The sequence below is a fragment of the Misgurnus anguillicaudatus genome, chromosome 9 (genome assembly GCF_027580225.2).
Source record: "Misgurnus anguillicaudatus chromosome 9, ASM2758022v2, whole genome shotgun sequence".
Taxonomy (NCBI): Eukaryota; Metazoa; Chordata; class Actinopteri; order Cypriniformes; family Cobitidae; genus Misgurnus; species Misgurnus anguillicaudatus.
Genome location: NC_073345.2, coordinates 31,494,162 through 31,551,571, shown reverse-complemented (window position 1 = coordinate 31,551,571; position 57,410 = coordinate 31,494,162). Strand labels below are relative to the sequence as shown.

At 37.4% G+C, this 57,410-nt stretch overlaps 1 protein-coding gene and 1 long non-coding RNA gene across 3 annotated transcripts; both read left to right on the top strand.

Annotated features, from left to right (window-relative positions):
- Positions 1-377: 377 nt before the first annotated feature.
- On the top strand, positions 378-24,387 carry LOC129424036 (uncharacterized). The gene is made up of 3 exons (XR_008637951.2): positions 378-495; positions 13,290-13,413; positions 24,151-24,387. It is a non-coding gene; the product is annotated as an uncharacterized lncRNA (long non-coding RNA).
- A 4,084-nt stretch (positions 24,388-28,471) lies between these two features.
- On the top strand, positions 28,472-57,204 carry tbca (tubulin cofactor a). Of its 2 annotated transcripts, none has more exons than XM_055180581.2 (4): positions 28,472-28,617; positions 52,572-52,677; positions 53,611-53,697; positions 56,964-57,204. In XM_055180581.2, the coding sequence occupies exons 1-4, from the start codon at positions 28,487-28,489 to the stop codon at positions 57,042-57,044; spliced, it is 405 nt and encodes a 134-aa protein (XP_055036556.2). In that variant the 5' UTR covers positions 28,472-28,486; the 3' UTR covers positions 57,045-57,204. The 2 variants fall into 2 exon arrangements, with proteins under 2 accessions (XP_055036556.2, XP_055036557.1); XM_055180582.2 differs by lacking the exon at positions 28,472-28,617 and adding an exon at positions 40,932-41,120.
- The last annotated feature ends 206 nt before the right edge of the window (positions 57,205-57,410 follow it).

Here is a 57,410-nt window from a genome sequence, read left to right as displayed (position 1 = left end):
GTTTAAACTTGTCAGCTAGATGGCGGCGTTTAATCTGCAAAAATTTAAAAGACGATCATCTGGGAAAGGTCATGTAAATATGTCATTTTATTACGTTCTACATCTGGGGGATTGTCTGTTGTTCAAACGGTAAAAGCTCAAACTGCTGAGTATCCAGTTAAAGGCGGAGTCCACGATGTTTGAAAAACGCTTTGGAAAAGAAGACGGGCCGACTACCAAAACACACTTATAGCCAATCAAATCAAATCATATGCCGGGTTGCGTATGTGTGGGGCGGGTCTATCAACAGAAGGTCCAGATTCTATTGGGGTAGGGGCGTGTTTGTTTAGGTGATTTCAAATATCAACATTGGCTTTCAAACATCATGGACTCCGCCTTTAAAAGGTTTAAAAGCAAACGAGCTCTTGCTAAAACAAAAGTTAATACCAGTGCTTCTCAACATCTGAAGCCATTAAATGTGCTACTTGAACAGAGATGACTTCTCCATCTGAACAGGTAACGTTAAAGCATCTATGTTGAAACATTTACGTTGTCATTTAGTCATAACAAACGCACATATACTTTTTAGATTACGTTTAATTTTTGGTATATGACTTTTAAGATGCACTTCTGTCATGTCGATGTATAACAATGAGAGTTCCGCTCAGATGCTTTCATGTTTACAGACATCAGATTCATCCGCGTAGAGTAACGTTAGCGGGACGAAGCACAACGCACATAATGAAAATTACTCCGCATATAACTGCAATTTTATAGTTCAAACATAGATGGCGATGGAGAGGCCAACCCTATCTCAGCTTTAAATACTATACTACAGATATAGAGAAGATATTTGTGTTTTTTGTAAAATTTCCCCTGAGACTATTAATTATTTATTTTGGGAGTGTCCCAAAACCCCCCCTTTTTTTGATAGAGCACAGTATTTACTTACAAAGAAAAGTTATGAAGCCTGTTAACTTTGAAAATGTTTTTCGTTTGATGGTGATAATATTATTCTATTTATGCTTGATTTAATTATTATAATTGCCCGTTATTATATTCTTAAAGTCAAATGGAATGAAAAATGCCAAGTTTTGAAGAATTTAAAATAGATTTTAAAATATATTTAGAGACAATATCCAAAAACAATAACTTGAAAGCAAGAAAGACTAAAAATAGAAAAAGATATACTATAGTACATACCATCATTAAATACCTGCTAGACCAGGGGTCTCCAACCTTTTTGTGAGCAAGGGATATCACAATGGATAAATAATCTGGCGGGCTATTTTTTATATAGTCTACTCAAAACTTATTTGTTTTACTTGTTGATTTTATCTTATTTTACTTATGTTTTATTGTTTCAAATGTTAACATACATAAGAAGCCAAACTAATATATAAATATGTAATAAATAAATATAAAAATTAAGGCTATTAATAGAATGTGGCGGGCAACTCACAGACTATGTGCGGGCAACATGGTGCCCACGGGCACCATGTTAGAAAACTGTGCTAGATTATCTGTGTTAAGATTATAGATAAAAGATTTAAAGTTAGGTTTTAACATTAATACAATCTAACTACACACAATACATGCCATTGAATGTAATTATAATGCACCAACATGTATGCACCTAGGTAATTTGTATCAATAGTTGTAAGTGGTTCTCAAACTTTTTCAGCGTGCGGCCCCGCTTGTGTACAGTGCATTTCTTCGCGCCCCCCCAAAGAAAATATATGACAAATTTGTGCTAAAATGTAACATTTTAATTAAACAAAACATATAAAATAATTCAAAGTAGTGCGGTTGGTTAGTAGCCTTATATTTTTTTGGTTTAATTACACAGAATTCATGATAAATTAATGTATTTTATAAAATCTCATAAAACTGGGGCCCCCAGTTTGAGAACCACTGGTCTAGCCCATCTATTGTAAAGTAAGGCTGAAGAAAATTCTAAAATATAAAGAATAAATGGTATTATTGCATTTTTTTTCTTTTTGGAAGATGTTCATTGGCAATACTTACTATAACAATGATTGTCTTTAGGTTTGTATTTGGACTGTTACATTCAAGTATGTGTATCAAAATTGATATCAACTGTACAAATTGTAAATGGTTTCTAAATAGAAAGATGACTGAATTGATGGCAAGTACGTTAAATTTAAACCATTTCTAAAAATGGATGGACATTTGAAGTACCTGCCATTTAACTTAAATGCTCGTACATGCCTTAGTGCTTTGAGTGGAGAATGCATGAAGATAATCGACTAAAAGAGTATATTTAGTAAAATAGCATGATAGATGATGGGTCTCATATTAAACCGGCATGCCATGCCATTGCAGCTTACATACGGGGCAAAAAGAAGAAAATCATCATTTCAAATCTTATATTTCTACATGAAGAATTTGCAATAATACCAGTCTGGCAAAGTAAGCAACCCCTCAGTAACTACCCAGAATACACTATAGCTGTTATGCCCTACTAACGGGCATCTGCAGAAGGCAACCCAGATTAATCATCAGAAAAATACACAAAAATCAAGCGCTACAGAAGAGTCTTCTGTGTGATCAGACCATAAGACTGCAATTATCCATGTCATCTCTCCTGATTTAATATACCATAAAAAGCTGTTATGACACATTATAAATGTTTAATGAAATCTAATAATTTTTATTAAAACAAAATGCCTGATCTTCTTCCACAGGCATGTCGACTGACAGCTTGATTCAGCTCCAGTTTGCTCGCTGTAGGAGCAGGGGTTTGTGTAATTGGTCGATAATGGGTTTTATAGAATGTGTTGTCATAAAGGCGGCTGTTTTCGTTTCATATTAAGCTCTCGCTGAAAGCCAGCATCCCTTTTATTGTTGCGCTGCGTTAAGGTTTAAGTACCCTCATCGCAGGTGTTTCCTGAATTTTAGATAACAAAACTCGCATACGCATTTCTGCTCGCCCCCTGATTCGGTGTTCATGCGGCAAAAAGCTGGAGAAATAATGAGAATTGCTCAGTCTGAAGCCCATAGTGTCTTAATTAGCACCGATTGGGCCGTGAAAGCCCTCAAGTGCCTGAATTAGCCATAAAAAAACACTCAGTGCATTAACAGGTCTAATAGAAAACATTGGGCGAAAAATCAATCCAGTGTGTTAATCACCAATAGTGCATATTTAAGACGAGCTCCAGTTTGTTAAAACAAGGTAAACAGATAAATACATATATGCATGTATACTTTTTGCACACAGCTGAAGTCATTTAATGTGAATGAATGAGTTGTTGACCGAGGTGGGGGGGGATGCCGGGGTTTGACTGGTCTATTCATCAGTAATTTTACTCTATAAAGGTCTGGCTACATCCAACACCAAACAAAGCAGAGTAGCATTAGAGACACAAAAGGTTCACAAAGACCCTGAGTACTTCTCATTAAACAGCATGCGGCTCTCCACACCAAGACTAATAGAGACTGGTACGCTCTCATCAGAGAGAAAGAGAGAGCTTTCATCTTACCATCCTCACCCTTTACAAATCCACCCCGATAGAAAGAAAGCACTCGGGCCTCTCTCCATGGAAATGCCCATTTAGGTTTTACCCTCGGTTTGGCTTTTTAAATGAATTCCTCTTTTGCAAACAATCAGGATGCCCCATCAACCTGTAAATCAAAAGGACCTCTCTAAAAGCCTGACTTATGAGATATTTCAAATGGAGAGGTCGGCCTGCCTCTCTATAATGCAGCCAGAACGTGGCTTTCTCATCTGCGCAAATGTGATTGTACATCTTGCAGAAAATGTTTCTAACACATAAATGCATTTGAAATTAAGCTCATAATAGGGGCCTTGCAATAAAACTTTCTCTGCTTTTTCGCGAAACGTTTCGTTTCTTAATGAGAAACCACGTTGGCCCCTAAAACAGACGCATGTCTGATTGGTCTCTTAAAAGTCAAGTCATTTCCAAGCCAGAAAAACGAATTAAAAGCAAATGCGCGAGCAGGTGCGAGTGGCGGCCGCCATTGATAGGTGAATCTGGGCGAACAGCATGAGAGAAGTGTTGGAAATGAGATCCCGCTGCCGGACCGCTTTACAAAACCAGACCGGCCTCCTCCTCACAATATGTATTACAAATTGGCTATTTGTATTGAGACTCTTCGGGGGCCCCAGGCATCGGGGGCACACATTCCCTCGGGACGCGGGCTCTATAGCTGGGGTCTTTTTAGCACCGTGTGGGGATGATGGGATGAGAAAGAGAGAGGGGCCCTGTTACGGTGGAAAATTATGTCACGGGAGTGCGCGCGGTGTCATTAATGCCACCCTCTCTTTTTCCTCGCGCTCTCGGGGGGCCCGCGCGCTCTCATCAGAATGCTAATTTACCTTTTAAGAATCCTCCCCCGGTGGACTTTTTGCGGGCTAAAGGGATGAAACGCACGCGCTCGCACGCGCAACTCGGACGCACAGATGCGGAGTGTCACCGGGCGCGCGATGGCACTCCTCGCCCACGTGCATTCAACCCCAATTAATTAACTCGTGGTAGGCAGGTACCCCTCTGCGGCGAGGCTCTGGTTTTTAAATGCGCATCTCATTTCGCAATTGGCTGCTCTGGCCACTTTTGTTAAGAGGGGACGTTTTTTCCCACCCGCACCCTTATTCAACATCTAGGCTTTTATTCCAAAACATAGCAAGCTCCCTATGTAGACATCATTGTAAGGCATAATAGCATGTGAGAAGATGTTTTCTTAAAAGATGTAAAGCAAATTCTATAATCTTATAATGTACTACAATAGCTGTAGATCAAATATGGCAGATGAAACGAGAGATCAGTGATTATAAATATAGGTCTAATTTAAATTAACTATGAAGCAAACGTTGTCAATACAAACAGTTAATTTCAATTATAGATTAGTTTAATTGTAATTCGATTTATTGAGTTTCCATTACGCATTGCGTGAGTAGCCTATTGCTATAAATATATTCCTTATTGTCGATTTACACCCCTCAGAAAAATGTAATGCCACAGAAGAACCATATCTGGTTCCCAAAAATAACCTTCTGTTAATGGTTCTTAAACATTATCGTTCTGCAGTACGACAAAGAACCTTTTGGGAACCCTTATTTTTTTCAAATGGCAACCTGTTCAGATCTTATGGCATTCTTTGTTTCCATGCCAACCCGTATCATAACGCCACAATGGATTCATGTTTGACTTTGCTGTGGGTGACAGCTAAATATTTATCACCTCTTCATGATCTATAAGCGCGCCTATAACGCACCCGATAGTCTAGAGTTACCTAATTACCCATAAGTAAACATTTAGTTTATTTTCCATGACGGTCACGTGAGAGTATGCAACTTTTAAACAGAAGACGTGAACTGTTGCAGACTCAATTAATTCCCTCAAACACGACATGAACGCGATACTAGAACCCAGATGGCAATGTAGAGAGCGAACAGAGCCTTAATCCCCTTCTATATCCTGTATGAGGGATTAATACACTGAGGGGGAACACATGTGCACGTTACAAAATAAAACGCTTTAAAGGGTGTCTTTGTTTGCCCCTCACGCGCTCCCTTGACGGATGTTGGATGAAAGGCACAAATAGAGAGTGATGGAGCTCTAATTGCGGGCAGTTGTCATATGGAGATATTTGAATAGAGATTACGGACACCACTTCACGCAGATCCACTCCCGTTTAGAGCAGTGCAGGGATGAGAGATGAGGAGAAACGGAGGGATTACACAAATAGACTTCACTTACCCAATTAACACTCAAACAAGAGACAGAACGCACTGCTTAACATCTCACTAGCGCTTTTGGCCTCTCGTGTCGCATCTATCTAATGCCAGATTAGCGATAATAACAGATATTTGTAATCCACGTCAAGAGGGGATAGTGACACCACGTGACTCCCGGTGAAATTAGAAGTTGGCGCGTTTATATTGATTTGCGTTACGCATCTCTCATACTTGTACAAAGGAGACCTTTTTTGGGTGGAGGGGTTTTGAGATGTGTATGTGCTGGAACAAAAATTAGCACAGATAAATTTGTCTCTGAGGTCTCTTTGTTTCAGGCTAGTTGCTGAAAACCCTAAAGTAGGCTAATGTTTGTGATTTTTTCATAAAATAATGTAAAGAACATTCTGTGAAAATATAACCTTAATATATTGACTGAGTAAGATCATGTCAAATATTGATAATCAGTGTGTAAACTTTTCTAATCGCATAATTAGATTATAAAACGTTTGCAAGGATTTCAGATAGGGTCACAAAAGAGGCTTTTTCTGTGACAGGAACCTTTTAGAAGTTAATTAAATCCAGCCTCTTTTTATTATTATTATTATTATTATTATTATAGGTTTGTTATTGTGTGGGAAAATTGGGGGACAGTAGCTTTATACATTAGATATAATTGTAAAAATATTATAAGAACTTGCATGTTACATTAAATACACCTAATTAGAAAGAATAAACAATATTAAATTTAATATTCAAACATATAATAGTCAACTAAAACGTTTAGACTTCATAATGCATATGGCACAAAATCCAAATTGCACAAATATGTTTTAGGTATTTCCTAAAAAGCAAACTGTCTCTCTTCACTTCTGCTTTGCTTTTGTTTCACTACAAATACCTATAGAAACACAGTCTATTTTTTATAACTTGTGAAGATGTTGCGCATTTATTTTTTGAGCTGTGTGTGTGCGCGTTCGTAAATAGCTTCACTAATCACCGCGTTTGAAAAGCGTTGATTTATGGCCGTTGTTGAATGCGGGCCATGATGAGAGGGCCGGTGGTAAGTGCATTTGGATGTCTCTGTGTGATGGTGGCGTAAATAGGCGCTTTATTTATTGCCGTGCTGGGGCCCTCCGCGCGGAAGAGCGCCTCCCCAAATTGAAATATAGCGCGAGTTTACTCTGCTGATTAGGGCTCGAGCGCTGCAGCCGCCCAAGGCTATCATCAAACAGAGAGCAGCTCGAGCTGACACCTAATTGTGGCGGGATTAATGTGCGCCGAGTGACAACAAATAACCCCGGGTGTCAACTCGGGCGACTGGTGGCGCACAATGGATGAGGAGCGGAGTTTGGTGCGGGGCCACGTGGGTCCCTAATGTCGCGTAATCCGTGATAATCCTATAAAGGCTCGATTATATCTGTTGTTATCCGTTTAGGGATTTTGGGCGCCCTGCTGAGAGATATTTTGTCAGATTATTGTATGAAATATGAATTATTTGGTAACATGTCTGTGGGATTTGTTCCACTGGGCATTGGATGAATTGTGGGAAGTTGGGCTGTTGTATACATTTATACAAATAGACTTGAACCTGATTTTTAATATGTTAGCATTCTTGTAGATATAATGCTGAGAAAAGTAGTCTAGTATCCACATGAAATGAAAAACATTTGCTTAATCTTTCATAGCATTACGTTTCTTACATCGCATTATTTTCGCTGCATTGATGTGGACTGAAATACAATACACCACTTAGAGCCCATTTAAGAGTTTTTGTCACTGGGTTCTCTGCGCTACCTTAGAAAAATACAATTTGTTATTGCAATTTCATTTCGTTTTCCTCCTCAATTGAATTCATAAATCGGTGCGTGTGCATGCGTTTTGTGACCGAATAAATACGTTTATGAATAAATAAGTAAAAAGTGACGTCATAATGAACTGCATAGTTTTGTTTGTAGGATATTATTGTCTTTGCTTGACTTGAGAGCGAGCCCCTCCCATACTCACACACAGTCCCAAAAAATACATCGATGAGAGTCCCAGCGAATTGCAAGCTTCTCTGCAGAAGTTCATCCAAGCGTTACCATATAAACTTCCAATAAAACAGAGCCGCGTGATGACCTTTACCGTAATTCATCACCGTGCGCGCCGGTGACTGAGGGAGGCCCTTCACAGACCGATAATTTGATTACTACAACATCTGTAACATCAATAATGTCCGATGAGATTGTTTTGCGCAACCAAACATGCCGTGGCCATAAAAGTGAGAGAGGGAGAGAGAGAAGGTGTCATCAGTTAGGCCTCTGTCTCTGACATTTCACTTCACTTGCTTTTCTGATCAGGTGAGCATGCAAGATTAGAGATTGTGCACGTGCCACAACAGGGCGTTTGACGGTGACTCTGTCCCATATGGCAGTCATCTGCGCGTGGACAATGTTCTTTGGAAAAGATGTAGCTATAGTAAGTATGCCACTCAAGTGTGGACACAACTATTCAATCTAATTCTATAATCAGAACATTTAACGCAACTTTTCTGTCAAGTGCATCCACTGCGCATATCATTGATATTATACATTTTTTATTTTTAAAATGCATTTATATTATATTGTTAAGTGAAAGTAATTTTAAGCATTTAAACATAATTCTTACGATAAGCCCGTATATAAGGTCACGAGAAGACGAAATTGATTCAAATGTATCCGCTTTTTAAGACTAAACTTTGTATGCACTGCGCATCTCAGAAAGGTTGTGATCGGATGGCCCTGAACTAATATTAACCTGACACTGGTTCCTCTGATTACCCTAAATCATTCTAGTTTATTTGTTTTATCTGCTAAATAATGAGTTAAAATCGCAGGTGAGAGACACAACCCGTCTGCACGGTTCAAACCCCCAAACGAACGCGCAGGAACAGAACTGGATATAAATGTTTTGCCTAACTAGAGGAAGCATTGCGCTCACAACCCAATCGCGTGATCCATTAAGCTCATTTATTAAACGCAATTTGCCTTGTGTCATTGAGTTGAGTAACGCCTCAGAGTTAAGAACGTTAAGACACACACGACCACCGGGCGGGACAGCGGGGAAACACAGATCTGACACGCGGAATTAGGAGGCAATTAAGAAGAGGTGGTTCCCGGATAAACGCTGGACACCTATGGACAGCACCGGGCGAGTGTAATGTCAGTTTAATTGCTGTATTCTGATCGCACTTTAATGGCACTATCACCCTCGCCAGCACCGTTAAAGCGCTTTTTGATTGCACCAAGGCACTTTCTGGTTATCACTGGTCACTTGTTTCCTGACCTATAAAAAGTTGTTGGGGCATGTTGTCGCAATGAGACAATGTGTGTCGAATTAGCTATATCTTGTTGTGGCCAAGACTTTAAGGTATATGCGCTTATAAACCTTGACTTAAATTACATCAGGCGGACTTTTTCCCTATTCCAGCACATTTCTGCACAGGAGATCAGCCAAATGCATGCATCCATGAACTTATGCATGCGTATATCTGCTAGTTTGTTTATCTGCAAGGCTGTGTGGCGTTGCGTCCTGCAGTTCCCATGCGCAAAGACGCATTGTTAGTTGTGGTTTGTGTTAACTAATAAGAGCGTGTTTTGCACAACAACGGGTATCTTTAAATCATCTTTGTTTGTGTTTTCAATTCCCTTTTTTTCCACTCTGAGATGGTAGTTTTTTGTCGCTATTCTTTATTATTAGGCACATTTAAGGCCTGGCGCATGCAGGGAGCGCAGGCTCCACGTTCAAGGTTGAGTTATTTTGGGGCATTTTGTGTGAGCTATTTGTCTCAGCAGTCAGTACTGTTAATGTTACATTAGCTGTTTGATGTTTCATCATTTCAACCAATATTGCGTGAGATAACGAATGTAAAATGAAAACGCGAGGAACACGTTTGAATTCCCTCAGAAGGTGCGGGGAAAAATTCCACGCGCCATGCCTATTAGCCTGGGTAATTTATTTTGTGTATGTCAGAAAACAAGAAGGCCAGAAAAAAATGAATATGGGGCTTTCTTTTCCATTACCAAACATTACAATCTTATTTCCATCACTGCACCGTTAAGTAATTTGCGAAAACCCAACAGAGGCTGGCGAGCCACGCGCGTGGCGTGTGTTTAAATCCATTACTTTACCTTTTAATCAAACCTCGAGCTCGTGTCAAAACGCGCAGTTTTCGCCATGCATCTCTCCGAGCTCGTTCCAGTTCACCGGATGACCTTGAAAATGTTTGCTCTCTTATATGTCGCCCCTCTCTCTCTCTCTCTCTCTCTCTCTCTCTCTCTCTCTAAACCTCTCTCTCATGCACGAATGGACATCTAGATTCCCATCTATTTCTGTGAAGCTTATAAAGAAATAAACACAGCTGTTCTACACAACTGTAGACTAGCAAAGAAATATTAAAAATAGTTGATAATGAAGATGAAGATAGTCGTGACCACAACAACGAATAACTTAAACAATGTCAACTTTATGCTGATCATAAATTAAAATGTAAGCATTTGTTAAGATTTAACAAAGACATTGAATATCTTTTTTGTGTGTGTTCCAACTGGCTGGATAAAATAAATAGGATTTGTAACCTTAAATGTTTAGTTTAGCATATGATTATTAACAAAATATTAAGAAAACATGTTTACCAGGGAATACATGCATTCATGTGAAGTGATGAATGTAAAATATAACTGTTTGATAAAATGTATAAAATAGATATGTGTAGGTATCTTTATTTTAAAATATTTTCCTGTAAACAAAAAAGTTACTTAAACTTTTTAAAACCCTCAATGATTAGCCATGTAATCCTCATGACCATACTCTTTTTGTTGAAGAACATACCTAGTTTGTGTTTGCCAAAACTAGGGAAAACTGCAATAAATCCTTTTAAGAACAAATGATATACTGCAAGTTGCACTTTTTATGGCAATATTTTATATCCTTTGTATAACTTATATGACTCATTGAAAACACTTTACAATAAAGTTAAACATGCTAACATTATACATTCGTTTTTTTTACTTTAACAATGAACAATATGTCTAATGGATTTTGAAAAATTTACTTATACACATTTTAAATAAAACTTTTTATGTATCTGTTAATGCACAATTAACACTGAACAATTGGTTTTGTATTGACTAACATTCAAGATTGATAAATGTGGTAGAAATATGTCGCTAAGTGTTACTTTATAGTTGCATTAACTAATGAGACCTTATTGTAAAGTGTTACTCTCATATCTGCTCCTGACAAACCATGAGGTTTCTGATATTTTGATTTTGTGTAAATTAGATAATATTAAATATTATTAGATAATTTTTTACAATTCAAAATCACATTAATTTTACTTTTACTTTTGTCGTCTTAACTTTGCACTGCCTGTGCTGCAACCGTGAAAACGTCGAAGACCTATTTATGGTTGCTTGCATGGTTTTGGAAGGCATATGTCTGTTTCTGTGTGTGTGTGTGTGTGTGTGTGTGTGTGTGTGTGTGTGTGTGTGTTTGGGTTGATGGGGGGGGGGGGTGCATGTTAGTTGCTTTCGTCTGTGATTTATCACAGTCCCGGGGAACGAGGCTCCCGTTCCGGGCCGGGCCTGTCCTAACGCATTTCACCGCGCGCATCAACCGTGATTAAACACCTGCTATGGCGCGCGAACAAAGCGCGCTAATCCAATATGTATCTCTGACATCTTAAATATCGTCCAATCCCCCGGCATCACGCGCAGCTTTTCCGCAAGATGGAATTCTAAAACATATTTTTCTAATTTATGGACGGACGATAAATCAAAATTAAGCCGTGGACAACGAAATATACATCAGCGTGCCGAAAAGAGGCAGTGCTATAGGCTCGAGTGCGTGCATAGGTGTGGGGTTCATGGTTTGGGTTGGGGTTTCTGTTTTGAGACGTTCGGATAATGATTTGACAATACATTTGTCACATCAAATGATGTCTCCATAAACAAACTTGCCATGGTAACCATGGTTTCCGACATGTATAGCACACTAATATTACTTTAACTGCAACAATGCTACATTAACAAAGTGATTACCGGTAATTGAAATTTAGAATATAATACAATTATAGTGTTTTTGCAAATGTGCAACATGTAACTGTTGTTTTGGTTAAATATGGTTACCTTAGTCATTTATGTGTGTAGGGGTGCAACATGGCCTGACACAGGACTTCAGCGCACATCTTACACAGTAGCCTATAGATGTTTAAATGTTGAGATTCAAGCTTTTCTTTTGGGTCACGTGCGTCTTTCCACGCCTTTTTAAATCATGCATTGTATTCAGATAAAAACTGTATGAGTTGTTCTTATAATTTGCATGCTAATTTGTCATTGACAGTGTTTAGCGAGAACGCATTTGTGTTCTTTTCTCTGCAGCTAGATTGCGCGCTCTCGGATAGACACAAGGCGCAGAAGCCCATTCTCTCCGGTCACTGTCCCGGTGACGCTTATTATTTGTGACTCTTCAATTCCACAGTTTCCCCGAAATCTCAGCACATTGTGCCCGGCGCATTACGCGCCGTGAACTACTCGGACATCAGACGCGTGTCTTTGGCCCCAGCCACATAATGGATTTAGCATCCTGTTCTCGTGTTTGGAAACAGCCCAACAGCAATGGTCCTGCGACCAGAGAAAGTGTGCTGATGAGCAGCAAAGAAAATATTTGACCATCGTTTTGTTTGTCCGCGTCTACAGCGATTTTTCTTTTATTTCGCATTTTTGAAACAAGGGCACGAGAAATGTCTCCCTGCAAAAATAATACATCACCAAACTGACCTAGTTTGCAGGACCGCGGGTGCTTGGGAAGGATAATTGTTTGTAATCATCTTAATTAATATAATAATCATCTAATTTTATACCTCCTAATGAAAATTAAGTACATTTTGATGCATAAGTTGTAATCAGCAGGCCAAGTAATTCATCTAATGATTTGTATCGGTGTTTATTCAAATAAGCAAACAATTTAATGCATTAATTTATACAGATTAAAACTTTGCGAGACCAAACAAGCCTGTTGTGGAATGCGTGCAAATTTGGCATAAATACAGCACGTTCCTGTATACAGAAAACAAAAGGACGTAACTTTGTGGTTAAGTTCATAAGGAATAAAATCTTGAAAAGTCTATAAATTGCATTTTTCTTAAAAATATAAAAATAATATAAAGAAAAATATTTTAATTGGTGAGCATTATGTTAACATAGATCATTACTGTATTTAATGATTCAATAATTTGAGAGATGAACTTGATGGCATAATTTAGGTAGGCCATTGGCTGAACATACAACAATTTAAAAAGTTGTGATGACTTAACACACTTCACACTTCATAAAACTACAATCCAGAAGAATGCATGTGTATAGACTTTCTAAAATAATTGTATTTTTTACAATTGTGATTCATTTATTTGCATTATTTATAAATTTATATTGATTATAATCAAAGCAATCTGTTCATGTGTTTATGCAGACATTGTATATGCGTGCTTTGTTGCTCATTAATTTTAGGATATTTAATGTCACATTTTGTCCATTCCTAATATCTGTCTTTTTCTTTCCCATCAATACATCAGTCAATCAATCTTCACCAGCCCACGTGCCATCAGCAGCTGGGTTTTGTGTTTGTTTGAACGAAAGCGCCGCTTCATGAGAGTTTTGATGAGCTCGAGTGATAAACGAGGACACAGTTTGGTGAGAGTAAGTGAAAATCACGTTCTCTTTCTCTACTCAGCGACTTTTATGTAAAACAGCGCAATTAAACAATGTCCTGAAAATGAATGTATGCTGGAAACATGAGGCTCGTTTGCCTGATGAATGGCTGCACTTTGGCTCAGTGTGATTTTAGTTGAGTGTGCTTTTAATGTTGCTCTCATTGAAGTTTTCCGAGTGAATTTCACAGCGTTCAAACCATTATTTATTTATATGTTTGTTTGTTTGTTTTATCCCCTGCTGTTTCTTGTTTTTAGACTATACAACAACTATTACATCTAGTTATAATAATTAGTGGCTATAATAATAATAATAATTGTTATTGTTGTTTAATAGAGCCCAAAGCTGGTTTAAGTGGTCTGCCAGATGATGTCCCAGTCTGAACTGCTGAGAGGAGCCCCAATACTATTAAACCAGGCCAGTATGATCTGGATTATTTTCAACCCAGTGTTGGGTCAAAGGGGAAAAACCCAGCCGTTGGGTTAAATTAACCTAGAAAAAGTTTATATTTGACCTAACAATAAGTTAAAACAACCCAACATTTTGGGTTGAAACAACCCAGCAAGCATATGTTAAATTTCAACCCAGTGAGTTGGGTTTGTCCTTTTTGACCCAAAGCTGAGTTGTAAATAACCCAGAGTCTAAAAAATGCTGGGTTATTTTCAACTCAGTACTGTGTCAAAAAGGGACGAGCCCAGCACGCTGGGTAGTAATGGGTGTTATAACCCAAAATGCTGGGTTGTTTTAACCCAATGTTGTGTCTGGGTAAATTTTTTTGATCTATCCAACCATATGATGAAACAACCCAGCATTTTGGGTTAAAACAAATGATGTTTTATTAACAAGGTTCGGGAGGAGCACGATCAGATAATTAACTAATCAAGCACAGGTGCATCTCATTTGGAAATCAGCCAAACACTACATATACAGACATCCTACCTATCTCAGTCTTGATATTGTTTTCCGAAATCCCTCCACCACCCCAACTCGCCACTCTAATCTGTTCTATCAAAGATTGGGATGGGGGAGTTCTCCGAGTTCGGGCCATACCTTGGATTCGGAGTTCGAGCTTCACTCCATATCCAGAGCCCTCCCCCAGGACAGCACGCCAAAATATGCTTACTTTCGCAATCAGATTAGATGTAAGGGTGAACTCGTGAATACAGCATAGATGAATTTAAACGCAAAAAGTTGGGTTTGTCCATTTGATCCAACCATGCACTCAAAAAACAAAAATTGTGAGCCCAAAAAGTGATGAGCCCAATTGTTGGGTAAAATTAACCAATAAAATGTTTATATTTGACCCAACATTGGGGTGAAACAACCCAGCCAAGGTTAAATTACAACCCAACGGGCTGGGCTCATCCATTTTTTTATTCCAACACTGGGTTGAAAAAACCCAACATTTTTTACAGTGTGTATTTAAACAACCCAGTATTTTGGGTTAAAACAATACAGCATAGAATAATTTAAACCCAAAAGTTGGGTTTGTCTATTTTGTCCAACCATGCACTCAAAAAAAAAAAAAAAAAATGCTGAGTTATTTTCAACCCAGTGTTGGGTCAGAAAGTGATGAGCCCAACCGTTGTGTAAAATTAACCAATAAAATGTTTATATTTGACCCAACATTGGGGTGAAACAACCCAGCCAAGGTTAAATTACAACCCAACGTGCTGGGCTCCTCCATTTTTTTATTCCAATGCTGGGTTGAAAATAACCCAACATTTTTTAGAGTGTGAATTTAAAAAACCCAGCATTTTGGGTTAAAACAATACTGCATAGATTAATTTAAACCCAAAAGTTGGGTTTGTCTATTTTATCCAATCATGCACTCAAAACAAATGCTGGGTTATTTTCAACCCAGTGCTGGGTCAAAAAGTGATGAACCCAACCGTTTGGTAAAATTAACCAATAAAATGTTTATATTTGACCCAACTTGGGGTGAAACAACCCAGCCAAGGTTAAATTACAACCCAACGTGCTGGGCTCGTCCATTTTTTTATTCCAATGCTGGGTTGAAAATAACCCAACATTTTTTAGAGTGTGGATTTAAAAAAAACAGCATTTTGGGTTAAAACAATACAGCATAGATTAATTTAAACCCAAAAGTTGGGTTTGTCTATTTTATCCAACCATGCACTCAAAAAAAAAAAAAAAAAAATGCTGGGTTATTTTCAACCCATTGCCGAGTCAAAAAGTGATGAGCCCAACCGTTGGGCTCATCTATTTTTTATTCCAATGCTGGGTTGAAAATAACCAAACATTTTTTAAAGTGTTGGGCAAAATCTGTAATGTTCCCATTTGTAGGATGATTTGGATAAAAGCGTTTGATAAATAAATGTATCATAGTAAATGTAGCACTTGATGGTGTTATTGATGTACTTCATCAGGTGTTGCGGTATTGTACACAGCACCATTTGAATTTCGATGCATCATGAACATTGTTGTAGCTGTTGTTGGTGGGCGAGAGTGGGCGAGGGAATTTCTATTCCTGCTTTTGCCTCCGTTCGGCATCTGAAACAGGGGGATGTGATCAATCTGCCGCCTATTAGGGCCGTTAATTGATAATGCATACTAATTAGGCAGAGCTTTGGTACTTTAGAGACTTTGAGGAGGTAATTGTCGGCACGAGTCCAAATGCAGTTTAAAAAGCAGTCTGCACGAGGTGAAAAAGCTCAGCACGCTGGCAAACGCGTGAGGGGCCTGTAATGAACTGCACCCACAAACACTTTTTCTGTGCATGCATACATTATGATAGCTTCCCTGTTAAACTTTGGATGCTTTATGTGCTTTGACTAGTGATGAGTTGAAGTGAACTTTGAATCTTAATAGCTTTCTTACTTCTTCCATAAGTTAAACAATAACTTTGAATCCTATATAGTGAAAACTGATCTTGTGAATGGTCAACATGCATTGATTATGATGGATACGGCCTCTCTCCCATTGGCAGGAACACGTTGGCGTTTTCATGTCACTGGTGTATGTTGGTCTACACAAACGTCTTTCCTGTCGTGTATGATGCAAGCTTGGGCATCTTGATCGAGACGCATTTAACTTCACTTGATGCGACATCAAGCAGTTCCTGACATGCATGCATCAAAGCACGGACCTCTAATTAAACCAGATCAACATGTGAGAATATTTGTTCCTTTTCAGTGTCAAAATCAAGACCTTTTGAACCGTCAATCTCCCGCGTAAATGAGCGTGTCTGTCTCTCATGTACAGAGGCCGGACGTGATGTTGTCAAAAGCGGTTGCCATGGCGGTTTGTTGTGGCTCTCGACCCGAATTTGTTCCCCTTTGCTCCGTGCGTCCCTCACTAGTGAAGCTCGTGGTGCGTGTCTGAAGGTTGTCACATGCTGTTTTCTTTACAAATGGTTCACGGCATCCTTAAAAAGTCTGGCTGTATTAATATTTATGCAAAAGTTCACTTTCATTTTTGTTCGTCAGTTTCATTGGGATCGCAATGAATGATGAGAATTCTGCAGCCCTTCATCATCTGCATGTAGGTCTACTTCATAAAACATCAATTGTTTTAAAAGTTACATAACTTAAATTTTGGGAAATGTCAACATAATCTAATATCAATTTGTTTGTATTTAACAAGGTGGCTAATTCGTACGACCACATTTGTACGTTTCTGTGTGACTTGCCTTCGCCCAGTGACGTTGGGCTTAGGGGTGGGGTCTCATTATCGTTTTTGATAACCATACGTTTTGGTACAAATCACTTTGTACGATTTCACACGAGTATGCCAACTAGTAAACTACTTACAAATTCCTGTGAGATCAGCCTGCATTGTAGAAATGACAGTAATACTGGGAGCTGTTTTCCAGTAACTTACTGTAGATTTATATTTATGTTATTTACTGGCAACAGTTTTTTAAAAGTTAAATTAAACATTAAACATTAGACATTAACAAGTCTTTATCTTTACAGGATAAAACTAAAATAAAAGCCTCATGCAAAGCATTCTGAACCAAAATCTGAAGGAAAAACAGAAAAAGATTGATGAGGATTTCTGGTTCCCAGAATGCTTTGCATGAGGCTGTTATTTTATAGTTTTATTTGTAAAGATAAAGACTTGTTAATGTTTAATGTTCATTTAACTTTGAACAAACTGTTGCCAGTAAATAACATACATTTAAATAAACAGTAAGTTAATGGAAAACAGCTGCATAATTACAGCAATTTTAGTAGTTTTTACTACACTGTACTATAGAAGTAGCTAACTACTGTAAAGTTGCATATTATTTAAAATATATAATATATCTGATTATGTAATGTATAATTTAATCAGAGCCACATTTTTTCGTATTACAATAAAACGTGACATTAAAACAGTGCTGTAGCATTTAGTTATGTTGCACTACTACTTGAAGTAGTTGGTTATTTAGAAAGCTAAAATATATTTTTTTATAAAAACAGCTACCACTTAAAAATGTATTTTGTTAGAAGTAGCTAACTACTGTAAAGTTGCATTTAATTTAAAATAATATCTGATTATGTAATGTATAATTAAATCAGAGCAACATTTTTTCTGGTAATGAAATGAACCGTATTACAGTAAAACGTGACATAAAAACAGTGCTGTAGCATTTAGTTATGTTGCACTACTACTTGAAGTAGTTGGTTATTCAGAAAGCTAAAATATATTTTTTATAAAAACAGCTACCACTTAAAAATGAATTTTGTTAAAGTTACACTGTAAAAAAATTCTGTAGAAATTACAGTATTACTGGCAACTAGCTGCCAGTACTACTGTAGAATTTACATTTATGTTATTTACTGACAACAGTTTGTTCAAAGTTAAATAAACATGAAACATTTTCAGTCTTTATCTTCTACAGTAAGTTACTGGCAACCAGCTGCATAATTACAGCAAATTTTACAAAAAGTTAGTATTGCCAATTTTTTAAAATACTCCCAACACTGGTTCCAGTGTATTATATTACATGTGCATGTGTTCAACAGGCAATAATTGTCCAAAGGCTCAGATATAAACAGATTTTAAGTCATAAGCCTTGTAGTCAGACAATATAAATACTTAATTTAATTACGTTTTAAAATACAACTTTCTGTATATGGGGTATTGCATAAAAAACATTTAGCTCCGGGTCACGGCACCACCTCAATCTGGTACTAAATACAATGTTGTCTCAAACTGCAAGTATTTAAAAGCATGTGACATTGTTTTCATTGAAAATCTGTTTAATACAGCCCCTCTCTCTCCCTCGATTTACCTTTCTCTCGTTATTTTCCTTCGGATTTGTTTGTTTCCTGCTTTTCTCAAGGGTTGTGTGGAGACGGACAGCCTTGCCAGATTCATTTTCTGATCAAAGCTGTTTGATTTGGTCAATTTTGCCACATTGGAGACGTTCTCCATTACTGAGATAAATAGCCCCGGGCTAACTGTCAACCAAAACTTGTAAGCTAATAAATTATTCCAATTTCTCCCCGCCGGATTTCTCCTGGGAGACAGCCTCTAGGAAATACACTTTTTGATTAGTAAATTTCTGTGTGTGTGTGTCTGGACATTCGGATGTGTCGTCTTTGATTAGTGGCGGCTCCGTTAAAGCGGAGGGCGGCAGTAGGGCTGTCAGTCGAGCACAGACTCTAATGCATAATGCATTGACACAACAGGCTTCCTGCCACCTCCCCAGAGCGAGCGACAGGAGAGCAGGGCTTACCCTCACCTGCGAGCTCCTTCTCTCTCCTTCTGTCCCTTTCTTGGCTGCGAGACCTCGCTAACCATCTCAGGAATAAAGCATTGTGACAGATCCTCTCTCTCACTTCAGACCTCTGCCTAACACACACACACACAAACTTGGAAATAGGTTGACTTGAACTGAAAGTGTGCAATCAGCAGAAAAAGGTTAGCACTGTCTGACTGATCGGGTTGTTGGGAAATTGATCTCCACCCACTGGCCAGCTAAACACTACACCCCCGTCTACCACCCCATATACACCTGGTCTTTCTTTTTTAAACTTCTTATTTGTCCTAATTCTTCCTTTCTTTTTTCACACCCTGTTCATTTTTAAGACATAAATAATCAAAATCTGGCTCCCCTTGTGATGTCAGAAGGGGATAATTCTGTCCCTTAATCTGCACTATCCAACCATAGCACTGCAAGTTAGTGCATATAACTCTTCATTTCCATTTACTTTTTCTTTAATTTCTTTTCTACTTTGACTTCAGCTCCTCACCCTGCACCCCCGTGGGTCTCGTGGCATGTGCTGGTGACTCAATAACACCCCCCGTGTGCCGTTTAAGGAGGGGGGTACAGAACAAACACATCTCCCAGACCCTGAGCACCAAAAACTACACTCATCATTTATCAGCTAGCTAAATGCTGCCCGAACCATTTCCCTTCCAGCAGAGAGAGAGAGGGGAGGGGGGGATGGGAGCTTCGCTGGGTGAATTAAACTTTTGAGGGTTCAGCGCTTTCCCACTTTGGCGATTCATCTTTCCTCTCACCCAGGAAGTGCACACCCAGCAGGAGAGGGAGGTAATTACATCTCCACATGACACGCCGCCTCATTACCGCTGCTGTGTCTTGCTCACCGACACCGCTGTAGTTTAGCGATGGCGTATGCAGGGGGTGTAGAGATGAAGGGTGTGTTTTTTGGTTAAACAGTAATGGCTGGCTACACACGGCCTCTCTGTAGGTGAGTTAACCGCTGCAGAACGAAGGACATTTGATGCACTGAAAATTACTTTATTGGGCTAATGCAAGTACTAACAGGCTTTGTTTTGTGTCTTTATAGGTTATAATAAGTCTACATTAAGGATGTATAGTAATGATTACAAAGATGTAGATATTATATTAATGTAGGATGATTTACTGTGTAGAAGGCCACCATGCCACCGTTTGTTGTTTTTGCAATGGTATAATCTTCATTTGAATACAACCAGAAAATACAAGAAATTTGTGTTAGGTATTTAATGTGAGATCCTCTTACACTACTAGGCAATACCAGGAACCTATGTATCTTTTAAACCTAAATGAAATAAAATCCTAATTTCTAATTCTAATCAAATGACTTCAAGACTTTAGTCTCTTCAAAAGAGTTTGTTTATGTGTTTAGTGCCAAGAGAGGATACAATACTGACTTTTACCTAAAGCAGCCATTTTGTTCTGAAAATTGTTTTTGTGTTTTTAATTTTATGCACATATTTCTTATAATTTCTCTTTTTATCTTAATAAAAGGAGCTAAAGAAATCTGAGTGCATATAAGAGATTTTATGAATTTTATAAATAAGGTCACAGTATGAATATATTACAGTGAGTAAATAGGCTATAGGCGGCTATAGGCGGTATAAGTTTGTGTCATGCAAATTTTTCGCTCAAGTTGAATATTTTCAACTTGGACAAAGACGCGTTTGAGGCAAATAGTGCGTGTTTTCGCGGTAAACATGCCCCCCATATCGCAAAAGATACAAACCCCAAAGAAAAACGTGTGTTATCATCTACAACGTAAATCTCTTTTCTTGGAGTACAACAAACACACGGATTGTAGGCAAGAGTTTACTTCCTGGGATTGGTGATGTAGACAAGACCGACATTATCATAATTCCTCCTGCTTTGACTCACAGCCTGTAAGTTAACTCCTGTTAGCATTGCATTGTGAGCGAATCTTTCAAACATGGTAAGGAGCGTCACATTTTGGTTGACGTCAGAGGTATTCAGGCCAATCACAACTTAAAGATTAGCTGGCCAATCAGGGACACAGCGCTTTTCAAATCGATGAGTTTTGTAGGAAATCATTGCTTTGGAGGAAAGCAGTATATCTAAAGTAACATGATCTCACAGAAAGTCGTCTTAGTCACGCAAAATTTTTATTAATTTATTCGTGTTCATGGCACGAAATTCTGCCTTTTTTTGTGACTTGAGCATGAATGACTTTTTCGTGACACTCGCACAAATTTCTATAAATAGTTTCTCGTGTCCGTGGCACGACTTTCTTTTTCATGTTATTTTATGTAGCGTTTTCTCTTAGTTTTTTCCTATTTTTAAATCATTGTCGCTTGGGGTTGGGGTTAGATTTGGGGTTTGGGTTAGGACGTATTGGTTTCTACATGTTTTTCTTCCACTTTCAAAACTATTCTCACCTGGAGTTGGAGCCTAAAAGGGTAACAGAAAGTGATTCTAACCCCAACCCCAAGCGGCAATGGTAAGAAAATAGAAAAAACAATGAGAAAACAATACATAAAATGAAACGAAAAAGAAAGCTGTGCAACAGACTCGAGAAACTATTTATAGAAATTCGTGGGAGTGTCACGAAAAAGACATTCATGCTCAAGGACACAAATAAATGAATACAATTTTGCGTGACTATAACATGAGATCAGTCTGATCTAGGGCCACAAAAATGTACGGTATGTGAAAAATAATGCGTTTTTTTTTTACCATAAAGCACCCGAAAACATTGTATTATACTAAATACACAAAATAACATCTACTTCATCTACTTTTTATTTATTTAGCTTGTTATCAGAAATAAACTACTCTAAAATGACTCTGCGTTATTGATACTTTGTAGAAGTTTACCAGAAGTTAGGTTTGTTGTTTATGTTGTTACTGCTGAAACCATATATACAGTATATAGTACATATTTCTTAGATTAGTGGTTCTTAAGTGGTGGGCCGTTACCCTGGACCACAAAACCAGTCACAAATTTTAAATTCAGATTTATACATAATTTGAATGCTGGATAAATAAGCTTTCCATTGATGTGTGGTTTTTAGGATACGACATGTTCGGCTAAGATACAACTATTTAAAAATCGGAATTTGAGGGTGCAAAAAAATCTAACTATAGAAAATCGCCTTTAAAGTTGTCCAAAGGAACACATATTACTAATAATAAATATTTTTTATATATATTTACGGTAGTATATTTACAAAATATCTTCATGGAACATGATTATTACTATACATTTGAATGATTTTGCCATAAAAAATCGATAATTTTGACAAACAAAAAAATTGTTGGGTTCAAATATAGCTACCCGTGTGACTTATGTAAAAACAAATCACTTACCACTTTATCCAAAGTAAAATTAGCATCCTAAAGTAAAACCAGGTTGAGAATGATATAGTGATACAGTAAAATCTTGATAGGGTACATTTATTTATGAAGGTTATACTATGTAGATACAAGACATAATAAAAATGTTAAACAAGCACCTGTAAAGAGAAGATCAGATTTGATGAATTCATTAAAATTCAAGCATGGCTCATTAGGTCCCTTAGACCAGCAATAAACCACAGCCTAAAATTCATAACTCATAAGAATCTCTGACTTTTTAATAATGGTGTAATTAAATCAAACAGGAAGCATGTAAATCTGGGCGATGATATCTGACAGTCAGTGTTTTAAAGCACCTCCAGCTTTTTCTGTCTTCAGACAGAAATCGTAGTGGTTCAATAGTCATTTTGATCTCGCTGATTTAGTTAATTACTCTGTATCAGCCGAAGTCATCGATCCCACCTATCTCCCGCTGTTAGCCACACCCGGGGGTCAGCGAGTGATTGACAGCCATGTAAATCAGCAGGTGTCTGTAAAAGGGACTGTATCCTCCACTCAGCTGGCCTGACTTGAGACCCTCAGGTCTTGCAATTTTTAAACCAAATTTAAACTTAATGCTGTTTTGTTTTGTTCTGTGTTGTTTATCTCACGGAGTAATTGCATTTAACTAAGCTTGTCACTCCCATTGTTGTTTGTCTTGCATGTAGGATTATTTAATTATATTAAACTGATGAAGGGTCACAATACCACTAAATGTTAGTGTTATATTTGGTTGTCATTAAATGCATTTTAAATTTATTAGTTATTTATTTTATTCTAAGCAAAACTTTTATGTTTCCTCTCATGCAAAAACAATCAAGGGTTAACTAGAGTGTCGTGTGAAAACCCATCTGTGTTCTACATAAAATCAGTCTACATAATGTAAAGAACATTATAATAAAAAATAACCTTGATATCTTTAATAATGACTGAGTAAGATAATGTCAAAGATTGAAATCGTACATCCAATATAAGTTTAGTACTTAAAGTTTTGTTCAACACAAATAATGAATCTTTTAAAGGTGACATAGAATGATTGAACGGAGTATTTATCCTTGTTCTGTGATGTGACATGTAGACAAAAATTTTTTGTTTGGGTCTGTAATGCCTTAGAAGCTTTCTAAAAACCTCTCTCAGATAGCTCTATTAGGGTGGGGGATTTTAAACAAGTGGTTTTGCACCTATTTGGCTCCCCCTACTGGCTTAACTTGCAATCTCATTACTGATTGGCTGACTTTGCTGCCACTCAAAAAATGTAGCCAATTATTTTAAAGTCTGCTAATCATATGTAAATAAAATCTCATCTGGGGATGCATGATACAAAAATATGTTTATTAATTGTATGTTCCTTTATGCATTTAGCAGATGCTTTAATGCAAAGTGAAAGTGCATATACATTTTATCAGTACTTGTATGTTCCTAGGATTCGAACACATAAGCTTTTGCGCTGCTAATGCAATGCTATAGCTAAAGGAACATCTGTGCTGCATCTATGCTTTCTGTGTGGTTTGTTTCACTGTTGGCATGGTAATAAGATTATATGCCATAAGATACAACGATGCGCGTATGACTGTGTGTCTGAGAACGAAAGAGAAAAGTGTGAAGCACTGAGCTATGGAATAGGGCTGTTAGTCTGTCTACCCTTTGGATTTCAGATGTGACTGCTTGACAGTGCAGGTGTATTTTCCTGCCTGTCGTTGATCCGGACAACACCAGTGACCCAAGCAGGGTGTGTGACGGAGAGTTTGTGTTGAGTCTCATCGGATTTGGGCCACCGGGACTCCACGGGTACAGTCATTCACTCAATCACAGATGAGACGAATACAAACATATTCTTGAATAAACATATTTCATTCTTTCATAAATGTCTGTATTTTGCGACTATGTAGTTGTAGCTAAAGTATTGCTAGATGGTTGCTAGGGTGTTCTGGGTGGTAGCTAGGGAATAACTTGATGGATGCTTCTGTAGGGTGTTCAGGGTAATAGCTAGGGAATTGCTAGATGGTTGCTAGGGTGTTCTAGGCAGTAGGGAATTGCTAGATTTTTATTATGGTGTTTTGGATGGGGAATTATTAGATGGTTGTTAGGGTGTTCTGGGTGGTAGCTAGGGAATTTCTAGATGTTTTTTCTGGGTGCTAGCTAGGGAATTACTTGATGGTTGCTAGGGTGTTGCTAGATGGTTTTAGGCAGAGTCGTATAAAGAGAGAGTTACAAAACGCTTTGATCTCGCCGCCGCGCGGTCACGTGATTCATGTAACGTTCTACAGTTCCAAACCAAGCAGGGCTGTCAATCTGTTTGCATAGGTTTTCAGCTATTTAAGGTAAATATTAGCTTGTAATGTGAATTGATCACTATACTTACTACGTTTATAACGTTTTTTTTACTAGGGAGTGATGGAAATACAGTAAATCAGTTAATAAAGATAAACAGTTAATGGTGACCCAAAGATAACTGTGGTTATCTATACCAACTACAGCAACACAGTTTATCTTTTATTTTTGTAGCAAAAATATGGCTATATAAATGTCTATCAATCTGCTAAAAACATAATTCCTACTCTTTTACTATATTATAATCAGAAAAAAAGATCGCCAACGCGGTTATTTGTAACAGTGAAACATAACACACTAAATTCATATTTAATTGTATTTATAGTACACATTAAATGTTAATATAATTATACATGATTTTCGAGGATACATCACTCGTATTACTTACCAAACACAATGAAACACATAGCAGCATTGTGAAGCAGTGTGACTTTCTTATGAGGCAGCTTCTCGCTGTTGCCCCCTAGTGTTACTCGCAATAGATAAAAAAAGATAAGTATAAAGTAGATGGCCACCAGTAATAAAATTTTAAACCATTAAATCTATATTATTCACACATTATACACAACTCATTAAAATATAAAAATGTTACTAGTTATTATTAACGATAATCATTACCTACAGCAGAGTTCATAAAATATCACTCTTGACTATATTCATAAAATGTCTGAAAATGTAAAGAGAAACGGCAATTTCATCGATTTACCAGCAGGTGCCATTGAAATGAATGGGCACGTAACTTCCGGTAAACTCTGCTAATAATAAATAACAACAAAGTACTTTAAACATAGTTTATTTATATAACAAGCAAAAAACAACACATAGATTACCTAGGAAACCAAAACATTTGTTATTTTCGATGAGGCATTTGTTCAAGAGATGAGTTTAGCAACTACTCAGACCATTAAAAAAATGAAACCGGAAGTAAAGTTCGGATCCAGACGTGTATCACGTGCGTCCGATCCGATGAAACCGTCTATAGACCGTTTCAGCAGTAACAACATAAACAAGCGGCTGTCGCGATCCGCACGTAACTTCCGGTAAAGTCCACTAAGAATAAATAACAACAAAGTTCTTTAAACGTAGTTTATTTATATAACAAGCAAAAAAACAATGCATAGATTACCAAGAGATCAGTTTAGCAACTAGTCAGACCATTAAAAAAACGAAACCGGAAGTAAAGTTCGGATCCAGACGTGTATCACTTGCGTCCAATGAAACCGTCTATAGGGTATTGCTTGATGGTTGTTAGGGTGTTCTGGGTGGTAGCTATGGAATTGCTAGATGGTTGCTGGGTTGTTCAGGGTGGTAGCTAGGGAATTGCTAGATGGTTGCTAGGGTGTTCTGGGTGGTAGGTATTAAATTGCTAGGTGGTTGCTAGGGAATTACAAGATGGTTGCTAGGGTGTTTAGAGCAGTTGCTAGGGAATTGCTAGATGGTTGCTAGGGTGTTCTGGGTGGTAGCTTGGAAATTGCTAGATTGTTATGTTATTATGGTGTTTTGTGTGGTAGCTAGGGAATTATCAGATGGTTGTTAGGGTGTTCTAGGTGGTAGCTACGGAATTATTAGATGGTTATTAGGGTGTTCTGGGTGGCAGCTAGGGAATTACTAGATGGTTGCTAGGGTGTTCTGGGTGGTAGCTAGGGAATTACTAGATGGTTGCTAGGGTGCTAAGGAAGGTAGTTAGGGTATTGCTAGATGGTTGTTAGGGTGTTCTGGGTGGTAGCTATGGAATTGCTAGGGGGTTCAGGGCAGTATCTAGGGAATTACTAGATGGTTGCTAGGGTTTTCAGGGCGGTAGCTAGGAAATAACTAGATCAGGGCTATTCAAATCTTATCCTGGAGGGCCGGAGCACTACAGAGTTTAGCTTAAACCCTAATCAAACTTAACCACCTGTGATTGTCTAGTGATCATGAAGACCTTGATTAGCTTGCTCAGGTGTGTTTGATCAGGGTTGGAGCTAAACTCTGCAGTGCTCAGGCCCTTCAGGGTAAGATTTGAATAGCCCTGAACTAGATGGTTGCTGGGGTGTTCAGGGCGGTAGCTAGGGAATTGCTAGATGGTTGCTAGGGTGTTCTGGGTGGTAGGTTTGAAATTGCTAGGTGGTTGCTAGGGTTTTCAGGGCAGTTGCTAGGGAATTACTAGATGGTTGCTAGGGTGTTTAGGGTGGTTGCTAGGGAATTGCTAGATGGTTGCTAGGGTGTTCTGGGTGGTAGCTATAGGGAATTGCAGGATGTTTGCTAGGGTGTTCTGGGTGGTAGCTATAGGGAATTGCAGGATGTTTGCTAGGGTGGTCTGGGTGGTACCTAGGAAATTGCTAGATGGTTGCTGGGGTGTTCTAGGTGGTAGCTAGGGAATTAATAGATGGTTGCTAAAAATTGCTAAATGGTTGCTAGGGTGTTCTGGGTGGTAACTAGGGAATTGCTAGATTGTTGTTAGGGTGATCTGGGGTGGTATCTAGGAAATTGCTAGATGGTTGGTGGGGTCTTTAGGGTGGTAGCTAAGGAATAACTAGATGGTTGCTAGGGTGTTGGTAGCTAGGAAATTACTAAATGGTTGTTAAAGAGTTCAAGGCGGTAGCTAGTGAATTGCAAGATGGTTGTTATGGTTTTCAGGGCGGTAGCTAGGGAATTGCTAGATGGTTGTTAGGGTGTTCACCGCAGTAGCTAGGGAATCGCTAAATTGTTGCTAGGGTGTTCTGGGTGGTAGCTAGGGAATTGCTAGATGGTTGCTAGGGTCTTCTGGGTGGTAGCTAGGGAATCACTAAATTGTTGTTAGGGTGTTCTGGGTGGTAGCTAGGGAATTGCTAGATGGTTGCTAGGGTCTTCTGGGCGGTAGCTAGGGAATTGCTAGATGGTTGTTAGGTGGCTTAAATAAGCCTATTACCAAATTTATATTATCTTTTGGTCTATGAATGTGTCTTCAGTCCCATTCCAATGCAGGTGAATGCTTTTTTATTTTTTTTTATTTTACTGCAGATATGTAAATTGTAAGTCTGCTAGATAATTACACACCAATGACTCTAAAGTGATTTATATTGATTCATGTCACAATATGATACTCTGATAGATCTGCTTCTGAAAATGTTAACAGAAGGTAAGCCACTACGGTGCCCTTTGCTGTATAATTAATGAGTTTCTATTTTAAATCAAATTAAATTGGCACACAAACACATCCCTGTTTAATTTTAATTTTTTAAATATTGCACAAATGTATTAACTGCTGTACATGCAGAGAAATTATATTTTTTCAGCACCTCTACATGCAAAGCATGTGACTCCCACACAGACATGTGTGCAGTTTTACCTCTGATTAACACCAATCAAAATGTACCACTAAGAATCGAGATCAAATGTGTGTGGAGTCACATGTGCACCTGATATAAAACCACAAAGCATGCATTCTACTTTTTTATTAATAATAATTAGCATTCAGTCAATGTTGATTTGTGTGATGCACATAAAAGTGCAAAAATGATACTTAAATGTCATCTTTCAATGTATTTAATTGGAATGTTTTCCTATAAAAGTGAGTACAAATGCATACAAACATGTGTGTGTTTTACTCTAGTGCTTGTGGAATATTTTGAGTGAAACTAAATCCAAACCTGTTTGTTGATTTTATTGATCAGGAATTGACTGATGGGTGTCTATACCAGAATGAAACCAGATCTGCATGTGTTGGCATTGGGTTGTGTTGAACTGAAACAACAGGAGCAGAGACTTTATGATAAAGACATGGAGGCTGAAGGTCAAGTTCATCTTCAAGAGCATTTTAACATGTCCCACCGGTAATACTTCCTTTTCAAGTCTAATGGTATTTAATATTTCAAACGTAACCTTTATAACATAAATAACTCTAAATAGTTTTAATCTCTTTGAATGGTTATTTGTTTACATTAACGTGTATTAAGAAAATGGGTCAAAATGTTATTTCATGTTGACACAGTTAAAGGTGCAGTGTGTAATTTTTAGAAGGATCTTTTGACAGAAATGCAAAATGATATACAAAACTGTATTATCAGGGGTGTATAAAGACCTTTCATAATGAACCGTTATTTGTTTATTACCTTAGAGCGAGACCTTTTTATCTACATACACTGAGGGTCCCCTTACATGGAAGTCGCCATTTTGTGCTGCCATTTTTTCTACAGAAGCCCTTAAAGGACATTTTTTTACTAAGTTGTCACTGGCAATGACATGTTTGTCCGGTGGCGGCTACCGTAGCTTCTCTATGTGCTTCAAAAGCGAGGGGTGAGCCGTGGACTAAAGGGCGATTTATAGTCGTGCGTAGGTCCTACGGCATAGCCGCGACGGCGTAGGTTCGGTGTCGGTTTTCATTTATACTTTTGCGTCGTCGTCTGCGTCGACGTGCAAACACCCCCGCAGACCGCTGGGAGCCAGTAACCACGCGTGTAACCACAGTAGCAGCAGAAGAAGTCACAGAAGAAGAAGCTAAGCAAGTTAACCCACAAATGAAGAAGAAACAGCGACTTGTTGTGTATAATTTGAGAAGACCAGCAATGATGGAAGTAAATAAACAGCGACTTTCGATGCAGTTTGAGTTAAATCACTCCTCAACTTGGCTCATCTTTGTTTTCTCCATCACAAACGGAAATACCTATGACGCAGTTTTTTTTACCTGATGGGAGGGGTTCTGGTGGACCAATCACAGCGCATGCGGTCCGCATAGATCTGACACGCTGTTAAAAATTTTGTGAGGTGCACGTCAGGCTACGCACAGGCTACGGATAGCTACGGCGTAGGACCTACGCACGACTATAAATCGCCCTTAAGCCGTTGGCTGCAATTTGCAACCTCACCACTAGATGCCACTAAAATTTACACACTGCACCTTTAATGATAAACATTTAATTTTTAGGAAATAAATATTCCAAAATAGACACAGTTTTGACATTATATGGTCTTAACATAACTTGACAATTTTTTTTGTGTAAAACAGTGTGTAAAAACACAAAAAAAGTAAATTATTATTTTGCTAATCATACACAAATGCAGAGAATGCATAGTTTTTTGGTCTTCCAATCTGACCGGCACCAGATTATCAAAGTTTAATACCGAACATGACAGATGCACCTTTATGAACCAATGTAGGACATATCAGATTAAACTTTTCTCATCTCTGATAAGCATAAACTCCACTAAACCAGTAGTTACTACTAAAACCAATAGCCTACAAACAGTACCTGCTACAACACTTTCTCAACCACACACACACACAACCTATGGCCTCTCTCACTCCCTGTAGAAAGCCGAACCTCCCATCTCCCCTCTCTTCCATAGCGAGAGAGAGAGAGAGAGAGAGAGAGCAGGATCAGGCAGCTGGGTTGCAGCAGTAATAAAGAAAGAGAATCAATAGGCCATGCAATGGAGCCAAGGTGCTGCCATTCATCATGCGTCCTCCCAAACTCCCATCATTCATCAAAGTCAATGAGCCAGCAAATAGGAAAATGACTATTTGTATCAAACACATCTGCACTCATCCACTGAGGTATTTCATTCCCATTAACTCCCATGGTAAAATACACTGAGGGTTTGTGCGCGAGCTGCTGTGCGAAAGAGGGAGAGAGCGCAGTGTGTCTGTTTGTGTTTGCACACGCATTCGCGTTCTGTGTTTGCACAGGTTGCTTGTTGCGAATTATCTGTCGAGGAACACTTTCATGGACGATATGTGTGTCTGTGCGAGTGTTGTTTTTGAGGGACATTTTTACGTTCGTCCAGCATTTCGACATCACCTCCCCCCCCACACACACACACACTATCCTAACCCCTATCATCTTTTACGGGCTGTCATTGGAGGATTTTAGTGTACATCTTCATCTAACTATTTCCTCCACCTCCCTATCCACTTTATCCTGCGTTCTCTCTCTCTTTCTCTCTCTCTCTCTCTCTGGTGCCTTCTGTTTTCAGCTTCCCCGCTTGTTTTACCTCCTGTTTTTTTCTCCACACTTTAAAACACACACACACACACTGTGTTTGGTTATGATGGTGAGCTATTTTTTCATATATAAATCTCCCGCGGTGACACTAAACGTGGGTTGTATTATTCCAGGCTGCTTTTTTCAATATCGTCGCTCTATAAATTCGGTGGCGCGAGGTAAAGATGAAGGTAGCTGATGGTTGGAATGCAAATGGCAGCACCATCATCATTATGGTGTAATACCCCATGAAATGGCGGGGATCATTACTGCAAGCGCTTTATGGTCTGCGCTGAGTGGATGGGCCAACGTTGAGCAATATTTTATAACTCAGTCTGTATATATGAGCTTTATTTCCCTCTTTCGGGCCATTATTAAAGAAATGCTGTTTGCTTTGGTGGTTCTTTTTACACACACATCATGAATACGGCATGTTTTAATAACACTTTTATAAACATACAGTTGTTGATGCATGTGGAAATTATGAATAGGCATATTTGTATTTTTTTTAATAATATTAGATTAACTCCAAAATATATGCCTACACAGAGCTATAAATATTTACATATAAATTAAAACATAAATTGATGTACGTTTATGACATTTAAATAAAGCCTATAGTACATTAGCAAATGTTCTGCTGCTGAACCTAACTGAGCCTTTGTAAAGAAATACTGCATGTTCATATTATCTATTGCTCTTCTTTTTAATTACAATTGTCCTCAACAAAAGTGTGTATGCCGGCAAATGGCAGAGAAATCACAGGGATGAAGTAAATGTCAAGAGAAATTAATTTACCTGATGAATCAATACACAAGCGCAATGCTGTCACATGTCAAGTGCTGCTGGTGTGAGCAACAGCATTAAACCATCACACAGTTATGACGGCCCATCAGCATCCGTCTCTCAGGCAAAATTCTGAACTGAGATGCATAATCACTGTTTCCTAACAACAGCATCTGCAAATCCAATAATAACAATAACAGAAATGTCTTTCATTAGATAGTGAAAATTATTTTTAACTATAGTCCCATCATTACCATAAGTGTAATTACAGTTTTAATGGAAGTGGCTTTTTATAGGGAGATCCTTTTTTAATTTACATATTAATATATTATGGAAAGTTTGAAGGCAGATTGGTATTGCTGGCATTTTTTAAATTGCAGTATTGAATTTTATAGTGAATATTGTTTACAGATCTATCTATCTATCTATCTATCTATCTATCTATCTATCTATCTATCTATCTATCTATCTATCTATCTATCTATCTATCTATCTATCTATCTATCTATCTATCTATCTATCTATCTATCTATCCTGAAAAAAATGATTGCAACCACTTACCTTAAAAAATCAAATAAATTGAATGAATCTTTTTTCAGTGTCTTCTATCTATCTATCTATCTATCTATCTATCTATCTATCTATCTATCTATCTATCTATCTATCTATCTATCTATCTATCTATCTATCTATCTATCTATCCTGAAAAAATGATTGCAACCACTTACCTTAAAAAATCAAATAAATTGAATGAATCTTTTTTCAGTGTCTTCTATCTATCTATCTATCTATCTATCTATTTATCTATCTATCTATCTATCTATCTATCCTGAAAAAATGATTGCAACCACTTACCTTAAAAAATCAAGTAAATTGAATGAATCTTTTTTCAGTGTCTACTATCTATCTGTCTGTCTATCTATCTATCTATCTATCTATCTATCTATCTATCTATCTATCTATCTATCTATCTATCTATCTATCTATCTATCTATCTATCTATCTATCTATCCTGAAAAAAAAGATTGCAACCACTTACCTTAGAAAAATTTAGTAAATTTAATGAATCTTTTTTTCATTGTCTATCTATCTACCTATCTATCTATCTATCTACCTATCTATCCTGAAAAAAAGATTGCAACCACTTACCTTAAAAAAATCAAGTAAATTGAATGAATCTTTTTCAGTGTCTACTATCTATCTATCTGTCTGTCTGTCTGTGTCTGTCTGTCTATCTATCCTGAAAAAAAAGATTGCAACCACTTACCTAAAACAATTTAGTACATTTAATGAATCTTTTTTTATCTATCTATCTATCTATCTATCTATCTATCTATCTATCTATCTATCTATCTATCTATCTATCTATCTATCTATCTATCTATCCTGAAAAAAAAGACTGCAACCACTTACCTTAAAACAAATAGTAAATTTAATGAATCTTTTTTCTATCTATCCATCTATCCACTATCTATCTATCTATCTATACTGAAAAAATTATTGCAACCACTTACCTTAAAAATTTAGTAAATTTAATTAATCTTTTTTTTCGGTCTCTCTATCTATCTATCTATCTATCTATCTATCTATCTATCTATCTATCTATCTATCCTGAAAAAAAGACTGCAACCACTTACCTTAAAAAAAATAGTAAATTTAATGAATCTTTTTTCTATCTATCTATCTATCCATCTATCTATCTATCTATCTATCTATCTATCTATCTATCTATCTATCTATCTATCTATCTATCTATCTATCTATACTGAAAAAATTATTGCAACCACTTACCTTAAAAATTAAGTAAATTTAATTAATAATTTTGTTCTATCTATCTGTCTGTCTGTTCGTTCTGTCTGTATATTATATATCATTTAACCTTTAGTTAATTTTAAATTTATGCTCTAATCTCTTAAAAATGTCTTCTAGCTCACTCTTTACTACTGAGGGTCTGAGGTTGTACTTTTTTCAGCCATGCCCTGCTTCTCTCTCTCTCTCTCTCTCTCTCTCTCTCTCTCTTCCCGACACCTCCTCCTATCTTTTTCTCTCTTCCTGCTCTTTTCTTCCTCTCCTCTTGGCTTTCTGCCCGCATGACTGCAGTTCCTCCTTCGGGAGCAGCAGGCAAAGTCACCGGCTCCAGGAACAGACCTCTCAAATTCATAAAATTCATAGGATTTTTCACAAATGGGTGAACACAATTTTCTACCAATTTCCTCATTATGCAAATATGCAAAATATCGCATTTAGGCCAATTACGGCCCCACACTGTTCCAAATCCAGCAGTTCAGCCCATAATTGCAGAAACTATCAAATAATTACGCCCGCTAATTGGGAATATTTGTGACAGATAAAACAAATTCTCGCGCAAATTACATTTCATTCAAGGAACCACTGTGCGCCGTCGCATTTTTATCGAAGTCTAATTTATCTTACATAATGAACTGAACTGAGTACTTGTTATCGAATTTGAACAATTCATATGTCCGTAATGTGGAATGATGAAATAAATTAGAGCGAAATTTATACAATATTTTCCTGATCTAGGCGAGGCTTCGCGAGGCTCCCTCCGTTCAGAGGAAATCTTTCATTGCCATTACATTACATTACGTGTCATGAATTGCGGCTCTAACTGTCGTGAAATCTGATAGAAGCTGATGGGATGCGTTTCCCTCTTTAGAGAGACTCATCACCGGGGCCACGGTACGTGTTTTACTGAGAAACTCGGAAAAAAATAACGGGATGTCTGCAGATAAATATAGGCATATTTTATATTATTTAAAAAATACATTTTTGTAATTATTATTATTATCACTTGCAAAATTGCAGAAAATGATATAGCATCACCTAAAACTGCTGCAGTAATTGTATTATAAATATCCGAAACATTATTCATTTTGTCCATTGCAGAACAGAAATGAATTACATCTCAAGGCAATAATAGACTAGTAAACCTTAAACTATGATACTAAAATGGTTAAAAAGGTAATCTATGGAAAAGCACATTCATGTTTAACCCGTGAAAATAGTCTTGGTTCTGTAAACAAGCCGTGAGCTTGAATGAGGTCGGCCATCCACGCGTGGCAGCAATGCCTATTTGTCAAAAATCTTCCATAAATAAATGCTGGGCCGGGCTTGGATATGTGATGTCTCCATTTTAAACACGGGAATAAAACTCCGAGGGCACATAAAAGACCATTATTCAATTGTGACTATTTAAGGCCATAAATCACATTTATGCGGTATTCCTTTTTAGCCATAATGTCTTCATTTGAAAATGCTGCATTGAATTGTTTTATTTGTATTATAAATATGTTATTGTATGATGTGCATTAGCGTATTATTTTTTTATTCAATATATTATTTCTAATTTTGCGCACACACCTTTCTTTGTCATTTTTTAGAAGGGCTACATTAGATTGGGAGGTCTTCAGATATGTCTAATGTTTAATTCAATGCCATGGTCGCTAAGTATTTTTAATTGACAAATTAGCGACTTCTAATATACTGGAATTTAATCCTAATTAGTTAAGCGGCTGCTCAAGGTTTGAACATTGCACCATTTATTAAGAGGTCAATTTATTATTTGTTAAGAAGGCTTTATGAAATGAAAGGGCTATTTTTCAAACCGCTCCGCCCTGTAACCGTGTCGTGCTGTTTGCTGTAGTCATTATGAATTCACTTTAATTTCAATCCCACAATAATATGGTCACTAATGGCTCTGATATTGACGCTAATTGTAAGAGTCAATATTGAGGCGCAGCAGGGAACCTCATTCGGGTCAAGTCTGCACTGCAATCCTGCACACATTGCCGAATCATTTCTTTATTTACATATATTTTGGTATTTTTCTATAACTGTAAATTGAGACGACTCTTTATACATGGTTTCCTCGAAAAAATAAAAGGAGAAATATAAGACAATTTAAAACTAATTTCTGCCTATTAACTCATAAATTAATGCATTTACCTTGCTAATTTTCTTGCTTAATGACGTTTTACAGGCCTACATTTTAGTGCCATGCATGTGTTTTGAAATTGTAAATAAATCATAGGCCTTATGTGGGTAAAACCTTTTGGGGTCTTCAAAGGTTTCACTTAACCTAAAATTCATTTAAATTAACCTTAAATTAGACAAAACGTTTTTAGAAAAACATTATCTGTGTTTTATCTTTAGACTATTTCAAATAACCAACTCAAAAACTCTAGACGGTGCAGTGAACTAAACCAAATAAGTTTTTTACGCATTTACGCATTTGGAATTAAAGATATACATGTGTAATTGACTGACTTTTGTTCATATCTTCCCCAGGACATTGACAGCCTTATGTTTTTGTTTATGTCATGTATTTTTCTTAACGCATACACGATTAGGGTACCATTCCGGACAGTCCCTCCCTGGTCCCCGTCCCCCATCCGTACACACTGTCCTTCGGATCTCACAGGCGCATCATGTGCTGGCGGAGCGCACAGATGAAGAAGAGGATATTAAGTGACGCTATCTAACATCCAGGACACAATGGCGGTGATTGATGGGGGACAAAGTGGGAACAGCAGGATGGGATATGGGGGGAGGAAGGTGGTGGGGGTGTCCGTTGGGGGTCTCTGTCGAGAGCTCGTGCGCTGTCCCCGTCCGCCGTGTTTACTCACTGATGCTCTCAACAAGACAGCCATTGACACCCGGATGGATGAGCCGCGATCCAGCGTGCAGAGCCAGAGGTTACCGAGGCTAGAATATGGAGCTCGTGCACGACACGCTCCCTTCACCTAATCTTCCGGCAAAATATTTATCATTATCAATTGGGGCCTGCTCTCTGACATTAGAATAGCACGTATGGATAACCCTCGAGAGGATTATCGATCCACCCGACAGTAAGCTTACACAGGCAGGCATGAATGACTTAGGGTCATACGGGACAATAAGAATAAAAACGTGGTATATACAGCATTTCAGTTGGGTTTATTAAGTAAAACAATGAACCAAATCGCAATGCCCTGACATGCACAGGCGCAGTCTATAGCCCACTCCAGCCACGGGCGCAGTGGGGAAACCCGTACGCCTCAGAAATCTAGGAATAATATTTTTATTTATAAGGTTAGTGTGGTATAGGCAAAACATTTTACGGTGATATTTCTTTATTGACTCTCTCTAACTTAAGCTGGCACGTTCTCTTCCCATGCTGAAACAGATGTAAACCTAAATTCACATTGTGCACCGGGTTGTTCTGCAGTACGCCCGGTCTGGGTGGAATTGAGAAGATGGCAGGTCGATATTAGAAATGTCTGTTATGTATCTGTCATATTTCCAACTTTATTCCTTTTGAAGTGGAGAGAGAGGGAGAGAGCGCGAGAGCGAAAGCGCGGGATGAATGGCAGCAGGTGCCGGCGGATCTTTCACCCCCTGCCCGCCTCGCGAGCGCTAATTGACCGACAGCGTTCATACACACATTCTCACTAATTTTACATTTGCTATTCCGAAGGGGTAACCAGGCACGTCTCAAGAAATACATACCATTCTCACTTACCATGCAGGCCATCGACGATCCTTTAAAAAAAGAAATTAGCAGCTTTGTTTCATAATAAGGCCCCCAAGATTCAGACTCGTTTTTTGGAGCAATTTGCGGCGCACACACCAATATAAAAGAAAATTCACGTGACTGTCGTGTTTTCCATTAACAAAAATAACTATATATTTCAAATATGCGTTTGTATGTTTTTTTTTGTAGCCTACTAGTAAAATAAAAATGATACTAATTAAGAAAAATGAAACAAACCTTCCTTTGAGCATGCACATGAAAAAATACTGTGTGCTTTAATATTTCTTATAGTGTAAAGTACAGTGAATTGTATAGATGTGTTATTTACTGGCAACAGTTTGTTCAAAGTTAAATGAACATTAAACATTAAGTCTTTATCTTCTACAGTAAGTTACTGGCAACCAGCTGCATAATTACAGCAAGTTTATTGGAGTGTAAGATTTAGAAACAGTAGGCCTCAAGAAATTTAACTGCATATAGTAAACATGAATGGGTTGCGTAAACTACATCATATGTGGGATGCTGTAGCCTATTATAGGCCACATAATATAGAATTAAGTAAAATGTTAGATAGAGTTATTGTGCTGGACAAATAATAATCGTGATTAATCGCATACAATAAAAGTGATTTTTTTTGTTGCATAATACAGTGTGTGCTGTGTGTAATTATGTAGGCTATATATAAATACACACACATTCATGTATGTATTTAAGAAACATTTAAATATATTTATTTATTTATATTTTTTATATATTCTATATTATAAATAAAAAATAAAATAAAATTATATAAATAAAAATGTTCTGAAATGTATATATGTATGGTGTGTGTTTAAATATACATATTGATTTTACACACACACATACATTATGCAAAAATGCACATTTATTTTCTATGAGATTAATCGCGATTAATCTTTGCCCAGCACTATGAAATAATAAAATATCACTTTATTCTATCATTTAGAATAGCTATTCGAAATTAGCCTATATATGGCGAATTCACGTGAATCGTATGAAGTCAAAGGTGTCTAAATTTACCTGAATTCACTCTGTATACTTACATGTCATTTATAATTCCTTTTGTTTATTAGACACTGGGTAAATAAACGCTAATGGATCTCATTTACATTCAACTAGAGGAAAGGGATACGAATGAACGAAGAGCAAATGAATTAGCCAGTATTGGGTTTATGTGATCAAATACTGTCTGGCATGACAGGCATTGTGTCCGTGCTTCTGAACAGTGATTTACATTAATAAATGTTTAATTGAATATTAGGAAGGGGGTCTTTGTCGAAAGCAAGTGCAGTTCACACCCATACGCGCGCACGTTGCTTTCTGAAAACTCCAAAGTCATCCAGTTTGCTCTAATCACCACAATTACTCCTGAATTATCACCGGACTCTGACAGACGTTCCTTGTAACTCTCTTTTATTTCCAGGCAGCGCTAATCAGCCGCACTCATTACTGACGCTGATTAAACTGCAAATTAGCCAGCAGTGGCCCCGTTCAGCCTACCCGCGACTCGCTCAATATCAATTAAGCCCAGCAGCTTGTCTGAGGGTCTCTAGGCGCTTCCAAATGCTTGATAGTGCCACTTATTAGTTTGGAAAACTAGGAAAATACCAATAATCAACGAGTCAGACAAAGAGGGTGAGAGAAAGGGAGAGTAGTGAAAGAAAGAAAGAGAAACGAGCGATTTTTTGTAGGCTATTTTAAAAGAAGAACCGCGCGGTCCACTTTTAGGAATGTGCGCACGAGTCCTCCTCGGTAATAGCGGCTGTCATCTCAGACCCGAGCACGGGTGCCCCCTTATCAGTGTGTCAGCAGGGAAGAAAAATGTATTAGACAAGGTAATATCTAGGCTTTTTGAAGTCACTTTTGGATATAATGAATCGCATTAACGCGTGACAAATTTGAAATCCTACATCATTAGGTCGTTCCGGTAGCGGCGAGAATGAATAAGTATTTTTTCTCTCCTTCTAACCTCCTGGAACCGGAGTTAATGACGGTTTATTTTATTTATTTATTTCATTAAAGTGAAATCATCTAATAAGCCCGCAATTATTTTCCTCTGGTCTCCTGTAAAAGTGTCCAAGCGATGCAAGCAAACATAAAATACTGGGGATTTAAGCCCAGTGCTTTAGTCTCTCATTAAACACGCTAATTTGTTAATGAATGGCGTAAAAGCTGGAATCAGAGTTAAATGATTATTGCAGTAAACTGTATCAATGGCTATGGTTAGTCTATGGCTCAATTTCAAGGGGCCTTTTGTGGAACTTGTCAGTATGGGACTGTTAATTTACCATTTTAGTCTGGTCAAAGCCATTTTTACCCTAATATTTATCTACACTGTTCCAGTCAATGTGATGTTAGATTTTTGGCTCATTCAGTGTAGAAAGTCATGCACGAAGTTATTTCTAGTTGCTGTATAGGATAATTTAGTTGTGTTATATAGCTATATATTTCTTAAAGTAAAACATTTAGATATTGCCAGGAATCACATTTTGAATCATTTTTTACAGTGTGGATATATTTTTACATGGATGCACGAAATAATTTTGCTGTATTTTTATGTTTCTTTTTAACACTGTAAAAAATGCAAGGTTTTGCAAGTCAATTCAACTTACTATTTTAAGTTTTGACTTTTGAATAGTTGACAAGCTGTTTAACTTATTTTTTTTTAAATATGTTGATTTTACAAAAATGCTGCATTTTCATTGGTAGATTTTACAGTGTATAGATCATCAACAGAATAGTGATTTGCATTTTGTTAGGGATAAATAGCTCTGTAGTGCTACTAAGAATATAGCCTACTAGATGTTTACAATATGCTTGCTTGATTATAAAGACTTTGGCATGTTTAAATGGACTGGAGTCCAGTGGAAGGACGCTTTACCCCGATGACACGCTCCCCTTTGCTACACCTGACCCTTTTTTATGATCAATAACCACAAATGAGTCGATTTAGAGATATGATCATGAATCACGCGCGTCTCAATCTTCCACCGGACAGTACTGCTTCGCGTGCAGTCTTTCTAGGTTACCAGGGTGACGGAGGACGGGTATCTCTGCTCGTGGGCTCCGGTAGTGATGACATTCATCATTCCCGGCGCGTTGTCTGCAGTTTGACAACTCCTGACATGTGTGACATATCTCACTTTACCTGCTCTAGTCTAAAACATTACCTCCGGCAATCGAGGTGTCTATGATGTCCACTTGCTTTCAGTGGCTGTGAGGAGTAGATCATATAAAGCCCAACACAGTGAAGTCGACAGCACGAGCGCAGTCGCAACGTGCCCAAAAATGTGTTGACCACACACTGCAGTATTTTCTAATTATTTAAATGCTGATGAAATAAAATCTATTAATTGTAGATAAAATAAATATAATTATTATCAATTATATTTATGTGAAATTTATATAGCTATCAAACTTATACTATAGAATATTTATGCATTTAATTTATTGTAATAATTAATACTTCTGAAAACAGTTCTAATAAAAACTAATAATATAATATAAATAGCCTAATAATAATAATAATAATAATACATTAAAAAAGAAAGCTTATAGCCTAGTCTACAACTTGCAAAAAGTACTAACACTACAGGCTAAATGTTTGTAAAACTTAATCACGAATAAATTACTTGATAAATAATGTCCAAATAAAATAATATTATTAGATGTTTAAATAGAAATTCCACACTGTGATGAAAATGTGTGTTTAACTTAAAATGTTTTTTTTAAAAAATCGTTTTTTTAATCTAATTGTATAATAGTCACTTACATTAGATGATTTTAAGTTGGTTTTTGAACTGCGCTGTAAGAGCTGATCCTTCTGCGCATGCGCTTAGTTTCTGCAGTGTTGATGACTTGCTGCTTGTGCTAACAGGCAAACCTCGGCTGCTCGTTCCTAATATTATAAACGCATTTATTTATCTCTTCTTCGTTTTGCACTAATTCAGACGACACGAGCAATGGCGGATCCAAGAATACGACAAATAAAAATTAAGACCGGTGTGGTTAAACGGTAAGATTGACTGCATAACATATCTGCACTGTGCTAAAGTCAGCCGGGAAGGGCCTCGTATTCACCGCGCCTCTCTGCGAGCACACGCCGCGAGTGTGCGTCCTTATCCGGCGTAGGGTGTAAATTCAGTCCGGTGCTTTGGGCACGCTGTCGCATTTTCTTTGTGTCATGTTCAGCTTTCTGTTTACTAACTTACTCCATCTAGATGCATTATTATAGAGACAATAAATGTGTGTTTGGTTTAAAGCTGAATATCTGTAATCATTTTATTGTTAAAATGAAGTTTATGGCCTGTGTCATACTGCTACAATACGTGGTGTTCAGAGAAATTAAGTAGTGCCATTATTGTGTACATTGCATTTGTTCATGAACTATATACATACAATATCACAGTGGTTTTAGTTTTGACCCAAATAATTTTCACATTTTGCAGACATGTGATCTAACTGATCTTGGCCTTCTGTTTACACAGGTAACAAGCAGGACGTCTAAATGGCCAGAATCTCCTAATAAATGTTAGACCTGTATAAAAGTTGGTCATTTGTTTTCTGCGAGTGTCTCTGTTTGTGGCACATCCTCCATACCCTCCCTTTTTCTTCTCTCCCCTCCAATCCCCACCTGACTGCTGTTTGCATTGATTGACCATATGAGGTTGTGATTGAGATGGGCCTGTTTGATAGGGCTGGTAATGGAAGTGAGGGAATGATTCTCAGTGGGGATGAGAACGAGAGAGGGTTAGGAAACAAGCCGCGCACCGTGCCAACACGGGAGACAACATTGTAATGAACCTCACTACGAAAAGAACTAAATGTTCAGCCTGTCAAACTCGGCTGATGCTCACATGTGGGACCAGTGTGATCTTGGTGTCTGAATTCATTTATGCTTATTCCATTGGCACCTTTAGTGTCATCTGATGTTTTTTTGATTGTTTATTCCCACTGTCAGGCCAAGGGATGGCAGACATATTGTTCATATCTCTCAGACACATTTCCTCTGGATTATCCATCTGTTATTGCTCTTTATGCGGACAGTCTGGCCTCTGTATCGATTAGAGCTGTACGAGTTGCTTTGTTTTCTTTCAGATGAGTCTTCAGGTTGTATAGATTTGTCTTGGTGCTTCTCTCCCCATGAGCACAGGCCTGTAAGGTTCACTCAGAATGAGGCTTCTCAGCTCCAGGTCAGATAATTGATTTTGTCCACCTTTGGACGCCGTATTGCTGAATTGCATTTCTTCATTTGTCAGACCCATTTGGGCTGGTTGATGGTCACATGGTTTACTCGTTTTGACCCTGTTTGTATGTTTTCTCTTACTATAACTCAATAAAAGTTAATTCTTTCGTCTGCTCTCTGTCAGGATTCGTGAAACATGGGCAGATTGGATTACCGTCCAAATTGTTTGTTAAATCCTTACTGTTTAAATAGTTGTATACTATTCAGTTGAACTTTGTGCGTAATGGATTTATAAACAATTTGCACAGATTTGTCTCGCTCAAGTGCCGGTGTATATGTCTATACATAATTTATAGGTTAAGACTTGACTTGTGTGCGCGCAAAAAGTCCAAAGCCAGTTTGTTTGTTTCCCAGTGGATTTTTTACTTTTTAGATGGTTTTGAGAAGTTTGTATGGTGTGAAATACTTAATTTTTTTAGATGAAATCAATTCCTTTTTGCTTTTGGACCTGTGTGTATGAAATAATATTACCGGATTTCTTTTGCTAAAACTGCTGTGCCAATCTTCATATAGTTTCAAATGCTGGTTGTTACAACAATATCATCAATTTCAGACTCGGATTTTAATTTCTAATGAATCATTTCTTTAAAGGCTGGATTTACACTGCAGACCTTGATGATCAATTCCAATTTGTTGACTATATCCAATTTTTCAATGTCCTGCTTACATCAACTTTAAAGCAACCCGTATACGATATCTGCATTTACACTTAACACTTGGCAAAACAATTCAAAGTAGACACACTGGAAAAAAATGATTCATTGAATTTAATAAAAAAATTTTAAGGTAAGTGGTTGCAATCAATTTATTTAAGCTACATTTAAACAAAAAAGATTTGTAAAGTAAAATAAAATATAAAACTTTTGTTTAAATGTAGCTTAAATAAATTGATTGCAACCACTTACCTTAAAAAAATTGATTAAATTCAATAAATAATTTTTTTCAGTGCATACTGACCCGCCACAACTTAGACCACAGAGAAAGTAAGGCGTCACAATATGCAAGGACGCAGATGAAATTACAATATTTAAATACAGGATAATAACGCTTTATTTCTGTAACAATACAAGAAACTTCAGCATTGCTCCACTAATGTTCTCCATTGCACTGCTAAGAATAGTCATGTGATCGCGGGTGGTATTCACCCGAGTTGACAGCATTTGCCAATTGCAAAATCCAATCATAACAGATCATGCCAATGCATGTATCCGATTCATATCCGATTTATTTCCACATACGAATGAGGCCTGAATCCGATCTGAAAATATTGGAATCTGTGCGTGCTTTTCCTGCTTACACGTTCGTGGGTCATAGCCGATCTGTGCACGAGGTAATTTTTTTTTATTTAAAATGTAAATTGAATGACTTTCTAAATAACTTTAAAATAAATAATCTGCATGCCGTAGTTATAATATTTGGATGAATGGTTTAATTTTTTAAAATAAACTGTGTGACCTCAGTAGATAAGTGTTAAGCTTATGCGATGAATACAATACCCCGTTTACTTAGTTTCCTAATCCCTGGTTGTGATTTGCATATCCACACCACGATTGACAGCTGTCCTTTCAGCTCTCTGATTTGGGAGTTATCAGAAGGTGATGGGTCAGCGTTTCATAGGATTAAGTTTTGGACCTTGTGCGTGTGGTTGTGGGTTCTGTTAATGTCAGCTAATTATCACCTTCAATTCAAGCAGCTTTCCAACTGCTACATCCCTGGATTTTGAAAGCCTTAAAGGTTACTGAACTGCCCCATGAAGTCGTCAAGGTCTTTGATGCCAAATGTTGCCTTCTCAGAATCTCCGTAGTGTTCTTTGCAAAGGCTGAAGTGTTATACACAGTATAGGTTTTGATATGAGGATTTGTGTGTTATGTAATACTAAGCTGTTTTAATAATTGCTTGTATTCTATTTTATAATATTATCTCTTTAAAATGGTCAATATGATGTAAATATTAACCAGTTAAAAGTTATTTATAGGGATGCCAAAGTTTTTAGCTAAAGACTTTAATTTGCTAGTTATTTTACTATGATTTTATTATAATGACCTTTAATGTTTAGTATGGTATAAGCTAGGGATGGACCTCTAGAATTACCTCTTTAATGGTTAACCGCAATGAAAATGTCCAAAGGTTAGTAATACCGCATGATTTTTTAAGTACCGTTTAAGCGTGCCAGTGTCATGGCTCAAACCCTTGTCCAGGATCAATCAATGTAAGCAATAATATTCAATCACGTCTGCTTCCATGTGTTTGTGATGACAGTGCTTCACTGGCTACATTTAAGTCCAAAAAATGTACTGATACATGTTTACCTAATATTTCTTTAGACAGATCCATCTTTTCTATTAATTTTCCATTAAACAATGTGATCTGAGCTCCTTTCTACTCTGTTTGTTTCTTCTGCGATTGCTGTGAGCGCAGGTTTCGTGGGTCATAAAGTACACCTGATTTTTCACAACATAAGACAGATTGATTTGTCTTGTGTTTATATGAAAATCTGATTTAATCATCACCTGTGTTTTATCTGAACTAGATGAACATTTATTTCTAGGGGTGCACCGAAATGAAAATTCTTGGCCAAAACCGAAAAAAGGAAACCAAGGCCGAAAAACCGAAACACCGAAATAAATTATTATGCTGTTATAATTACTGTTATATAATGCTAATTATAATTACTGTTCTGTTGTCAGACATATAGGGGCGGTTTCCCGGACAGGGATTAGACTAGTCCTAGATTTAAACACTTTTAAGAGCTCTCCAAACTGAAAACAACTTGCACTTACAGATCTTAAAATACATCAGTGCCCTTTGTTTTACCTCAAAAGGCACACAGGTAATGTTTATAGTATGGCATGTTTGTTAAAACTAGTTATATTTCCTAATTAAACTAAGGCCTAGTCCTGGATTAAGCTAATCCTGGTCCGGGAAACCGCCCCATTGTGGCGTTTTCCCAGACAGGGATTAGACTAGTCCTAGACTAAAATAAATATAAGAGCTGTCCAAACTGAAAACATCTTGCACTGACATATCTTAAAATACATCAGTGCCTTTAGTTTGTCCTCAAAATGCACACAAGTAATGTTTTTAGTAAGGCATGTTTGTTTAAACTAATTATATTTCCTAATTAAACTAAGGTCTAGTTCTGGCTTAAGCTAATCTCTGTCCAGGAAACCACCCCAAAGACTATTAAAATAGTGACTAAACATGACCCAATAACCTTGTGTTTAATCTAGGGCTGTCAATAGATTAAAAAAATTAATCTAGATTAATCGCATGATTTCATGAGTTAACTGCGATTAATCGCAAATTAATCGCACATTTATATCCATTCTAAATTTACCCTAATTTAACACTTTTCAGGTTTTTAATATTCTAATCATATATACATATAAAGATGCTTTATGCAAATGTATGTTAACAACAGCCTGTTTACATTTTAACAGAATCACCAGCCATTGTTTGCTGTTCCATTTTTGTTTGCTGCTGCATCATTTGTGACCTGTGCTGGCAAGTTGAGTCGGAATTAGCAAATTTTTAATAAATAGTTGTTCATATTTTGACATTCTCTATTAAAACATAGAACAATGCATGATTTGTTGAAATATAACAAAATATGACAGAACTACACGTGTTTGAAGTTGAAAGAGTCAAATTACCACAAACATTTCCACATCCATACATTATATTACCACATCAATACCTTAAAATCACTGGTAAAACTACTAGATTTAGCACACACAAAGCAAAAACATCATCAATGTATGTTCAACTTTTTTTCCTTTTGTTTGATTGACATTGAGACAGACTGCTTAAAATCTAAGTGATCTAATATAATGTTACACATCAGATAGTTTTACCCAACAGTTCACCAAACATTTACTTAAAAAATAACAGATTATAGATCCTACCTGCGTGAATTCTCATCAAAACAGATATTTGTAAAACTGTAATTTTGTGTAGATGTCTATATATCCGGGTCGCGCACTCGCGCGTCTGTGTGCACGCGCTTCAGATATCAGTCAGTCAGCGTGAGAGGATCGCTTTTGAGTCTTGTCGCTCTTAATAACTCTTTAACATTAATCAGGTACCGAACTTTATCTCTCTTAATGACTCTTTTATCATCAAGCAAGTCCTGCAGTCTATTTTCTAAGTCATGCATAAAAGCGAAACCAAAATGAATTGAGACGCATTTTTGTATTAGATTAAGCATTAGGAGGACGGGAACGTTACACCTCTCAGACGTATAAATAACGATCATATCAGATGTCCAATGAGCATTTAGAGCATTGGATTTGGTAGACGATTTGCTTAATGTTCTTATTTCTATGAAAACTTTCGACTCATTTAGACAGGTTCACATTTGTCTGCGTCTCTGTTCATTCAACTATGGGCTGGACCAAGGGTCAAACAGAAATTGTGCGTTGCGTTAATCTCCGTTAATAAAATTAGTGGCGTTAAAATGAATTTGCGTTAACGCGTTATTAACGCGTTAATTTTGACAGCCCTAGTTTAATCCAACCAGCTGTTACTTTAACTACTAAGTTACTAAAATCTTGATTTATAAACGAGACATCGCAGACAATTCGGCGCAAATTACAAAATTGCCATTACACAGAGTTACTACAGAAGGCATGCGCGGGCATAGGAGAGAGGGAGAGCTCGCGCACAAGCACATAGATAATCAGTGTATGTGGGAAAACACTGACCTTTCGTGATAAACTCGAATCAGTCGTCTTCTCTGTCAGTAACATCTGACGTTTACGTGAAAATGCAAGTACACAGAGGAATCCGCATGGAAAACACATCCAACTTTTAATTCTTTCACTCAGTGTCATGTATGAGAGGCGCTGTCTAGGGGCTTCACGCACAGAGAGAGAGAGAGAGAGAGCGTGCACAAGAGAGGCACCACCGAGCGCTCATAACAATAAATGAAAATAAAAATGTAAATGTTGCGACCATTGTTGATTTTGTGGCGCACACAAACAAATAAATGTATGGATAACACTGCCAGGAGAAGAAGCCGCCATTACGCGAGATTAATGTAAACAGCGTGACGCGTCGCGTAGTCGACGTAATCGATGACGTCGACGCATCGTTGCAGCACTATTGAGCACGAAGGAGAGGGGTGGGAGACGACTGATCACCGTGAAACCCAAGCGCTAGCGCACAGATGGGAGGGGCGCGGTTGACATTCATTTTCGGTTTACATTTTCGGCTGGATTTTTTATTTCGGCCCGAAACCGATAATGCCATTTTCGGCCGCACTTTCCGGCGACCGAAATTTCGGTGCATCCCGATTTATTTCACAACCCCAAATGTGCCATGATTAATGTTAATGATATTTATTTGATGTTTATGCGAACAAAAGTGCACTTGCGTGTAAAATAAGTTTTAAATTTGGTTTGCATCAGCACACTTTTTTACATTTCGGCTGGTGCTAAGTAGAACTAAAAGTGGTTCACTGGCTCGTAATCATAGGGGAACCATTTTATGTGCCATGTAGCACCTGTGTAGAACCATATTCGGCTATATAGAACCATATCTGGTGCTATAGTGGTGCCATATCAACCCCGTATGGTTTTTCATAGGCGCTTTTAGTGCTATTTAGCACAAAAAAATTTTTTAGAGAGTAGAAATTGTTTACAAAACCATGATAATATTGATAATTTTGGTGATTTTTGGTCTCTATAACTGTGGTGTAAATACCGTTTTATCTAGTGATAGACTGATATATCGGCGGGCCGATATATCGGGCCGATTATTGCGAGTTTCATGTGTATTGGCATCGGCCAATATGTGGCTGCGTGTTCGGGGATTTTTTTTTTTTTCGGCATTATTAACAGACAGAGTGCTGGTCTAGTCGTGTGACTAGAAACAACCAACCTTTCCATGACAACATCGAAAGCTCTGCCTAACAGCTGATCATAGCTGTACAAAGCGGGTTTTTATTTCTCATCTCTCTATATATTTGTAGTGGTAAAGTGCTAGAAATCAATATCCTTTGCTGATAGTTCCTCGTCATTGTGGAGAGTGCAGTTCATGGTTCCATAGCACCCTCACCTGTTTTTACTATTTGTTAAATATAGTTTTTTTTTAAGTTTAATAAATGTTACTTTTTTAAATTGAGACTTGTAACATTTTATCATTACCATCGTGTCATTTTTATTATGTAAATTGAGTGAGCAAAAGCAGTCTCGCCTCCAAATATCGGTTTAAGAAAATCGGCTAAGGCTAATGAAACAAAAATCGGCATCGGCAGTAAAAAATCCTTATCGGTCGATCCCTAGTTTCATCTCCAGTATAAGCATACTTATTTGCTTTGGCATAAAGCTTAAGCACAGATCGTCTCCATTGTTCTCCTGAGCAAGGCATGCAATCACAGATTTCTTTTAGGCAATTATTCCTATATTTTCTGTCATGATGTTTTGCTGCACAGACATTTTTCTCTTTATCCTGGTTTTCACCAAATCTTAGAAACTAGAAAGCTCTCACTTTACTCAACAACAGACTGCGCTGTCTGCAATGCAGCTTTTCTTGTGCTGAATCTCTATCTGTATAGGTTTTGTATTTTTGTAAATTTGAAGACCCAGTATCAGACACCTCTGGTTCCTCTTTGGGATAACATGCAGGAAGTTAAAGTATCCGTGAAGCTAGTAGCCATGTTTAATTCCTCCCTTCTCTTTAAGACCCATGGAAGTTCGGACACACGTTATCATCTCAGTTGTGTTGTTCTGGTTCTCCACATCCTTTCTTTTCTTCACTTGCTCTGTTCTTTTTCCTCCTTTTATTTCGGTGATGTATTCCAGCATGCGTTTTCTGGCCTAGCTCAGCGGATGCACTTAATAAAATGACAGACGTAATTTGCTTTTGTCACCGGGTCTCTCCCTGGCCTGGCGCCTCAAAAATACAGTATTAGAGAGGAGAGAATGTGTGTGTCGAGTCTAATTCTGTTCTCGGTTTTCCAGAGAGATGCTTTTTCCATTAAGCTGAAGGAAGCGGTCCTGGCAGCCCCATTTACAGACGCCCAGCTCCGCCCCTGCTATAAGCTACATCCACATCACCCTGCCGAAACCAAAAATTAACATCAGCATGACATTTTTTCATTAGCCTGTCCCTCACTTTTATTAGAATTATGCTACACCCGATCACTTCGCCCCCTCGCCCACCACCCTGTCACCCCCCTCTGGCTTCCCCAGCACGTTTTCATGCCTGTGTCTCCCTTGCCTAATTCCACCCTCCCCACCATCATCCAATGCTCTGATTTTCTGTGTGCGTTTGAGAAAATCTTACCTTGAGCATATGTTCAGAATTGCACACGGGCGTTGTGATTGAAGCCTGTTAAAACCAGCGTAATTGACATAAAATATGACAGAGCGTCGCAGTCGGAGGCGAATCTTTCGGCACGTGGCCTGGGCTGGCAGAATGTTTGATTAATGGAGAAGTGTCTGCTCTCGCCCCTTTCTTTCTCGCTATCTAACGTACACACACATACGCGGCTGATTTTATGAAAAATGAATTCCGCGACGCCATGTCGTCCCGACAAGCGAGCAGGCCACAGACGGAAAACGGCTATTAGCTTGAATCATTATCAATAGTGATATTTTCAAACTCCATTACGGCAATCAGGCCCCGAATTTATTCAATGCATTTAGTTCATTTGCCCATAATTGATAAATAATCAAAATTTATCAATGTACCCGCGCCACGTTTTCACTAACAATCAAGCAAAAGTGGCCTATTTGCCACCTGATTTGGTCCAAATTAGGGACTAAATTGATGATCAATTAATCCTAGAAGGGGCAGTACAGTGTCTTTGTGAGTGTGTAAAGAGAGAGAGAGAGAGACAGATGGAGTTCAAAGACAGATTAGCGTAGCGATCAGGAAGTAGCTGATGCAGCTTAGCGCTGTGGCTAACAAGCATGCAGCTTTTCTTAGACTGACAGTAGATACATCATCAGGGACAAGATAAAAAAGAGGGAGAATGCTGGGAGAAAATGTGTTTGTCTACTCTTTTTATATAGTTGGATAAGCTTAAGTATGTGCTGTTTTGTGAGAGGCTGTCTTTTTGGAAATGGTTTTAAGATTACATTACAGTATTTATTAAGTTTTAAAAATTGATGGTTAGTTTGGTCTAATTGGGTCTTATTATCTTGTTGGGTAAATATCATGTAGTGCTTTATAAATGTCAACAATTTCTTGCAGTCATTTGTCATTAATGACAAACATTATGCAACATTTGCAGTCTTTTTGATTTATATATGACACTGGACCACAAAAACCCAGTTGCAGTTGGCCAGTTGCATGGGTATATTTGTAGCAATAGCCAACAATACATTTTATGGGTCAGCATTATTCTTTGTTATGCCAAAATCCTTAGGATATTAAGTAAAGGTTATGTTCCATAAAAATATTTGGTAAATTTTCTACTGTAAATATATAAAAAATGTATTTATCATTAGTAATATGTGTTGCTAAGGACTTAATTTTGGGCAACTTTAAAGACGATTTTCTCAATATTTTTTGCACCCTCAGATTCCAGATTTAAGTAGTTGTATCTCGGCCAAATATTGTCCTATCCTAACAAACCACACATCAATGGAAGCTTATTTATTCACATATATTTGATATGTTAACAGGATTTTCTAAAAACAAAAGTGTGAGATGTAACTATGATTATGTTTTAATCAATTTGTAAAAGTGTTTCTAGACAGGCAATTTGGAGCCCATTCATTCCAATTGACCATTAGCGCAAACAACCAAAATCAAGCTGTACATCAATATAGCTGTAGAAATTGTACATCCGTTATAAAAACCATTTATCAGCTGCCTTTACAGTACAAACTGGGAGCTGTGATGCCAGAAAACATAAAAATACATGAAGTATGTAAAGAACGTTGCAGTTAAAATCTGTGAAAATTACAGTGGAATTTTTTTCTTCGATTTCAGCAAAGTTCTGTATATTTCACAGTTATTAACTGTAGTTTTACCGCAAGATTTGTATCACTGTGGGAAAATTAGTAGAAATTACAATGTTATTGCAGCTGGGTTGCCGGTAATTTGCCGTGGATTGACATTTGTGTTATTTACTGGCGGGAGTTTGTTCAGGGTTGAATCAATTTAAAATATTAACAGGTCTTTATCTTTACAGAATAAAACTATACAATAACAGCCTCATGCAAAGCATTCTGGGAACCAGAAATCATCCTCAACCTTTTTCTGTTTTTTTGCTTCAGATTTTGTTTCCCAGAATGTTTTGCTTGATGCTGTTTTTTTTAGTTTTACTCTGTAAAGACAAAGACTTGTAAATGTTTAATGTTCATTTAACTTTGAACAAAATGTTGCCAGTAAAAAACCTAAATTTAAATCTACAGTAAATTACCGGCAACCCAGCTGCAATTTCTACAGAATTTTTTTACAGTATATACTTGACAATTCTTAACTGTACCAAAGATTTCCTATCCAAAATACGTCACTACTAGTACTTACTAACATACGTCATTGCTTTGAATGGGGAGATCGCTACAGGCAATATGGCTGCTCTAGCAAAGGAATTCCCGAATCAAAGTTTATCACAAGTGGCCTTTCCATAGATGACAAGACGTCATGATGATGCACTTGACACGAAAATAATGGTCTTAATAACACAAAATGTAACACAAAACACCCTAATGTGCTAATGGAAAGAAATATAAGAGGAGACAATTATTTAAATGAAATATATTGTTATGCAGGCAATTCGCACAAAATCCATGTTTTTTTACTATACATTTTTGTATTTTTAACTCACAAAACATAATTTTAACGATATTTTACTGTAAAAATACATGAATAATCCTGTTAAATATTACAGAGATTTTTCACCATAAAATATGGTAATTTGCACCTTAAATTGTCAATTTTATTTTAACTGTAAAATTTAATGTTTTGTTAAATGTACTAGTTTTTAAAAGTAAGTAGTTAACCAATTAAAAAAAATTTACAGTGAAATTTTTACATGTTTTTTTCCCTTTACAATTACAAACATTTTTACACCCCGTTCATAAAAATGTATACTGTTGCAAAGCTGTGGGATGATTTGGGACATACGGTGGAGGTATATTAATTTTTTTTGTAAAGATCTGTAGGCTGGTTGTTGGACTGCCTGACAATAAATTCCTGACAACATTGATCAGACAAATAAGTATTGAATTTCTGGATACTCATTCTTCTTCTCCTCTCTTTCAGTTTGGCCAAGGAGGAGGTGCTTTACATAAAGGAGGCAAAGCAGCAGGAGGAGAAGATTGAGCGGCTGAAGGCAGAGGCAGGAGACGAGTATGTAATCAAGAAACAGGTGAGAAAAATATACAAGCCTTGCATTTAAAACAACAAAGAACCCTGATGGGACTCACCTTAAGTACCATATTGAGTGTTCAGAAAGTATTAGATGTTCCCTAAAATCACCTATAGATCACACATCGGATACGGATTTAGTTTAATTAGGGTCTGAAATGTTGTTTTTACACAAAAGCCAATGGTTGGTGAATTGATAATACTTTGTATATTAGGATTATCTAGCTTTTGCATATTTCCATATTGGAAATAAATTAAATAAATGTAACTATTGTTGACCTTTTTTTTTTTGTGGTAGATTATTTGATTTTACAGTATCAAGGGAAAGCTTATTTTCTAAAAATGATTTAAAGGGTGTACGTTGGTGGCCAGCTCCTTTGCCTGTCCAAATTTCCATGCGTTTGTTGCTTTCAAAATGTTGATTTCTAGCCGTGCATGTAGGACTTTCTATAATAAAGTCATCAGATTATTTATCAGTTTATATTCTGGACTGCTGGTACAAGTTGCTCGTCCTGTCTTTTAATAGGAATAGCTTTGTTAATAGTGAAGGAGACCCGGCTGATTCAGTGTGGCAGTGCTGTGGGTGAAATCAGGCTGAGACTTTTAATGAGTTTTAATGTGCTGATGCAAAATTAATGACGTTATGTAACTTTGAAGGAGTTTTGTAATTAACAACACATGCTGCTAATTTAGAGCTACTCAAGGAGTAGTGGCCCATGCTCTCTCTCTCTTTCTCTTTTTTCCTCTCTCTCTCTTTTTACATCACGCATTTCCCTTCTCTTCTCATTTCTGGAGTGGATTTATATATGTAAAGCTTTGTTATAAAAGTAAATACTAGGAATGTGACGAGACAAGACATGAGATTGGGTTCGCGAGATTTTTAAGAAATCCTCATTGATAAAATATATGCATATATTATATGTGTGTTGAACAGGTGGAGGTGTTGCAAGAAGCAAGAATGATGGTTCCTGACTGTCACCGTCGTCTTGCTACGGCCCATGCTGACCTGCAGCAGCTATTGGTGAGAATATCACATGCACACATTAGTTTAGTTGACCTCTTAACCATTACAGCTTCTAGTGCAAAATGATGACACTTCTTAATCTACCACAAACATAAAAGCGTAAGATGCACCATCAAGTAAGGTGCCTTCCATATTGAATTTTAACTTGGTTTTGGTACATTTTTGTAATTTACCCCTCCTTTGGTAATTTTTTGAAATGCTAAAATATTTTCATCCCAGTATAAAATGCAGAAACAGATGAAAATAAGCTGTTCATTGGCATTTAGCAGGTGCTTTTATCCAAAGCGACTTGCATTGGGAGAAAGAGTGAAAAGATTAATTGGTATGGCAATATTATAAGAAGTTATATAGATATAGTTTCAACAACTTTTTAGAGACAAAATTTATTAAGTCAGCATTTTCCTACTTTTAGACATGGGTTGGTTGTTTAAAAACAGCCAACGATCAGTGCAGATTATATCCTTTCAATAAAAAGAGGCTTAAAGGCACAGAAACTATGGATTGGGTCATCCACTCAATATCAAAAATACAGAAGACAATATTTGATATGTTAGAGAATGTGAGATATGTAAAAGTGACCCATTCGCGTCCTCCCCGCTTCATGTTATCTGACGTTTAGAGGAAGTATTAAGTGGATTACAGAGGTCATGTTATTTAACACTAAACATCCTTTAAATGAAACGAAAAGGAGGCCTGTGCATTATCCAGGTGCACATTGCTCCCCTTGATAGTTTTTACACCAATGGAGTGAGCTCTTAAACATACACGGTCCTGTGTTGCACTCATTTCAGTTCATTAGTAACGTTGTCACGGCAATGGCCTCCATAGAAACCGTCGTCGATCGATTAGCATTGATACGACCTACTCCACTCCGACCTCCATTACGTTTTCACACTGTTACCTGTGTGTGTGTGTGTGTGTGTGTGTGTTTGTCTGTGCAATATTTGATAGGTTCACTAATGGAGGTAGTTAGTTTCATTGTATATTTTATGCAAGAAGTTTTCTGGAAAAAAATCCATATTATTCCTCGTGTAGTGTAGGATAATATTATAAAATTTCTAGCCTTTTAAGCACACGTGCTAAACTGTTGGCTTTAAATGCTTATATCTTCTGTATGCGAATTTTGATTCATACCAAAATGCTTTTTTGCATAGTTGTGTTTGAAACATGAAAACGTCTCGGGTTACGTATGTAACTGTTGTTCCCTGAGAAGGGAACGAGGTGCTGCATCTCACTTGCCATACTTCCTGTGTCCCTGTAACACCATCTTTGGCAATATTTCAGATAGCGATATACTTCCTGGCTCCCGCATCACCCTGTCTTTGTCGTTAAGCCTCACCATTGGTTGAATTTGATATACGCATTCAGACGCACTTACCCCTGGAAGCGTCCCCAAAGTGTCACCGCAGTGACGCAGCGCAAGTTCCCTCAAAAGGGAACTGTAACAAGGTATCTTAAAAGGTAACACGATGTAACTTTGCTCTCACTTGAAATGTGTCCCTACAATCAAGGCCGGGGTATACCTTTTTTCCGCGTCCGGCTCGTGCGCGCACGCATCCGCGCAGCTTTCCAAGTATACTCCCCGCGGCTACACGCGGATGGCCGCGTTCGACACTATACCCAATACAAATGATTTCTTATTGAAATTATTAGTCTAACAGGCCGTCAGGCCAACACTGATTTGGCGACATTTACAGTACATTAAAACATTAGGATAGGTGAAGAAAAGTAACCGATCCACCATTGCAAACACAGTTTAGAACAAACAACAAGACAACAAAGAACAGGAATCAAACATTATGGTAACAAACATGCTCCACAGCTTTCTGTTCTTGGAAGAAGTAAAAGTTAAAGGTGCGGCGTGTAATTTTTATAAGGATCTTTTGACAGAAATGCAAAATGATATACAAAACTATATTATCAGGGGTGTATAAATACCTTTCATAATGAACCGTTATTTGTTTATTACCTTAGAACGAGACCTTTTTATCTACATACACCTAGGGTCCCCTTACATGGAAGTCGCCATTTTGTGCTGCCATTTTTCTACAGAAGCCCTTAAAGGAATTTTTTTTTACTAAGTTGTCACTGGCGATGACATGTTTGTCCAGTGGCGGCTACCGTAGCTTCTCTATGTGCTTCAAAAGCGAGGGGTGAGCTGTGGACTAAGCCGTTGACTGCAATTTGCAACCTCACCACTAGATGCCGCTAAAATTTACACACTGCACCTTTAAAGAAGAAAAACGATAGTGTGTGTGCAAATGCTGTCTATTTCCTTTGTATAATTGTTTTCAGTGGAGTGTCCTGTCTAAATATTTTCATGCGCATGCGCTGTTGTACGCGCACTGACAAAAATGACATCATGCGGACGGCGCGCATACGCAGATGTCCCTAGTATACTTTTGGCTTTAGTCCCTGAATTTGAGGATATTGGACCTGGAAAGTCCTTGAAAGGTCCTTGAATATGAAGTTAACTAAGGTGTGGGAACCCTGATAGTAAGACAAAAATACCATGAAAGTCAATGGTGCCCCAGATCATCAGCAGAACAAAGACATTTTAACAGGTTTTGAACAACTTCAGCTTGAGTGAATGATGATGGAATTTTCATTTTTTAGGTTAACTGTCCCTTTAAGGATTTTTTTACTAATGTTTGCCATTTTCAACCTCACACTGTAACTTGCAGATCTGCAGTGGGTTTTATTTATTGTTTTATAGACAACCTTTATATGACAAAACACATGTACATTTATACTATTATAAAACTGAAAACACCATGGTAAATATTTGATCTGTGCTCAATTTTATTGCACTTTAAAAATGGCTGGGTTATTTTTTACCCAGCCATATTGGACAAAACACACCAATGGGTTAAAATTGACCCAATGGTGGGCTGTTTTAACCCAACTGCTTTGTTGTTACCCCATGGTTGCATAGTAAATACCCAACATTGGATAATTTTTAACCCAGCATGTGTTCTGTCTTATATTTACCAATTATGGATAAAAAAACAGCCATTTCTCATGTGTATAATTATTTACTAAATATTTACATGCATATTGCATATTATAAGTTTGATCATTAGTATTGTTCTTACATATATGTAGGATTATTTACTTGCATGCATTATTATTTTATGAATTATTATATAATTTAACATACAGGTACGGAAAGTAATTAATGCATAGAGAGTTTCATTGTCTTATAAAAATAGATTTCCAGATTGTGTCCAGTAAGTGACTTTTTAAACTTTTCTTTTTTTTAGGAAACAGAGGAGGAATTGGCTGAAACAGAAGAATACAAGGAGGCCAGAACTGTTTTAGATTCAGTCAAGCTAGAGGGGTGATGCAAACATAAAAACCAACTGACATCCAAGTGTCCATTCCATTTGTTTAGTGTTTCAGAAGTGAAGCGATCGTTTTAATTCACAAGTTAATAACACTTCTTGGCCTTCTGTAATGTAATTTACACAATTGTGAAATAAAGTTTTTTTTTACTATAAAAAACCCTACTATTTCATTATTGACTTTATACATTGTTAATACTGAATATTGAACTCTTTTATATTATTAAATATTGATGTCACTTTATTTCCGGGCTATTACAGTATAAATCATTATTATATTAAAGGATCTCATGCTGGGAACACATCAAATCGTGACAGATCAGATGTGGGCGTGCATAATGGTTAAGAAACCTTATAAGAACATGG

Excerpts from the sequence above, each read along its gene's own strand:
- tbca (XM_055180581.2), top strand. The coding sequence starts at position 28,487 with ATGAAACCAGATCTGCATGTGTTGGCATTGGGTTGTGTTGAACTGAAA. Across the intron at positions 52,678-53,610 it reads AGTATGTAATCAAGAAACAG|GTGGAGGTGTTGCAAGAAGC; the intron begins GTGAGAAAAATA and ends TGTGTTGAACAG. Across the intron at positions 53,698-56,963 it reads CTGACCTGCAGCAGCTATTG|GAAACAGAGGAGGAATTGGC; the intron begins GTGAGAATATCA and ends TCTTTTTTTTAG.